The following is a 72,089-nucleotide window of genomic DNA, read 5'->3' on the forward strand; positions in this document are numbered from 1 at the left end:
AAAACAATCTACCTACCACCCCTTGGTCATGGCAGGGTCAGCATTCACCACGCGTCATTCTAATATCATTTAAGTTTTCTGTGCTGACTTCTTTCACAGAACATATCTCCAAATGGGCAAATGTTCTGTTCTTTTTGACACATTTTCAGTCTGCAAGCCTGAAGCCCAGACTCTGGGCTAGTGAATGCACCAAGGGCTATACAGTGGCATAAACTGAATGGTGCTGGTAAAGCAGCATCTGTTTATGCTAAATGTACCCCGTTTATACTTCAATTAATCCTTTCAAGGGTACTTATGATTGCAAAGAGACAGGACAGACTGTTGCAAGGCTCATGGGAAATAGAGGGTCAGAGTCAAGAAGGGTCAGAGTGACAGGAATCTGTGGAGAAAGACAGATTTTGGAGGTCATACAGGCTAAAAAGAAACAGGTCACAGATCTAGCTGAAGAGATCAAGCCGCTCATCTGAAGTTTGGAGTGGGCTTTTAAAGTTCAGAGGGAGAATCTGTTCTACAGGTGGAAGAGTCTAACATTTTGCATGGCAGGGCAGCCTCTGACCTATCAAAAGAACAGATCAGAATTGGAGGCTAAAGAAGGAATGCTGGCAAGGAAAAGAGGGGAGATCCAGCCACAGGTCAGGGGACAGAGGAAAGGAACTCAGCTTTAGAGAAACCAGGCAGATACCATTAGGAAGGAGCACTTGAGTCAATCGGCTTGCACCTAAGGACTCTGGCTGCCAGGTCATCAAGTAGGGGTGTCAGTCTCAGAACCCCATTCGGGATGAGCCCACGTCAGTGCCCAAGCCCAGAGGACCTGGGTAACAGGAATGGGGGATGCACACAGTTATCTAGGTTGGGGACACGTGGACAACATTAGCTGATGTTCAGGTATTTTGACCCTTTGATGCAAGGGCTCTTCATACATGCCTGCTTATGGCCAAGTGCAGGGTTAATGTAAGGACTGTGCTGACTGGACCCACAAATACCAAGCCCAGGGTTTAGCACATAGTAAGTATTCAATAAACACTTAATTCCACTTCCTTACCCTCACTGTCCCTTAAAAAAATGTTAAATGTTTCCTCACTTTAATCAGTTTGTTTGTAGTCTGAGAATTCCACTATTTAGCTTGATCATTTCCTAAAGCTCCTCCATCTGCACTGTGAAAAGCCTTAAGTAATATTATGCACAGTTAACAATGCTTTTAATTAACAAAATTCTCACCTATACGGGATAAAAATTAGAAATACATATTAGATGTGTCTTTGATCAGCCTTATGCTAGTCTATATTTTATCATGCAGTCATCTAAAGCAAAGCAAGTTTAAAAAAAGTTTCTTGGAAATCTTGACAGCTTCAAATATTTAGACCCATTTAGTTCTAATACAAGTTCTTTATTGTCAAAAAGTAAAAGCAATATTCTTGTAATACTTAACTATGTAAATGTAAATGAGAACCTTTTTCTCAGAGTACTTCTCACGCTCTAGGATTTACTAATTCTTATTCCTTTTCTCTTAAATAGGGGTTAATTGTTCAAGGCCAACAAAGAGCAGTTCTTTTGGATTTTGGTAAGAGAAAATTTGGGGATACATTAGCAAGTGTGGTTGATGTAAGCAGCTAAACACAATAGCCAGCATAGTCATTAACACTGCCTGACATACTCAAGAAAGAACTGGCAAAGCTAAATGTGACTGATGTGTGTATATTGTCAGAATCAAAACCTCTTCGAGTCCACAGTTGTGTGTGAACACACTGCATGTTTTAATCATCAGCTCAATTAAATGGGTTCACTGCAGAAAGGGAAAAAAGCCAATGAAAGATATCTACAGGCAGACCTCATTTTACTGTGCTTCACATTACTGCACTGCAGATACTGCATTTTCTACAAATTGAAGGTTTGAGGCAACCCTGTATGGCTAAAGTCTTCTGATGCCATTTTTCCAACAGCATTGGTGTCTCTGTGTCACATTTTGGTAATTTCACAATATTTCAAATATTTTTCATTATTATTGTCATGGTAACATGTGATCAGTGACCTTTGTTACTACTATGACTTGCTGAAGATTCAGATCATGGTTAACATTTTTTAGCAGTAAAATATTTTTTAATGTATGTGCATTGTTTTTTATATAAAGCTATTGTACACTTAAAAGTATAAATGTAACTTTTTAAAAAATGTAGACCGTTGTTATTTATTGCATGTGTTACAATATCGCTTCAGTTTTTTATGTTTTGGTTTTTTGGCTACTCAACATGTGGAATCTTAGCTCCCTGACCAGGGAATGAACCCTCACCCACTGCAATGGCAAAGCCCTAACCACTGGACCTCCAAGGAAAATCCCTAAACATAACTTTTTATGCACTGGGAAACCAAATTTGTGATTTACTTTTTTTGCAGTATTTTGCTTTATTGCAGTGGTTTGGAACCACACCTGCAATCTTCAAGGTCTGCCTGTACACAAACCAGTTGGCATTCTTTAGACAGTTAACTCCATAATTAATCCTATTGTGTATATTTCCAGTGGATGCACAAGAATATTCATCTGCAGCCTTTTAGTGTTGAATCAGACTTAGCTAAATTATGGTACAAAATTTTTGGTGATACGGCCTCTACCCCATTCTTAAACTTTCACATTATGGGTGGGGAGGGGGTAATTTCATCATGTTGTCTTAAAACAAGAGGATGTTTGGGTATTTTAGAACCAATAATCTCCATTTCTTGTCTTCTCGTGACCTTTAGTATTTCACCTAGGAGTAGGGCTATTAGTGTACTTGGCAGCACAAGTAAATAGAAATTTAAGGGAAACTTAATTTTCCTTTCCACACCATACGTGCAACATTTCAGAGTAAAAGTGATCTTTTACTATGAGAGAGAGTTTGTTACAATCATAGTTTTTGATATTCTAGATGTGTTTACAATTGTACTTTAGCATTACTTTTAAAAGGGAAGAGAAAAACAGGCACTTAGGACATTTTTATCCTTTCCAATAAAAATGATAGTTCAAATAATACTAGCAGCTTAATTATAAAAACACTATCAGTTAATGCTGAGTATTTCAATTTTCCTGCCAATAACAACAGAATAATAAAATATTTGTATGTCATAGGATGAATATAAGACTTTTATGATTTTAGTAATGTTTTTAAAAATATATATCTGCCCTTCAATGACCTAATACTGAAGAACTGCAGTACTTCCTGAAAGCATGACTTAGAGGATTTTTAAGCATTTTCTGAGTCTGCCTTTAAATTCTAAGTATCATTAACAAAAATAGCATGAGAAGTAGGGTGTTCTTAAAGCTATTTAGAATAACAGCTTATAATATTTTAAGGCAACCTGAATTATCAGTGCAAATTTTGCTTCAGTGTCGAGTTTTCCCTGGCAGTAACTATTTTAAATATGTGACCCAAATTCTTCCACATATTGGAAAGCAAAAAAGTTGTTGTGTGATTATGCAGGATGAAGGTATCCCACACACAAGAAAAACCCGATCGTGACCCACTGAAAGCTCAAGATTCTGATTTTAAATACCATCGGGGTAAGAGAAGCAGACTTGATCCCTATGAAGTCAATGCCCAGAGATAAGTTATTCCTGAAGGCCAAACTGGGAAGTAAGACATCAGAAATGGGTTTCTCCGTGAGGACAGAACTTACTAAGTTCCTTTTCACCTGACCCTCCCTCTGTCCCAAAATATGGTACTTTCTCTTTGGTAATAATACTTCCTCTAGTACCTTGACCTCCCTGACACAACCATGTACAGCCTCTTATTATAGGCGGTTTTATAACTGCAGGCCATATATATAGAGTTGGAGATCTTTAGAATGGCACTTATGGTTGGGGAACTATTTTTATGACCTGTGCTTCACTTAGATGAAAGACAACTTACAAGTAGCTGTCTGGAACATGCCCTTTTCCATGACTTAAGAGGCAGACATCATGCTATAGAATGTTGCAATGCTACTATTAATACCTTCTTAAACATGCAGCTTCCAGTAGGCTGCTTTCAGAGCTATTTAAAAAGAAAGGGTGTAATTTTAATATGGTTGGAAACTAAAATAAAACTGTTAGAATTCCATATAGACATTTTGGCTCAAAGATGCAGGGATATCTGTTATTCATCCCCTCTTAAGAACTTCTTCTTTGTTCAGTCACAAATGTTCAGTAAGGTGGAAAAGGTGCAGTCTTACTGAAGTTTCGAGGTAATGGCTATTAGATTCACTGGGCTGACAAACTATGCAAAAATCTCTGAATACAGAAGAGAAGGTTTAATAGCGTAAGTCAATTCTATTCATGTTTTTAACGTTATCAACTTATCATTGAAGTGTGTACATCAGCACCTTGTTGAAAGGAGGATTAAATTTTGGCAAAATTTAGGAGATTCTTTGAGGAACCAACCATCTGTGCTTTTCAACACTGTAAGGAACCAACCACCTACTGTGTAGTCTGCTGACATTCCGCTGCATTATAAATTTCTACACTTGAGTTGCAATTGGCTTCCTAGACATCAACTATACTTAGAGTCTAACAGAATCTTAGTGACCTGACGAGGTAAGGGTCTGAGGAATACTTTAGTCCAAAAGCCTAAAAAAAAAAAAAAGACTATATACTGTATGCTTTTAAAGTGAATTATGCATAAAAGTCTGTGCAAACTATGACGTATATTGCAATAATATTCTCAAAAAATCCTAGTATATTTTAGCATTAAGTTATATAAAATACATCTTTATAAAAGTACAGAATTTTTTAAAGTTTAAATTATACTCACGGAATAGGCAGCCAGGCTCACTTTTTAGTACTAAAATAAGATTTTATCAATCTAAATTATTGCTTAGTCCTATGGAGCCATCAGAAACCTGTAACAAATTCAAGTCCTATTTCTTAAGGAAACATGCCCTAAAAATTCAGCTGTCATCAAGTTAGTCTCTCTGAAGCGTTTCAACTGCGGCATATCTTCCATAAAACTGTTAACTGACGCTACCCATGGCTTGGTTTGTCAGGATCCAGAATCGAGTCTGGTTGTAAAGTTCCTACTTGCGCCAGGAAACTGTTCGCTGTTTGTTGTCCCCAGTCGTAGTAGTCTGGAGCAAAACTTGAAAAGGAAAAGGGAGATTTTAGTGACTTGAAACATTATACTGACTGCTGATGACATGCCTGTTTTAGGTCGACAGAAGTGGGCTTCTGTATAGATAATCCTAAAGCTTTTCAAAGTAGCTTCTTGAAGCTAGTTTTCCCACACAACAGTCCTAGCTATGCACAGTGGCTAGAAGACCTCCCACAAAATCACCTCAACTCTTCAGAGCCTGGAAGAGTAGTATTACTGATACACATAGTAATACCAATCACTATGTATATCACAATGCTTTAGCCACAAATTGTATCTGAATCCTAATGGAGAGTCTAACTCACCACCAGTGTGTTTTTGACAAATAACTTCTGTGCCTCAATGTTAATATGTTAGGATGGGAGTAATATTAGGAACTAACTTGTTGGGCTTTTGTGAGTTAATACCTGTAAAACTTAGAACATACAGTATCTTAGTATACAGTCACTACTCAATCATGCACATTGAATTATTGGTGTTCCTATTACTATTTTCCTCTATGTAATGGAAAGGTCTGGCAGGTGAGGGGTTAGGGCTCTCCAGCAGATACAGGGGGACATAAATAGGGAGCCAGCACTGCAGGGGGGTGACTGGATAAGAGGACAGTTTTAGGGAAGAGAGTTAGGACACCTTTGACCTCAGGAAGTCCTTCTAGTTTTGCCTTCCTTATCTGTGTTCTTTAGACCTTCTGACTGGATGGATGGCTCTGCTCTCTCTTTTTCCCTATCACCATCTTTTCCTCTATCTGACCAGGATGTCTCCACTCCTTGATCCACTGAGAGAGCAAGGTATTCTCCCAGCTTTTCCTGAATTCTCCTCTGCCTACAATTAGGGCTCCTTTCAGACTTCTTAAGAGGTTTTCTAAGGATTTTACTATTGGTAATAAAGAGCAGAAAAGCAAGCATATCCTCTCTTTATCATTTTACCCCAGGAGGAAAAGAATTTACCTTAAAATGTTAATGGCAGGTCTTTAAATTCACAAAGGATTACATAAGACTGGCTTTCACTGCAAAAAACCCCACTCAGCCTGAAGCTGTCCCTTCAGTGGAGTGGAACAGTGGAGTGGTTCTGGAAGGACCAGCAGAGAGAAGAGAGGAGCTTGGCAAGCATGAGGTCAATGCTTTCTGCTCCTCTCGCCCCTGCTGGCCTTAAAGCCCCAGAGTGAAAGAGGGGACAGCAGCACTGGGCAGTGGAGTGTGGCTGAAATGTCCCTGGGCTGGGGCGGGGGAGCAGGGGGCAAAGAGAACCCAGTAGCTACCACACCTCCTGTTCGCAGACCACAACCATGACCTTGGCAGACATGGTAAAGCACATGGTCCCTGCAGGGAGGGTCTTGGCTCTGGCTGCAGTTAGTCTCACTACTCAGGTGTTGCCCACTCCTTTTTCTGTCTGCCTCACCTCCCAGCTCCAGGGTTTTAAGTAGACATTCTGTGCCACCCCTCCGCCCCCGTTTAGTTTGAATCTATCTCATTGGCTCAGCCCTCAGCCCCCTAGCCATGCCCCTCTAACAGGAACTAGGTAGGATCTTACCTTCCCTGAAGTCCCTGAGGGGCAATGTTCCAGGCAAGGTCATCATCACTGTCATATCTTCGAGGGTTGTCAAAGAAGTAAGATCTGGGACCGAATCCATGGCTGGGGACCATTCCAGGGTTTGTCTAGAGGGACAGTTTAGTTGTTCAGTGTACTTTCAGCCACTGTGCCTCGCACAAGGCAAAGATAAATAACATCCCTTTCTTGCAGGAGCCTAAAGATGCTGTATTCAGCTGAGTGCAGACACTTGTTCAGCTAGAGTGTTCATTTTAGTTGCTTTTATATTTAAGAGTATTAACTTTTTCTCATCGGTATGGACGAGTGTGGACGAAATCTTCTTGCAGAGTTCTGCTTGAAGCAGTGAATTGTTGTTGTGTTAGTCACTCAGTCATGTCCAACTCTTTGTGACCCCATGGACTGTAGCCCATGAGGCTCCTCTGTCCATGGGATTTCCCAGGCAAGAATATTAGAGTGGGTTGTTGCCATTTCATTCTCCATGGGATCTTCCCGACCCAGGGTTGAACCTGGGTCTCCTGCATCGCAGGCAGATTCTATACAGCCTAAGCCACCAGGGAAGCCCCGCAGCAGTGAATTATCACTGTTTTAATCTCTCACAGAAAAAAACCAGACAATACCCCAATCAGCCAAACTAGACAGTCCCCAATAAGATCTAAACCTGTATAATCATGTGGGCATTCACAGCAATGAATGAACATAATGAAATGATGAAATTTTAAGAGTTTCTTAGCCAGTTTATACAGTCTGCCTCTCCTGTTTCTATCCCCAAGCTGAGTTTACCACGTAAGAAAATCACAGTTACCCACACGGCACTGGTTCTAGGACCCCACACAGATACCCAAATCCAGGGATGCTCAGGTCCCTTATATAAAGTGACATAGTACAGTCAGCCCTCAGTCTACGCGGGTTTCACATCTGTGGATTCAACCTGGCCTTTGTTTGGCATCTTTGTCCATATTACTAGTGGTCCATTTAAAAGTTAACCAACAGAGTTTGGAAAAAGGTTATTATAGGATGGGTATCTATATGTGAATTTCTGCTTTTCTAAGACTAACCTAGCCAAACACAGGAAGCAAAGCAGAACTATACAAGGTGGAACACCTTCAACTTTACTTTTTGTAGCAGTTCAAGAATATCTATACATAGAATGAAGTTGAACCCTTACCACATACACACATATAAAAAGTAACTCAAAAATGGATCAAAGACCTAAACATAGGAGTAAAAACTATAAAACTCTAAGAAGAAAATATAGGGGCAAATCTTCATGACCTGGCAAAGAATTTTTAGATATGTCACCAAAAACAAGCAACAAACCGAAAAACATAATCTGGATTTCATCAAAATTAAGTGGTTTTGCTTCAAAATATACCATCAAAAATGTGAAAAGACAGCCACACAGAGAGAAAATATTTGCAAATCATGTATCTTACAGGAGACTTGTATCTAAAATATATAAGAACTCTTACAACTCAATAGTAAAAAGGGAGCCCAAATCAGGTGCTCTGTGACAACCTAGAAGAGTGGGAGATGGGAGGGAGATTCAAGAGGGAGGGGACATATGTATACCTATGGCTGATTAACGTTGATGAATAGTAGGAACCCACCCAATATTGTAAAGCAGTTATCCTCCAATTAAAAAAAATGTTTAAGTGAGCAAAGGATCTGAATAGCCATTTTTCCAAGGAAGATATACAAATGGCCAAATAAATACATTAAAAAAATGCTTGACATCTATAGTCATCAGTGAAATGCAAATTAAAAGCCAAAATGAGATACCTATCGGGGTGTCTAGAATCAAAAAGCCAGATAACAGCAAGCGCTGGGGAGGATGCAGAGGAAACTTCACTATTGGGAATGAAAACTCTCTGGCAGTTTTTCAAAAAGTTAAACCTAGAATTATCAAATGACTCAAGCAATTGTACTGCTAGAAACATACTGAAGAGACACGAAGACCTATGTTCAAACAGAAACTTGTAATGAATATTTATAGCAGCATTATTCATAACAGTCAAGAGATGGAAACAACCCAAATGTCCATCAATGGATGGATAAACAAGATGTGGCATATCTACACAATGAAATATTGGCCATAAAAAGGAATGAGGTGCTAATACATACTACAATGTGGATGAACCTTGAAAACACTCTGCCAAGTGGAACAACCAGTGACAAAAAGTGGCATACTATATGATCCTATTCTTATCAAAGTCCAGAAGAGGGAAATCTATAGATACAGAAAGTAGATCAGTAGTTGCTTGGGGACAGGGGGATGGAGCGTGGTAGATAAAGGGTATGACGTTTCTTTCTGAGGTGATAAAAAATGTTCTAAAAACAGTGATAATTGCACATACCTGAATATATCAAACACCATTTAATTACACACATGAAATGGGTAAACAGTTTGTTGAATGGGAATTTTATCTCAATAAAGCTGTTTAAAATATATGTATGTGTGTGTATACACACACACACACATAAAATGGAGAGTCTCAAACTTTACAGTGCATTCAAATCACTTGGGGTGCTTATTAAATGATTTAAAATATAGATTCCCAGAACCTACCCTGAGAGATTCTCAACTGAGTCCAGGACATGGCCTTAGCATCAATACTTACACCAAGCAAGCCCCCTTGGGGTTCTGATGTGGATCCAAAGAGCCACACCTCTAGTACACTGTTACACTGGCTCCAGTGATGTCAAGTATACAGGCTTGTTTATACCCACTGTATTCTGGATATAAATGGTAGAGAACATTTTTTAAAAACATCCCACCTGCAGGATGTGCTCTTTTAAAAGTCAATGAGCATTAGTTAAATTATGTTTCTCCCCAAAAGAATATCTGACTTTTTGTCAAATTACAGAAGTTACAGATTGTTATTCAGTCGCTACGTCATGTCCAACTCTTTGTGACCCCATGGACTGCAGCACTCCAGGCTTCCCTGTCCTTCACTATCTCCTAGAGTTTGCTCAAACTCATGTCCATTGAGTCAGTGATACCATCCAACCATCTCATCCTCTACTGCCTCCTTCTCCTCCTGCCCTCGATCTTTCCCAGCATCAGGGTCAAAGTTATAGATAGTAATAGGACTAGTACTGAGTCATTAGGAATTTAGTTTCTTCTCAAACCTTATTATGCCGAGCAAAGCCACAGTGCAGGACAGAATTAAAATCATGGACCTGGACTTCCGTTTCAAGAGGGTGGCATAGAACGATGTGTGCTCATCTCCTTCTGCAAAAGCACCAAAATTGCAACTAGCTGTTGAACAAACATCGATAGAAGGATGCCAGAATCCACCAATAAAAGATACCCCACGTCCAAAGACGAAGAAGCCACAGCAAGATGGCAGGAGGGGTGCAATCACAATAAAATCAAATCCCATACCCGCCACGTGGGTGACCCACAGACTGGAGAAGAATAATACCAAAGAAGTTCTCCCACTGTTGTGAAGATTCGGAACCCCACATCAGGCTTCCCAGCCTGGGGATCCAACATAGGGACTGGGAATCCCCAGGGAACCTGGCCTGGAGGGTCAGCAGGGTTTGATTGTAGGATTTCCAGGGGACTGGGGGAAATAGGGACTCCAGTCTTGGGGGGCACAAACAAAACTGTGTGTGCTCCAGGACCTAGAGGAGAGGAGTGGTGACCCCACAGGAGACTGAACCAAAACTACCTGCTAGTATTGGAGGGCCTCCTGTGAAGGCGTGGGCTGGCAGGGGCTTACCACAGGGACGCGGGGCACCGGAAGGTCCCCCTTGGCATAAACCCTCTTGGAGTTTGCCATTAACCTTACCATAGAGCCCTTAGACCCCAGGGCTGGGTCGCCTCAGGCCAAACAACTACCAGGGAGGGAGTGCAACCCCACCCATCATCAGATAACTGGATTAAAGCTTTACTGAGCAAGGCCCTGCCCACCAGAGCAAGACCTAGTTTTTCCCAGTTCCTCCCATCAGGATGCTTACACAAGGCTCTTAGCCTCATCCATCAGAGGGCAGACAGAAGAAGCAAGAAGAAACACAGTCCCACAGCAGCTAAAACAAAAACCATAGTATAGAAAGTTAATCACAACGAAAAAGCAGCAAGTTATGTCCCAGATGAAAAGACAAGATAAAACCCCAGAAAAACAACTAAATAAAGTGGAGATAGGCAACCTTCCAGAAAAAAAATTCAGAATAATGATGGTGAAGATGATCCAGGATCTCGGGAAAAGAATGGAGGCAAAGATTGAGACGATAAAAGAAATGTTTACCTAAGACCTACAAGAACTAAAGAACTAACAAACAGAGATGAATAATACACTAGAAGGAATCAATAGCAGAATAACTGAGGCAGAAGAACCGATAAATGACCTGGAGGACAGAAGGGTGGAAATCACTGCCACAGAACAGAATATAGGGAAAAAAATGAAAAGAAGACCGTCTAAGAGACCTCTGGGACAACATTAAATGCACCAACATTCACATTATAGGGGTCCCAGAAGGAGAAGAGAGAGAGAAAGGACATGAGAAAATATTGGAAGAGATAACAGCTGAAAAATTTCTGAACATGGGAAAGGAAATAGTCAACCAAGTCCAGGAAGCACAGAGAGTCCCAGGCAGGATAAACCCAAGGAGGAACACATCAAGACACATAGTAATCACACTGACAAAAATTAAAGGCAGAGATACAATATGAAAAGCAACAAGGGAAAAACCACAAATAACATACAAGGGAACTCCCTTCAGGCTATCAGCTGATCTCCCAACAGAAACTCTAGCCAGAAGGGAATGGCATGACATATTTAAAGTGATGAAGGAGAAGAACCTACAACCAAGAATACTCGACCCAGCAAGACTCTCCTTCCGATTTGATGGAGAAATCAAAAGCTTTCCAGACAAACAAAAGTTAAGAAAATTCAGCACCACCAAACCAGTTTTACGACAAATGCTAAAAGAACTTCTCTAGGCAGGAAACACAAGAGAAGGAAAAGACCTACAGAAAATAAACCCAAAACAATTAAGAAAATGGTAATAGGATCATACATATCGATAATTACCTTAAATGTAAATGGATTAAACGCACCAACCAAAAGACATAGACTGGCTGGATGGATGAAAACATGTACATGTATGCACTTCCACTTATGACATCACTCTGCTTGATGCCCCCAAATTGTACATAATTATTTTATATTTTTAAGTTAGTCATGTTCCCATTATGGCTTGCAATTATAATTATCTTTTATTTTTTGGCTATTGATTGTGAAAACTGATAAACATCTTTTACTATTGTGATTATGTAACTATTACTCACTTAATACCATTGTATCATGATTGGTCAATAGAAAAATAACAGAACTCTCTGTCATCAAAACTAGGATCTAATAGAAAAACTAATAGAAAAATATAATAGAAAATCTAATAGAAATATAGATATAAGAGAAAATCTAATAGAAAATGTAATAGAAAAATATAATCACTTTTTAAAATCCAGATGCATATAAGAATTATCTTGAATGTTTTTGAAAAATACAAATGCTCAGTTATTGTTTTTCTCCAGAGCTCCAGATGTGTTTCTAATGAGCAGTCATGCTTAAAAACATCTGGACTACACGATGATCTTTTACTTTTATCTAGTTTGTTTCACTTTTTCTATCTCATATTCAGTCCCATTTCATTTAGTTTATGTTCTCCAATTTCTCCATCTCTTCTTTTTCTCCTGTTCTTTCTCAAGCCTTTATCAGGTATAGTAGAAAAGCTTTTGTATACATAAATATAAATATGTATAATATATATATTTTAGAAAACTTATGAATTTTTGCCTAAAAAAATTATGACATTTTGAGTCCACTGTTTGACCTAGTATAAATAGAATGCTAGATTTCTAATTAAAAAATAGATAAGCAGCAAGGTTTAATGTATAGCATAGGGAACTATAGTCAATATCTTATAATAATCTATGATGGAAAATAATATCAAAAATAATACGTGTACTTGTATAACCGTATCACCTTGCTGTATACCTGAAACATTGTAAATCAACTATATTTCAGTAAAATACATATATTAAAAAAAAAAAAAAATCATGGACCTAGGAGCCAGGATGCCTCAGTTTGAATTGGAGCTCTGTCCCCTACCAGCCATGATTCTGAGCCTCAGTTTCCTCATCTCAAAATGAATATTATATTCATCTACTTTACAGAGTTATTGTGAGAATTAAAGAATTTAGTATATTTAAAATGCTTAGAACAAGGCCTAGCATATATAAGTGCTATACAGTTGTTAGCTATTTTTACCAAATACTGTACGTAATAATGCTTTTAACCCTGGCGGTCTTGCCCAGGGGTATTTTATGAACACTGGTGCTTCACCAAGCCAAACCTGACGCTCAGATTCACCTGCTAATGAGAATTACTTCATGACTACAATATAAAAAATGGGAAGGGCTTCCTATTTATGATTTTACATTGTTCATGCTGAATTCACTCTCTCAGGATGAATCAGGAGATAATGTCCTTTAGGGAATAAAGAATAATTTTCATTCACTGACATGCTACTGAAGATGAGCAGTTATCACTGTGGCCCAACAACTGCTGGAGGTTCCCGGGATGCTTTCAAGGATCAACAAGGTCATATCTATTTGCATAATTAGTATATTAAGAAGCTATTTACCTTTTCTGTTGACACTGGTACCAGTGATGCAAAAGCTGTAGTTAGCAAAACTACTTGGCGCTGCTTGAGCACATTTCAAAGCAATTAGCACATTTCAAAGCAGTGACACCAACTGTACTAGCAGTTACTGTGCTCTTCACCACTACACAGTCACAGTTTTAAAAAAATTCACTTAACAAAGCAGAAAAAACTGACTACTGTAATTTTATTACAAGAAAAAGAACCTGCACAACTCTGAGTTATAATTACTTTTTTCATGCAACATGACAGCTTCATGACAACCAGTTGTTCAGCTGTGGACATTTGGCAGATGCTCTCTCAAAAATGAATGAACTGAGCTGTAAATTCAAGGGAAACATGTGACTATTTGTTTTCACTGATCAAATTTCAGCTTTTAAGCAAACATTAAACCTTTGGAAACCTTGAATTCTCCACCGTGAGGTTGACAGGTTCCCAATATTTGATTTTTCTGATGATCAGTGGTGAAATTAATGAATGAAATATTTTTCTTGTATTGTATAATGGAAATATAACTTTTGAAAGGTATGCATAACTCAATAAACCAAAATTTTCCAAATGACCAATACATGACATGACAAAACCATGCATGGGTATAAAGATCCATTCAAAGTGCAAGGTAAACCAACAGATGTTAACATAGAAAACAACCTGAAAAGTTCACTGATACAGTTTTAGATTCCAAATTGCAGCTAAGAAATCTTAAGAAATCATATCTCATTGAGTTTATGTGTATATTAAAAAATACTCACATTTATATTAAAATGTGATGCTTGATTTTCTTCATATACTTCAAAACAACATATCATAACAGAAGCAGATAGGAGAATCCAGCTGTCTTCTATTAGGAGGAGCTGAAGTCACTCAGTCGTGTCCAACTCTTTGCAACCCCCATGGACTGTAGCCTACCAGGCTTCTTCGTCCATGGGATTTTCCAGGCAAGAGTACTGGAGTGGGGTGCCATTGCCTTCTCCATGTCTTCTATTAAGCCAGACATTAAAAAGAGTCACAAAATTTAAACAATGAAGAAGAACTAAAGAACTTCTTGATGAAAGTGAAAGAGGAGTGAAAATGTTGGCTTAAAGTTCAACGTTCAGAAAACTAAGATCATGGCATCCAGTCCCATCACTTCATGGCAAGTAGATGGGGAAACTGGAAACAGTGGCTGACTTTATTTTTGGGGGCTCCAAATGGTGACTGCAGTCATGAAATTAAAAGACGCTTGCTCCTTGGAAGGAAAGTTATGACCAACCTAGACAGCATATTAAAAAGCAGAGACATTACTTTGTCAACAAAGGTCCATCTAGTCAAGGCTATGGTTTTTCCAGTAGTCATGTATAGATGTGAGAGTTGGACTATAAAGAAAGCTGAGCTCCGAAGAATTGATGCTTTTGAACTGTGGTGTTGGAGAAGACTCTTGAGAGACCCTTGGATTGCAAGGAGATCCAACCAGTCCATCCTAAAGGAGATCAGTCCTGGGTGTTCACTGGAAGGAATGATGTTGAAGCTGAAACTCCAATACTTTGGCCACCTAATGTGAAGAGCTGACTCATTTTAAAAGACCCTGATGCTGGGAAAGATTGAAGGCAGGAGGAGAAGGGGACAAAAGAGGATGAGATGGTTGGATGGCATCACTGACTCAATGGGCATGAGTCTGAGCAAACTCCAGGAGTTGGTGATGGACAGGAAGGCCTGGCATGCTGTGGTCCATGGGGTCACAAAGAGTTGGACACAACTGAGTGACTAAACTGAACTCTTCTCACTAATTTGTTTTGGAGAATACAGTTCTTCTTCATAAAAAAAATTATGGTAACACATTATGGGTTTATTTATAATTAATTAACAAATATTTTTAAAAATTACACATACACACACCTCCAAACTAGCTTGTTGATGTCCTCAATAACTGGTCGATGTAACCCCAAATAGCCAAAGCAATCTTGAACAAAAAGAGCAAAGCTGGAGGAGGCATCATGCCCCCTTGATTTCCAAGTATTTTACAAAGCTATAGTAATCAAAACAGTATGGTATTGGCACAGAAACAGACACATAGATCAACAGAACAGTATAGAGAGCCCAGAAAGAAACCTATGAATATATGGTCAACTAATTTACCACAAAGCAGTCAAGAACATGCAATAAGGAAAGGAGAGTCTCTTCAATGAATGGTGCTGGGAAAACTGGACTATAATCTTACATCATACACAAAAGTTAACTCCAAATGGATGGAAGACTTGCAGGTAAGACCTGAAGCCATAAAACTAGAAAAAAAGATTGGCAGTAAGTTCCTTAACATTCATCTTGATGATGATTTTGGGGTCTAACTCCAAAAGCAAAGGACACAAAATAAAAAATAAACAAGTGGGACTACATCAAACTAAACAAGTTCTGCACAGCAAAGGAAAACCATCAACAAAATGAAAAGGCAACCTACCAAACAGAAAATATCTGCAAGTCCTAGACAAGATACGGAGTTGATATACAAAATATGTAAAGAACTCATACAACTCAATAGCAAAAAAAATAGTACCACTGCACACCTGTCAGAATAGCTACTATCAAAAAGAAAAGTGTTAGCGAGGATGTAGAGAAAAGGGAATCATTGTGTATTGTTGGTGAGAATATAAGTTAATGCAATCACTTTAGAGGTTCCTCAAAAAATTAAAAACAGAACTACCACATAATCCAGCAGTTCCTCTTTTGCATACTTATCTGAAGAAAATGAAAATATTAATTCAAAAGGATATACACATCTCATGTTCACTGAAGCATTATTTACAACAGCCAAGATATGGAAACAACCCAAATGTCCACTGATGCGTGAATGGATAAAGAAAATGATATGCACACACACAAAATATTCAGTCATAAAAAGAATGAAACCTCTTGATAAACCACAATGGAAAAGAATATGACAAAGAATACATATATGGATAACTGAGTCACTTCGCTGTACAGCAGAAATTAATATAACATTGTAAATCAACTATACTACATTTTTTTTTAAAAGAATGAAATCTCGCGATTTGCAAAAATATGGTTGAACCTTGAGGGCACTATGTTAAGTGAAATAAGTCAATTAGAAAAAGGTAAAAAGATAAACAGCATATCATCTCACTTATATAGGGAATCTAAAAACAAACACACGCCAACCTCACAGATATAGAGAACAGATAGGAAGGAGGTGGGCGAAATGGGTTAAAGGGGTCAAAAGATAAAAACTCAAATGAATGAGTCATGAGGATTCACATACAGCATGGTGACTATAGTTAATACTGTACTGCATATTTGAAAGTAGCTAAAAGAGTAGATCTTCGAAGTTCCTATCACATACACAAAAATTTGTAGACCATGTGTGGTGATACATTAGTTAGACCTATTATGCTGATCATCTTGCAATATATATAAATATCAAATCATTACACTATATACCTAAAACTAATATGTTATATCAATTATACCTCAGTAAACAAATAACAACTAATAATGTATCAGTGTAAAGTATCCTAAGGCCAAAAAGTTTGGGAACCACTGCTCTAGATAATATCCTAAACAGTAGATATATTCAAACACAAGAGCCAAGTAACTCCATATACACACAGTGTGTGTTAAGGCTACATGTTTCCCTGGATAATGAGACCTGAGAGGACAGATGAACTATCCATTTTATTCTGTCGTCATTTAACTCGTTATTTACCAGGGAATTTTGTAGAAACTAATGCCTGTGGTTGGCGATTTTTATTTTGGCCAGCCAAAAATTAATTCTGTTACTTTACTACACTTTGTGGGTCGTCATATTCAGTAATTACACCTGTCACACCTGTAAAGTCTCCTTCAGCACCGTGAGCTTCATTTTCACTTTCCGTATCAGAACCAATCACTTAGGCTTTCTGTCTTCTTTTGGGCTAATATTCACAACATCTGAATCAGAACTATCCTCTTTTGAGACACTAGTATACATGTCACTCAGATAATCAGAGAAAGGATCTGCATAAAATTCACCGAAAAATTCATTCAAAATTTCAAGATGCATCATTTTGAAAATTTTACAGTAATAAATTTGCATTTATAATATACACAGGATTGGAACAAAAATCTAATGGAGCAAAATGTAAATGATAATGACAATCATAAGCTATAGAAGGAACCCTTGATTAATTTTAAGCTCTAACAACTCGGCACAGTGATGTCAACTGTATCACTCTCTAAAAACATGTTGTCTCTGGTCAATAATGTTTGGGTAACAAAAGACATATTAATGCATCTCTGGTCAATAATGTGTTAATAAAATAGTACTTTGAACGACAGTCTTTCACTCTTTAGGACTCAGATGTCCACTCTCTCCTTCAGACTGCCTTGGATTTTGGGAGAATAGTTGCTAAGCCTCTGACATACTAGGAAGTGGTGAGAAGGCTGTGGAAAGCCAAGGAGAAGCATAGAGAGCAGAGGGATTTTTGTGAAGAGGGTCCTCCCAGAAAACTTCAACTTCTTCAGAAAAGGAAGAAAAATAAGGCACTGGACTCTGGCCTGGAGTCTACTGCCCACTCTCCACATTCTCTGCTGCCAATGTGGAATAATTTGAGTCTGACTTTACAGAAGCCTCCAGGTGTTTCCAATGCCAGGAAGAGTCGGCAGGGGCATAGAACTGCTGTTCTGAAGCTAAAAATAGCAAAAGGAGAGGAAACTGACCCTCAGATCCGGAAAGTGGTGCCCACTGCCACTCTACCTTCGGGGGCCCATGGGTCAGGCTGCAGTTCTCCACCAACCACCCCATTCCAGTCTTACTTTTTTTTTTCTATTCCTGGCTCACCAGTGACTCTCCAGAGATGAATAAGAAAGAGACAAGATAAAACACAAGTTGGTCATGAAAACCAGTGCTTTGCTTGCCACCCAGACTGTGCTTATGTGACCAAAAACCATTACTCTACCTTTCTGTGGGCTTCTCTGGTGGCTCAGAAGGTAAAGAATCTTCCTGCAATGCAGGAGACCTGGGTTTGATCCTTGGATCGGGGAAGATCCCCTGGAGAAAGGAATGACAACCCACTCCAGTATTCTTGCCTGGAGAATTGGATGGACAGAGGAGCCTGGCGGGCTACATTCCATGGGGTCGCAAAGAGTCGGACATGACCGAGCGAGTCACACCTACATACACACACACACACACACACACACACACGTACTTTTCTGTGGGTTTCACAGATGAGTGATTCTACCACTAGTTCCTCTGGGTAGAATAATTCATGGAGCAAAGCTTCCATGAGCTCCCTCACACTAACAGGTTTTGCATTTTCTACCCCACTCCCATAAGGACATTTATATGAAGCTGGTATATTCTATGAAGTATATTCTATCGCCATAAAAACTAGAATTTATGTGCTGTGAATCAGCTTGCTATTGAAATAGAGTAGACCAGAAATGTGACTGAGTTGGGGGAGTGATTTAAGTATTCTTCACAATAAAGCTGTATTCCCTACCACCCCCTCCCCTAATCACCATCCAGCACAACACAGGGTGAAGAGCTAAATTACCATTCTCTATTTTCCTTGGCTAAAATAAAAGCTTCTATATTTGGTTCATAGCAAGTCAAGGCTCAAATACTAGTGAGGCAGCTGTTTTATTAGGAAAAAAATTAATCACTATCTCCAGGATTCAAGACGCAATGTATTTTTTTTTTTTTTGGTAAAATTAAACTGAAAAACAAATTTCCCTCAAAAGATAATGAATGGAAAAGAAAGTCTCAATTAAACAAAGGAACTTTTCATATTAGAGTAAGATGGAAGAAGCTATCAAAAATCTAAGAAAAAATTTCAACTGTAGGCTTTGTGATTAGAATCAGGAGATGTTTTCTGCAAATGGGCTTCCCTGAAAGCTCAGTTGCTAAAGAATCCACCTGCAATGCAGCAGATCCCAGTTCAATTCCTGGGTTGGGAAGATCTGCTGGTGAAGGGATAGGCTACCCACTCCAGTATTCTTGAGCTTCCCTTGTGGCTCAGCTGGTGAAGAATCCTCCTGCAATGCAGGAGACCTGCTTTTGATCCCTGGGTTGGGAAGATCCCCTGGAGAAGGGAAAGGCTACCCACTCCAGTATTCTGGCCTGGAGAATTCCGTGGACTGTATAGTCCACAGGGTCGCAAAGAGTTGGACACAACTGAGCGACTTTCACACTCACTTCCCGCAAATACAAAGAGGTTTACTTACAAGGTCCTTCGCAGAATTTCTGACTCGGAAGAAGTAGACTACTAAGGTGGTAGGTAAGAGTTCCCACACAAAGAGGACCACTCCAAACACTATGTATCCGGCATCTCCCAGCTGATTCTTCAAATCCGCCTGTTGAAAAGAGAGGGAGAAAATGGAGAGTCACCAGACTGAGGATAGAATAAGTTCGATTCAGTTCTAATATGACAGAGACTAAATCTAATACAGTGTAATTTCTTCCCCCTAAAACATGCATGTTGAAATCAGATACTATTAAGGTCAGGAAGCAACAGTTAGAACCAGACATGGAACAATAGACTGGTTCCAAATAGGAAAAGGAGTACGTCAAGGCTGTATATTGTCACCCTGCTTATTTAACTTATATGCAGAGTACATCATGAGAAATGCTGGACTGGAAGAAACACAAGCTGGAATCAAGATTGCTGGGAGAAATATCAATAACCTCAGATATGCAGATGATACCACCCTTATGGCAGAAAGTGAAGAAGAACTAAAGAGCCTCTTGATGAAAGTGAAAGAGGAGAGTTGGCTTAAAGCTCAACGTTCAGAAAACTAAGATCATGGCATCTGGTCCCATCACTTCATGGGAAATAGATGGGGAAACAGTGGAAACAGTGTCAGACTTTATTTTTTTGGGCTCCAAAATCACTGCTGATGGTGATCGCAGCCATGAAATTAAAAGACGCTTACTCCTTGGAAGGAAGGTTATGACCAACCTAGATAGCATTTTAAAAGCAGAGACATTACTTTGCCAACAAAGGTCCATCTAGTCAAGGCTATGGTTTTTCCAGTGGTCACGTATGGATGTGAGAGTTGGATGGTGAAGAAAGCTGAGTGCCGAAGAATTGATGCTTTTGAACTGTGGTGTTGGAGAAGACTCTTGAGAGTCCCTTGGACTGCAAGGAGATCCAACCAGTCCATCCTAAAGGAGATCAGTCCTGGGTGTTCATTAGAAGGACTGATGCTGAAACTGAAACTCCAATACTTTGGCCACCTCATGCGAAGAGTTGACTCATTGGAAAAGACCCTAATGCTGGGAAGGATTGGGGGCAGGAGGAGAAGGGGACGACAGAGGATGAGATGGTTGGATGGCATCACTGACTCGATGGACATGGGTTTGGGTAAACTCTGGGAGTTGGTGATGGACAGAGAGGCCTGGCGTGCTGCGATTCATGGGGTCGCAATGAGTCAGACACAACTAAGCAACTGAATTGAACTGAACTGAATACTACTGTGCCAGACCTTGGTGGTGGGGTGGGGGAGGAGGAGTCATTTAAACCATATAGGATAGATCATTTAAAAAACATTTTATTTAGTTAGATTTTGACTGTGCTGGGTCTTCATTAATGCACGGGCTTTTCTCTAGTCAAGGTGAGTGGGGGCTACTCTCTAGCTGTGGTGCTTGGGTTTCTCAATGTGGTGGTTTCTCTTGCAGAGCGCAGGCTCTAGGGCTTGTGGGCTCAGTAGTTGTGGTACACCCACTTAGTTGCCCGTTGGCATGGTGGATCTTCTGGGACCAGGGATTGAATCCAAGTCTCCTGCACTAGCAGGCAGATTCTTAACCACTGGACCACCAGGGAAGTCCCAGGATAGACTATTATCTTCTTCGAAATATTCAAAGACAGTAACTGCCAATCTCTGGTGCTTCATTCCTTCACCCTCCAGGAATCTTCTTTACATCCAAATAAAGTCTCTAAGCTGACTTTTCTTTGACAACTGAATAATGATAATGTTCTGTTGCCTTCTCCCAATTCTTTTTTAAAATCATTTTTTTGGCTGCACTGTGTGTCATGTGGGATCCTAGTTCCCCAGCCAGGAATCAAACCCGTGCCCCCTGCATTAGAAACATGGAATTCTAACTACTAGACCACCAGGGAAGCCCCTCTCCCAATTCTTTTTTTTTATTATTATTTATTTATTTATTTGGCTGCACCGGGGTCTTAGTTGCAGCATGTGAGATCTATCTAGTTCCCTCACCAGGGATTGAACCCAGGCACCCTGCATTGGGAATGCAGTCTTAGCCACTGAACCATGAGGGAAGTCTCCCACTTCCCAGTTCTCAAGAGCAGCATATCACAATAGTAGCCTTAGTCTCATCCTTGGAATAAACATGTCAGTTTTTAAATTTCTCTTCACATTAACCACATCCTATTATTTACATTTTAAAGCCTACAGCAGGCTAGACTGTCTAGAAAAAAATCCTCCCAGTCCAGGATGCTGGCCGCCTGGACCAGTGAGACAGCTGAGCAGATGGGGTGTAGCAGCGCTCTCCTCTCTGAAGGGCAGAGGGAGGGTGTGTGAGGCTATTTCTAGGCAAGTCTATCAGAAAAGCCGGCATTTCAAAGGAAGACAGAAACGTCATCAAACCATAAAGGGCCAATCCCCTAAACGGAATCCTCTCACCTTCTCTACCACATTATGTTTAAAGTACATGTGTGCATGCTAAGTCACTTCAGTCTTGTCTGACTCTTTGTGGCCTCATGGACTTGTAGCCTGCCAGGCTCCTCTGTTCATGGGATTCTCCAGGCAAGAATACTGGAGTGGGTTTGCCATGCCCTTCTCCAGGGGCTCTTCCTGACCCAGAGATGGAACCCAGGTCTCCAGCATTGGCAGGCGGGTTCTTTACCACTAGCGCTGCCTGGGAAGCCTTAAAGTACAGTACCCAAAACCAATCTCGCTCCTCTTCAGAAAGATGACTCAAACTCTGCACTGATACTCCACCCACATGTCTCAAAAGTGTGTTGTATGTGCTTCTACCATTCTACACAAATAACCTGCAACCTGGGGCCATCTGCTTGCTCCTAGATTATTTTGGCTGCAACACATAGATCTAGATATTTATAAACAAACAGCCACCCAAAACAACAGAATTGTGTTGTTTGTGATAAACATTTGTGATATTTTAAATTCATTGTAATTATAAGCTCTTACTTGAAAGAAGCATTGAAATAAGTATTTTGTTAAAACCAAATCCTTGTTGTTTAATGGGGAGAGAGTCTCAGTTTGGGAAAATGAAGACGTTCTGGAGATGGATGGTGGTTATGGTTGCATGACACTGTGAATGTACTTTAATGCCACTGAACTGTACACTTAGAAATGATTAAAGTAGTCAATTGTACCTACATGTTACCATGATAAAAATCCTCTGTATTATGAATAAGTCTCTAATTCATCACTGTTGAACGTTTAGATTTTTATATATTTGATTTCTCACAACAGGGCACAGCTTCACCAGTGCCCTGCCCACCTTCCTTCTATCCTACAATTGTGCTGTTGGTTTGAGCTGGTGGTGATTATTATTGTTGTGGTTTGAATCCAGTCTAATGCCTTGCACGAGCCTCTTACAGATTTCATCTTGTCCTCAGTTGTTGTTGTTTTTTGGTAGAATCTGTCTGTCTATCTATTTAAGCTGCACCATATGGGATTTTAGTTCCCTGATCAGGGATGGAACCCGAGTCCCCTGCACTGGGAGGGTGAAGGCTTAACCACTGAACCACCAGGGAAGTCCCTGCCATCAGTTTTAACTTATCATGGTCATTTTCTTCTTTCCTCCAGAGTGTTAATTCAAGGTTTGAGCACTGTTGGGATTTTAGAGGTGGATTTGTCTATAGATGGATATTCAGTGTTCACCCAGGAAAATCTCAGGAGCATTTGCAATTCAACCCTGTAAACTCCTACTATAGAAGCTTCTATTTCTTTGCTGTGACGGCTTCTCTGTGCAGCTCTTTTCTTCAGTGGACATAAACTCCTACATGGAAGGATGGGTCTGCTCATTTTTGTGTTGTCCAGGGCTGGAGACAAAGAAATGATACTTTTCAAATTAGAGAATGCTGATTCTCATTCTTTTTTTCCCTTCTCTTTCTGTTTGGCCATACCATGCAGCATGTGGAATCTTAATTCCCCAACCAGGGACAGAACCCATGTCCCCTGCAGTGGAAGCCCAGAGTCTTACTCACCAGACAGCCTGGGAATTCCCCTCTCAGTCATTTTTACTTTGAGCTTTTGCAAACATGGATGCCATATTATATTTCATTACCTTTGTTCATTAGTTTATGAATTTCTAGAACACATTATAAAAAAGAAAAAGTTTCATACTGAGATGTAAAATGGGCTCTTTCTACCCCCTTAATATCCTTGGTCACTTTTGTCTACATTTCTTTCACTTACTGCTCCATTAAAAAAAAAAAAAAACTTCATCGTTTTATGTGTCTTCTAAAACCTAAATACAATTCATTTTTATCTTTGCAAATTTCACCCTTTAATAAAATCATATTACATTTATATAAAAACACTTAAAAATTTTAAGTACTGCTTGACAAAAGCCCCAGAAAGTAGCAAGGAGAAGTGTGTCTGTTTTCTAATTTTCTCAGAAGATGTGTGAGCTGGAACAAGGCAGGTACTGTGATCCCATTTGACAGGTGAGGATGTAGACACCACCCAGTTAAGGGTGACTCCCAAGGTCACCCAGCTCTTTAGCGGCAGAAGCAAGTAGCTGGCACCTCTCTGCCACACGGCATGCTGCCAAAGCAAGGATCCGGGGCCTACTGACCTGGTCTGACACATTGTACCAGTCATAATCAAAGGAATGGACATTCTTGCTCTGAGAAAACGACAGGATGAACAGGTTGTAGCAGGCCCGGGAGGTGTAGAGCAGGATGACGGTCACACCGATGGCGGTCACCTGACACACGGAGGAGCCCTGGAAAAGCAGGAACCGTGAGCAGGGTCCCCGATCCGGCCCAAGACCACAGTCCCCTCCAAAGCATGGCCTGTGTTCAGAGTGGCTAAACCCTCCCAGCTTCTCCTCCACTCTCAGACTTTCAACCCAACTGCAAGCCTCCCCTCACTTCACACCCACCCTAAAACTTCCAATTCTCTTCAGAGAGATGCTTCAAAACCTGAAAATGTGAACTATTTGCCTAAGACCTAGGCTTGGAAGAGCAAGACAGTCAGATGACTTATTTGGTTAAATCTCTAAGTGCCACTGCTCAGCTCCAAGGATGCTCTGAGCTTATGAGCCCAGGACCTGCCCCCTGGCTTGGAGACAACAAAACCACCTCAGAGGGATGGCAGCCTGGGGACAGTGGAGCTGTGGACAGTGGCTCTGGGTGGGGAGCATGTCTTCAAGACCCAACTATCCTAGGCTGGAATCCCAACGTGATTCAGAGCTCGGGATTGTGTGAAAATTGGTCATCTGTGCCCCCACTAACGAAGCTATCAATTTCCAAAGTTAGCTAAATGACCTCTAACTAAAAACAGTTGTAGTTGTTGTCATTTAGTCACTAAGTCATGTCCCACTCTTTTGCAACCCCGTGGACTGTAGTCCACCAGGCTCCTCTGTCCATGGGATTTCTCAGGCACGAATACTGGAGTGGGTTGCTGTTTCCTTCTTCAGAGGATCTTCCTGACCCAGGGATCAAACCTGTGTCTCCCACACTGGCAGGTGGATTCTTTACCACTGAGCCACCAGGGAAGCCCTGGTGTTAAAAACAGTTAACCAAAAAACTGAAATTCATTTTTGAGTTTTGCACTTGGAAGTCACTAACTAAATCTAAGCTATTATTTTATTTTGCCAATGGTAGTCTATCAGATTGTTTGCACAGAGGTGATCTAAATCTGACGATCTAAAATGTGACCCCCTCCTATTAAAACCACAATTCTGTTTTGTTTTGGCCTCACTACAAGGCATGTGGCATCTTAGCTCCCTGACCAGGAATCGAACTCCAGCCCTCTGCACTGGAAGCATGGAGTCTTAACCACTGGACCACCAGGGAAGTCCCCATAATTCTGTTTTCAAAAAGCCTTGAATAGACCTTATACAGGAGACAGTGTAAATAATAAAGCTAAGGCAAAGTCAAGTATAAAATTTGTCAACATTTATCAATGAAAAAAGGACTCTGCCACACTAACTTTTCAGATTTTGCAAGAGCTCAGGAAAATCACAGGATACCTTGATGAAGAAGGGTTTGTAATTTTGAAGTTGGAGGCACAGATTTTAACCTACTGATGGCTGCTGAAGATGAAGTATCGTAAGAAGCAGAGCTGCTCAGGTCTTCAGACCAGCGACATTACAACCACATGGGTTCCCTAGCAAGGGTTAGGGTGCCACAGAATTTCAGAAGCAGAGGAGCTATGAAATCACTCAACCACCTTACATGTGAGAAAACCAAGGCTCAGTGGGCAACGTGCTGGAGGGGCCAGGGTCCCATGGCCAGTGAGAGCCCAGAACATCCACTCTGACCTCCGCACTTCACCAGGCTTCTTAATGAGGGAGAACTGGGAACCAGGCTGGTGAGGGGCACTTCAGAACCACTGCACCAGGCAGCACATCTGCCCCTCTCTGTAACTCTGGGGGAAGGAAAGGAGAAAACAGGGACTCCAGGGCTGGGGGCACAGCAGTGAAACTAGGGAATGTACAGGGGCTGCCCTCTCAGTGCCTGCTTCTCCTACACCCATTCACATGACTGACCTTCCTGTGGACTTGCCCCCAGGCCCAGCTGGTGACTCTTCTTATCAAAGTGGTGGTGAGTGTCATGCCCCTCTGCTGGTTTCCCTGGTAACTAACGAGCCCATGCATGCTCAGTCGCTTCAGTCATGTCTGACTCTTCATGACCGCATGGACTGTAGCCCGCCAGGCTCCTCTGTCCATAGGATACTCCAGACAAGAATACTGGAGTGGGTTGCCATGCCCTTCTCCAGGGGATCTTCCCAAACCAGGGATCAAACCAGCGTCCCAAGCATCTCCTGCATTGCGGACAGATTCTTTACCATTAAGCCACGGATCACACCTGACATCAATTCCCTCCGCAACTGCTCGTCTTCCTTCCCCACCCCCGACACTGGAGTGAAGCCCGCCACCATGTCCTGCTGCTGTCCACTGCACATGTGGAATGTTACTCCATGACCGTGCTTCAGACATGTAAGATCCCCGATCCATTAAGCCATTGCTGACTCTTTCTTCAGTACTGAAACTGGGCATGCCCTGGCTTTCTAGGTGTGTTTTGGTGCGGCCCAACACACGTCTGTCTGACTCCATCTTTGAACTGTCACTATGAGAGGCCTGCTGTCCTGAACCCCAGGAGCAGCTCCCCCTGTTAAGGGGGACCCTCTCAGGGGCACAGTCAAGGCAGGGGTGCGCCTGGATCTGAGTGTCCCTGCACTACGACCTGATGGTGAAGCGGACAGACCCCAGACCCTGGAGCCAGGCTGCTCTGTCCACATCATGGCTCTGCATCTCCTGGCTTGGGTAACCTGGGGTGAGCCTCTGACTTTCCGCGCCTCAGTTTCCCTAGGTAGGTGACACCTACTCCTACTGAATTTTGAAGGTTACAGTCCTATCTACATGCAGAGTGCTTATAAAAGGGCCAGGAACAAAGGGAATACAAGCTGTGTGTTTCTAACAATATTACTGGCACAGTTAATGCCACGGGTCCTCTAAAATCTCACTTAAACCTCTGCATCCAGAAACCAGAGATTTACCTCTCTGCCAGGAACTCTGCACACCCCAATACACCTTGAGCCACCCAGAGTCAACTCTTCTCACAGACAAAGTTCAACGAACTACACGGCTCTGTGTCTTGGCAACCACAACATAGCTAATCATTTGCAAGAGGTCAGGTGAGAGAGGCCTTGGTTGATCTGTTTTCTGCTGCAAACCAGGGAACTTTTTTTGGTGGAGGTGAGGCTCACTGCACAGTATGTGGGATCTTAGTTCCCCAACAAGGGATAAAGCCTGTGCCCACTGCACTAGGAGTGCCAAATCATAACCAATGGACTACCAGGGAAATCCCAGAAAACTCTTTCGAGAATAAGTCTAACAGCAAGATCTCAACCACGTGTCCGCCTTACCTTAGACTCCAAGTAAATGTTGGCCAAGGACATCTTGGAGATTTTGTAGAGGCAGATGGACAGGGAGACGGCACACAGCACGAAGAGCGTGTCGTTGATGGCCACACGCACAGACACGATCACTTTCCTCTCCCAGGTGCCCGTCTTCACCAGCACCGCACAGGTTAAATTCACCAACAGGAAAATAAGGCTGATGAAGAGTGAGGCCAGGTAGAGGGGTAACCTGGGAAGGAAGAGAGAGAGGCTGAAGGCAGCCTTCCCCACAAGCTTCCTGTACATTCTGTATCAATCCCCAAGGAAACTGTGGATTTTTGAGGTTTTGTTTGTTTGTTTTTTGGTTAAATGCTAGAAGCAGAATATGCCAAAGTTAACACTTAAGAGCTCGGAGTTTGGGGTTGGTAGATGCAAACTATTACATTTAGAATGGATAAACAACAAGGTCCTACTGCATAGCACAGGGAACTATACTGAATATCATATGATAACTCTTAATGGAAAAGAATATAAAAAACAATGTATATATGTGTATAACTGAGCCACTCAGCTGTACACTAGAGACTGGCACAACACTGTAAATCAACATTTATACTGCAATGGAAAAAGGGTTCGGACTTTGGAGGGTCCCCAGATTTAAATGACAAATCAACTACAAACAGTGCCCTCAGGGAGGTTCCTTACCTGAGCCCCGCTTCCCTGTTCCCCGGGAGGCTGTGAGGATCAGAGGGGCTGTATGGGCATGCTCTGATGCATGCACTACTCACAAGGATGGTAGAGCCAGCTGGGCTCTGAGGCAGGGCTGGGGTTCAGGTAGAGCACCAGCCATTCTGCACACTGAGAGTCTGGGCAAGGTGGCCCTAGGTGAGCCTTAGTGTCACCATCAGAAAACAGCCTAAATAATACCGACCTTGCAGGCTGTTTCTGAGGATTAGGTGAGATAATCTTTTTAAAGGGTTTTACCCCTCAAAAGTCATCAAGTCTGGGCAGCACCCCCTTTGCATGGGAAGACTCATGAGTAGTACAGCTATCCCCAAGCTTTTGGGCACCAGGGACCAATTTTGTGGAAGACAATTTTTCCATGGACCAGGGTGAGGGATGGTTTCGGGATGATTCAGCACATTTTATTTATTGTGCACTTTATTTCTATTATTATTATATCAGCTCCACCTCAGATCATCAGGCATCAGATCCTGGAGGCTGGGAACCACTGCACTAGCCTCGGGGCAGTGGTGGTGGCCGTTTTTAACTTGCAGTTTCTCAGAGCTGCATGCTGCCTATGTGACCTGTGCAAGGTCTAGAGGGACACATCTCACATTTACCAACATGGAAATCAGTTCAAGTTTCTCTCTAGGACTGTCCATATTGTGTTTACTTCAGGTAAGTATCACTCAAGCAGCAAATATTGGTTTGGCGCAAGAACAGACCATTTAGGTACTGATGAACCTATTTGCAGGGCAGGAATAGAGATGCAGACATAGAGAACAGACTTGTGGACACAGCAGGGTATGGGAGAGGGTGGGAGGAATTGAGAAAATAGCATTAAAATGTATATATTAACATATGTAAAACAGATAGCTAGTGGGAAGTTGCTACACAGCACAGGGAGCTCACCCCAGTGCTCTGTGATAACCTAGAGATGTGGGATGGGATGGGGAGATGGGAGGGAGGTTCAAGAGGGAAGGGACATATGCATATTTATGGCTGATTCACATGTTGTATGGCAGAAACCAACACAACATTGTAAAGCAATCATCATTTAAAAATAGTTTTTTAAAAAAAAGTCATATCCTACACTATTTTTTTTAACTTAACAAAACAGACCATTTAAGCTGAATATGTCTGCATCTGCCCAAAGGGCTGCTGAGGCAAGGGGAGAGAATGGACATAGGGCATTAACACAGCATGTAGCTCATGGTAAATTAGCCACAAAACCTTAAATTATGAAGGTTTTCATTAGCTCTCCACACGTTCCCACATTGATGGAAGGAATCAGGGGCGTAGAGAGAGACAGAGGCAGGACCAACTAGGAGTCACCAAAAATCTGCAATCTGCTTCCTCAAAAGCCCTACTTCTTATTGTTCTATTATTATCTGCTGTGCTTTTGTGAAGAACACAATTTGGAAACATCTAGAACCTCTGGAATCAGCCCTACGGTTCTTGACCCCTTGCTGGTGTGTATGCACACATTTTATCCATGTGACGGCAACGAACCTTCGGAAAAAAAGCATAATATGAACATTCAGCTTTTCCAAAGAACTCCTCCTGGGTGTTGTTTTAATACTATGCTCAGTCCTGTCCGATTCTTTGTGACCCCATGGACTGTAGCCTGCCAGGCTCCTCTGACCATGGGATTCGCCAGGCAAGAATACTGGAGTGGGTTGCCATGCCCTCCTGCAGGGGATCTTCTGGACCCAGGAATTGAACCCGTGTCTCTTATGAGACATCTCCTGCACTGGCAGGTGGGTTCTTTACCACTAGCACCACCTGGGAAGCCCAAAAGTCTTTATTGAATTTGTTATAATATTGCTTCTGCATTATGTTTGGTTTTTTGATCACAAGGCTTGTGGGATCTCAGCTCCCTGACCAGGGATCGAACCCACACCGCCTGAATCAGAAGGTCAAGTCTTAACCACTATGGTGGAAAATAATTCTTACTCCTCTTTCTTCACTGTGAAAATTCTATAGGACAGTGAGAGGGCACACTGGGAACAGAGAAAGCAAAAGACAACCAGGCCCAGCTTACCACCCAGACGGTGCAGCACCCACACTGCTGGAGTGTGGCCCCCGGCCACCCACTGAGCTTCCGCTCCCCCTCCTCACCTCAACTGCTCTGCTTGCATCTGCTGGGTGTGATCCAGAGAGCAAGGGTCACAGATGCAACACCAGGCAAGTCCTCGGCCACTCAGGGCTGCTGCGCCCTCCCATTTGTAACACAGAGCTGTCCCCTCCTCTCCTGCCTCAGAGAGCTGCTTTGAGAACTCAAGGGACCCTGTGCTTCTCCTCTGATGTCACCCAGGGAGGAGCGAGGCCTCATCCTCACTCTCAAGGGCAACTTCTAGAAAAAGGTGTCACCTCCTGCCTCATCACCTCCTCTGCAGGTACCCCCTGCTGGCCCCGCCTCCTCCCACAATCTTCTCCCTGACCTCAAAGGTGTGACCCCCGCTCCATCCTTCCCCCATCTGAGCCTATCTCTGGAGGCCCCTGGTCCCTCTTCCTCCTCTTCGTCCCCCAGAGTGACGGTGTCCGTGTCTCTCTGCCCTGCATCCTCTTCCTCAGAAAATACATTCCCTTCTACAGCTCTTGTTCAACGAAGTTCCAAAGCTCTTGTCTCGAACCACTGCCTCTGCCCAAATGAACTCACATTCCAAACAGCCTCCTTTGAGGCCCACATCCAAGCTCAATTCTTAATGTTCCCCTTCCTACCCCTCCCCAAGTTTTCCTAATACAATCATAACTCAGTATCTGCAAGGGACACCTTTCAGGCCCCCATGCTATGCTATGCTATGCTAAGTCGCTTCAGTTGTGTCCGACTCTGTGCGACCCCATAGACAGCAGCTCACCAGGCTCCGCCGTCCCTAGGATTCACCAGGCAAGAACAGTGGACTGGGTTGCCATTTCCTTCTCCAGTGCATGAAAGGGAAAAGTAAAAGTGAAGTTGCTCAGTCGTGTCCGACTCTTAGCGACCCCATGGACTGTAGCCTACCAGGCTCCTCCGTCCATGGGATTTTCCAGGCAAGAGTACTGGAGTGGGGTGCCATTGCCTTCTCCTAGAGAGTGCTGCAGTACATGTCATATAAGGCATATCGGCCCCTCCCACCCCCTGTGTCCATTGGTGTGGAATCCTTGGATTCCACAATGGAGGACTGACTGAAAGGCATTGTTACTTTAAACTGACCTTCTTAGAATCAACAGTCTGGCAGAAACATGAACTGAACTTCTCAAAAAGCAGTAGAGGGACAGACAAAGAGGACAGATTCATGGTTGCTAAGAGGAAGGGAAGGATTGGAAGTCTGGGATTAGCAGACCCAACCTAGTATATACAGGATGGATAAACACCAAGGTCCTACTGTACAGCACAGGGAACTATATTCAATACATGTGATAAAGCATAGAAAAGGACATGAAAAAGAAGTCATTCTGCTGTACAGCAGAAATTAACACAAGATTATAAATCAACTATACTTCGATAATTTTTTTTTTAAAGTAGTGAAGGGAGACAGCAAGATCAGATGAAAAACAAACGAAAACATAGCACACAAGTCTCATCACTTGTATCTTGCCTGAGTACACTGTCACCTAACTTCCTGAACTTCAGCTTCCTGGGATACAAAAGGGGAATCAGAATACACACTTTCAGAACTTTAAATAAACAGTTTTTGTGAATTTAAGATGACACCTGTTTAAATGGCGGCTCAGGCAGTAAAGAATCTGCCTGTAACGCAGGAGACCTGGGTTCGATCCCTGGGTTGGGAAGATCCCTTGGAGAAGGAAATGGCAACCCACTACAGTATTCTTGCCTAGAGAAGCCCATGGACAGAGGAGCCTGGCGGGCTACAGTCTACGAGATTGCAAAGAGTCAGACATGACTGAGTGACTAACACTTTCCCTTTCAACATGTTTAAATAAAATATAATAGGAATATAGTTTTACATATTTGTAAAGTAATAAAATCATTAAAATTTTACTTTGACTCAAGAAGGTAAGAGGCCAAAGTCTCCTTCCCAGAAATGTGTGCCTGGACAGTTGAGCTCTCCCAGGCAGGGACTTGAGACACCTTGACTCACGTGGCGACTGCCTCATGCCTTCTTGACACCTTGTCTCCCTTCCCCTTCTGGCTGAGGCTGACCATTCAAACCTGGGGCAAGTAACAGATCCTGCCCACAGGGAAATTATGCAAGTCCACCTCCTGCAATAAATTCAGCCTATGATTTCAGGCCTCCTCTGGTCCAGATTATGAGCCTCTCTTACTCAGCCCTGCCCAGATCTCAGCTGCACCTGCGCCCACAGGGTAGGGAGGAGGCCGCCTGGCCGCCCAGACATCTTCAGGGAGCCCCTCTTCCTTCTGCTGAGGTCCTTTCCATCCCAAGTGCCTCCAAAGGGGTTAAATGCCATGTGCATGGCTTACTTCCCTTTCTGCTCTCTGGTAGGAAAGACACCAGACTCTCCTTTTTTTACTTTTGGCAGTTCCACGTGGCATGCTGGCTCTTAGTCCCCCAACAGGGATTGAACCCGAGTCCCTTAATCACCGGACCACCGGGGAAGTCCCTACTAGACTTTTGTTTCCAATCAAGGCCAATATGCTGCAAGGCCTGGTAAGTGGTGACCCAGTGAGCAGTGAACTTGACCCCTGGCAAGCAGGCGGGTCACAGAGGAGTGATGTGTGAAAATCCTGGCTGGGAAAACGGTTACCTGCAGCCACAAAGAGAATCGCCTCAGGGGGTACTTACCGGTATTTGAGTAATTCTGGAGAATATTTTGACTTGGCTTTAAAAATCACCTGAAATGACAAAAAAAAAAAAAAAACAAACGTGGCAAGTTGGGGCCACAAAATACTTGTACTGACAAGCTAATATCATTGCTTGGAACTTCTCTTTCCTTTCATGCCCAGGTGCCGGGTCACTGTCTCTAAAACTGAAATGTCTACTTTGTAATAAAGTTCGTGAAGCTAAACATTTTCTAGATTGTGCCTAAATTTTTTTTTAATTGTAATTAATTTATTTTTATTGAAGGATAACTGCTCTACAGTACTGTCTTGGTCTCTCCAAACACCAACATGAATCGCCCACAGGTGTATTTATGTCCCCCCACTTGAACCTCCCTCCCCCTGCCCTCCCCAGCCCGCCCCTCTAGGTTGTTACAGAGCCCAGGTTTGAGTTCCCTGAGTCATACAACATTTTGTTGCTCACACTGTGATGCATGTGGGATCCTAGCTCCCCTACCAGGGTAATCTGTACCCTCTGCAGTGGAAGCATGGAGTCTTAACCACTGGACCATCAGAGAAGTCCTCAGTCAGTCAGTTCAGTAGCTCAGTAGTGTCCCACTCTTTGTGACCCCATGGACTGCAGCATGCCAGGCTTCCCTGTCCATCACCAACTCCTGCAGCTTGCTCAAACTCATGTCCATCGAGTCGGTGATGGCATCCAACCATCTCATCCTCTGTTGTCCCCTTCTCCTCCTGCCTTCAGTCTTTCCCAGTAACAGGGTCTTTTCCAATGAGTCAGTTCTTCGCATCAGGTGGCCCAAGTATTAGAGTTTCAGCTTCAGCATCAGTCCCTCCAATGAATATTCAGGACTGATTTCCTTTAGGATTGACTGGTTTGATCTCCTTGCTGACCAAGGGACTCTCAAGAGTCTTCTCCAACACCACAGTTCAAAAGCATCAGTTCTTTGGTGCTCAGCTTTCTTTACAGTCCAACTGTCACATCCATACATGACTACTGGAAAAACCACAGCTTTGACTAGACAAACCTTTGTCGGCAAAGTAATGTCTCTGTTTTTTAGTATGCTAGCTAGGTTGGTCGTAGCTTTTCTTCCAAGAAGCAAGCATCTTCTAATTTCATGGCTGCCATCACCATCTGCAGTGATTTTGGAGCCCAAGAAAATAAAGTGTGTCACTGTTTCCATTGTCTCCCCATCTATTTGCCATGAAGTGATGGGACCGGATGCCATGGTCTTAGTTTTTTTAATCTTGCACTGTTAAGAAAGTTCTAGGACCCACAAAAGATTTCTGGGGATCTGGCAAAGGGACTAAGATCCCCCAGGGAAGTCCTCAAGCTGTGCCTAAATTTTAATTTAAATTTAATTTAAATTTTAAAATCAAAAGTATTTAGAAATGGTTAAATGGCTTTTTAAAAAAAGTATTACTGGTCTACCACTGCCTAGTACCATCTCTTATTTTAAGATTTGCATTTGAGCTCATCCTTCTCCCAGAGATAAACAACTCACTCTCACACTTTATTAGGATTTTCACTGGTACCAAAAGAATGTGGTTTGAATATATGTGTCCATCGACTCAGGCCTTAAACTTGGCAGCCCACTGGACTATAGGAGTGTCAAACTCAATCGTTATCTATGGATGAAACATTGCTTGTGGGAATTTCTCCAGATTTTCACAGCCTGCACAATTGTTAATGTGCTCCACCCAGGGGGCAGAGGCTGGCCTGGCAGAGCCCCTGGTGGGTGAGAAAGTGAAGGGAAGACAGAATGCAGGTGTCAGCCCAGGCTCCAGCCCCACCAGACACATGGCTCTTCCCACAGTGTGTGCGAGGGAGCCTGAGGGGGTCACCGGTCGGGGTCCAGCTGGGGGTGAGGAGGGGCAGCAGTACACTTGCTCATACATTTGCTCTCCTGACCCCTGGTGTTTGGGGGGATGGGAGCAGACCAGGAAGAAGGAAAGGAAGGGCATGGGAAAGTGAGGGTATTCGTTCAGAGATGCTTGTGCTGTGGACGGAGGGGACCAGATGGCCTGCCTCCAGGCACCCCCTCTCCACGGAGCTCCTAACACAGGCCCTGGTCCCCACCTGGCCTCGCGCTGGCCCTGAGGGCTGCCGTGACTCTCTGGGAACTCTCTGTCCCCTGCTGGGCCCGCCCTCCCAGCCCCGCCTTTCCTCACTAATCCGCTGGCAGTATGTGCAGTCCCTGCTCCTCAGTCCTTGGGGCCCCTGGTGCTTCTCTAGAGATTTGCTCAGTGCCTCCACTTCCAAGCACCTAAGGGGGAAAAATCATGCCTGAGAGGCAAGGAGTGAAGGACAAGGGGAAAACAGGATGGGGAGCGAGGGCATGGACCTGGCAACAGGGGAGGAGGGGACAGGCAGCTCTAGGATGCAGTGGGGGGGGGGGGAGGGTGGTCACATGGCTTTGATACTGTCATCCTGTCTGAGGAGCAAGCAGTGAGAATCAGTTTGCTAGAGGGGTACATGAACGTAATCCAGGGGAAGACGTCAGTGGATCCAAATGCCTGGTGGTGTGTCTGGGGGTGCAGCTAGATGTCACAAGGGGCAGCGAGCCTCCAGGTGACTTTAGGGGCCAATTCCCACAACCTGTGTGCAATAGAAGCAGCCAATCCCGTTGGACTCTTTTTAGAGACACTCTTCTGAGGACCTTCAATAGTAATTCTCCAACTTACATGTGTATAGGAACTGCCCAGGAAACTTGCTAAAGATGCACATTCCAGGGCCCCGCCTGGACTGGGGCCCAGGAATCTGCATTTTAATACAGTGCCCACCTCGAGTAATTCAGATTTGCCTAGCCCAAGGACTGTGTGTGTGGCGTTCATTCACTCAGTTGTGTCCTACTCTTTGCAACCCCATGGACTATAGCCTACCAGGGTCCTCTGACCATGGAATTTTCCAGGTTAGAATACTGGAGTGGGTTGCCATTTCATTCTCCAGGGGATCTTCCCAACCCAGGGATGGAAACCGAGTCTCCTGCCTGCATTGGCAGGTAGATTCTTTACCACAGTGCCACCTGGAAAGCCCAGCCCAAGGACTACCTCTTAGGAAATATTAAAGGGATTAAATTGCCTGACCTAATATTCTTTTCTTACTTTTAAAGGTAGCCAAATATCAAAAAGGGTTTTTGTGTTTTTTAATTGGTGAACCATCTATGGTTTATTGCTTAGAATGCCCTCTCCCCATCTGGCCAGCAGAAATCCTATGCATCTTTATTTTTTTGCTGCCCAACACGTGGGATCTTAGTTCCCCGACCAGAGATCGAACCCGAGCCCCCTGCAGTGGAAGCACAGAATCTTAACCACTGGTCCACCAGGGAAGTCCTTGACCCCATATTCTTAAACAGCTTGCAATCATTCATTTCAAACACACTGAAATAGGTGATCACAGTAATTAGGTGACAGCAGGAGTCCGGGTAGGAATGCCAAGCACAGAGATCAGGAGACGCTCCGAGTCCATGGGCAGGACCCCCTCCCCAAGCCTCAAACTTACACTAATGTGCCACCAATCAAGAACTCTAATCTGCAGAATCCACATCTAGGGGAGAAGGGACTGCAGATATTCCTATAGACTTTCCAATAAGCAAATCCACACCTCACTTTTTAAAACACATTTCAGATTGTCACAGGGGAGCATTCCAGACTTACAGAAGAATCCTTTTGTTTCTGACACGAGTTTGTCTCTGTCCTAAATCCTTTTTGGAAGGAGGTAGGAAGTAGGAGTCATATCGTAAATAAAGTGCCCAGTGATAACACAAAGAGATGACGTGAGTACACCGCCCTTACGTCAAACAGGCCCCTAGCTCAGCTTTCTCTGACAAGCTCCCATGGGATTTTAGGCGAGTCATATCACCTCTGGTATTTCTCTTCAGTCCATAAAGAGAAATGTTATAAAAACAACCTCTCTTAGGAATAAGGCATAGATTAGTAAGTGACTCCAAAGTTCTGTTACAAAATAAAATCCTGACCCATGCAACATGTAACAATGTTCTCAGAAAAACACTATTAGTACTTGTACATAGTACTTAATACATAGTACTTGAGGATCTTGCTTTTAAATAATCAAGAGAATTCTTCACAGATATCAGAGTGAAGAGATGAAACTACAGCATTTTTAAACCACTTTTCAAAATTGAAGTATATCTAATTTACAAATTTCCTGTTAGTTCCATGTGTACAGCAAAGTGATTCAGTTATATACACACATATGTCACTGTCTAGGTTTTTCATAGCTTTTCTTCCAAGGAGCAGCATCTTTTAATTTCATGGCTGCAGTCACCATACACACACACATATACATATATATTCTTTTTCAGATTCTTTTCCAGTACAGGTGTCACAAGATTGTGAACACAGTTCCTTGTGCTATACAGTAGGTCCTTATTGTTTACCTATTTTAGACATAGTAGTTGTATCTGTTAATCCCTGTCAATGCCTAATTTATTCCCATCTCTTCAGTAACCATAAACTTGCTTTCTATGCCTGTGAGTCTATTCTGTTTTGTAAATAAGTGAAATTGTGTCATTTTTTTCTTTTTAGATTCCACATATAAGTGATGTTACATGATATTGAAACTACAGTATTTTTTTAAAGTGTTTGAACTTACCAAGGAAATACACAAATAATGTTTTAATACACTTTGGGGGGGGCTTACTCGGTGACAGGTAACTCAGTTGACTCTCATACCAGGGCCATCACTGGGCTCCTGAGAATCACCCACAGGTGGTTCTATGCTATGGACTCAGCTCTGTGCAAAATGCTGTCGTGGATGAAAGAAAAATTTGACCCATTCTGCCTTCAACAGGCTTATGGTCCTACTGGCAAGGGAAGACCTGGACAGGGCAAAGGACAAGAGGATATGTAACCGAGAAAGGCTGTGGACTCTGGTGGTCGGAGCACAGGAGGCTGATCTGCGGGTCAGAGGCTCAGCCTTGTGGTGGGCACATTGGCTCGTTCTGCTCATCTCACAGAGATGGCTCCTGGTCCCACCAGGATGGCACAAGAGCATATGTGTGGATCAGAGTCAACTCATGGCCAATCAGGTGCCCAGCTCACTGCCACCACTTGGCCAGCACTGGGTCTTGAGGGCAAAAGCAGCTGAGTCCTCCCAACTGAAAGCATAGCCCACCTGCACACCATCCTCCTCTACAAACAAAACAAAAGCCATTTATTTACTTCCCACAGCTGGATGGGGCATGAACTGAAGAGAGTCAGGCATGGGAGGACAGCCTGGACCCCAGAGGCTCACTGCAGCCTTAATAATTGCAATTATCATCATCACTATCGCCACAACAAACAGGAAACAATGATAACTTTAAATCACACTCAGCCTTCAACCCCATGAACATAGGCACCAACCAAAGCACTGAGCACAAGGGGTCCCCCAGTTCAAGCATTCTACCCCAAAATGGACCCAGAGCCCCACCTTGTAAAAAGATGGGGGAACCCCAGAAAACTCATACCCTCTTAAAATCTACATCCCTGCCTGAAGGAGAAAAGTCATTACCAGGTAAGGGCACAATCTGATACACAATGATAATAAACTGTTTGACCCTCTTGAAGCTAAAAGCAAGGGTGATAGATAATGACCTCAAAATAAAAGCCTCCACCATGATTTGTAAAAGCTCTGTCCACTCTTTGTAATTTGTGGCAATTACTGTTGACCCCTGAACAACAAAGGAATTAGGAGCACCCACCATCCACACAGGTGAAAACCTGAGTAGAATTCATCATGGGCCCTCAGTGTAAAGACAGCTTCTATGTATCTATGGATTCAATCAACAGGAGATGGTGTAGTTCTGTAGTATCTACTGCAGAAAAAAATCCACATCAAAGTGGACCCGTGCTGTTCAATAAGCAAACGTTTATGTCTTGGGACTTGCCTGGTGGTCCTGTGATTAAGATCATGCACTCCCATTGCAGGGGGCATGGGTTTGATCCCTGGTCAGGGAACTAAGATCTCACATGCTGTGCAGCACAGCTAAAAAATTAATTTATTATTAAAAACTTTGATTAAAAAATGTTTATGTCTTGAATTTAACTGGGCCTTTTCAAGCTGTACTTAAAAAATTAAAAACTCTGCCCTGTCATTCAAGTTAACCCTTAAACCTAAGTTCCTTAAAGCTGTATTTAAATTCCTGGCATTTCAAACTCACATAGTATATATTTAACTTTTGCCCTCATTAAATAAAGTACATAAATGTCTGGACCAAGTGTTTAAAAAAAAATCCAAACTCTCCTACTCATCCCTCCCCCCTTCCTATCTATGCTCCAGGGAACTTTCATTAAAGATTGATTAGTGCCCAGAAGGAGAGCTAACCCTCCTGGGCTGACTCCAGCTCTCTTATCAGGCTGCCCATCTCCTAGAGTCTGCACTGGCTCCTGCTGACCTCAGCAGGAACTGGCTAGGAAGGGGACAGGGTTCCTGAGGGAGGGGGCAGACAAGGATGAACTATTCCTCCATATTTTACAGCTACTGCTACTGACAATGTGAGCTCAGGCTGCTCCCTGTTAAACCAGACCCACAGGTTTAGGATGACAGGGACCATCAGAAGGGCTGGGGGACAAGTGAGACCAGATAAAAATTCCAATTCTCCCCACACTCAGATTGGTGGTATTTGTAGTAGATCAGCTGACACTGAGCACCAAATCTGAGATTAACAATTAAGAAAAGACGGAAAGACTGGTCCCTGACCTTGACAAACTCACAACCAGAGACAGACATGGTGTGAGGAGGTATGAGGAGACGTGAGAAGATGTGAGGAAGTGTGAGGTGATGTGAGGAAACCTGAGGAAATGTGAGGAGGTGTGAGGAGACATGAGAAGTTGTAAGGAGATTTAAGGAGGTGAGAGGAGACATGAAGAGGTGTTAGGAGACCTGAAGAGGTATAAGGAGGTGTGAGGACATGGGAAGAGGTAGGAGGAGATGTGTGGAAGTGTAAGGTGTGAGGTGATGCGACGTGGTGTGAGGAGACATGAGGAGACGTGAGGTGGTATGAGGAGATGTGTAGGGTGTGAGATGATATGAGGTGGTGTGAGGAGACATGAAGAGGTGTGAGGAGATGTGTGGAGGTGTGGGGTGTGAGGTGGTGTGAGGAGATATGATGAGGTGTGAGGAGATGTGTGGAGGTGTGGGGTGTGAGGTGGTGTGAAGAGACATGAAGAAGTATGAGGAGACATGAGGGGCAATGAGACGTGTGGAGGTGTGGGGTGTGATTGAGGTGAGGTGAGGAGACATGAAGTGTGAGGAGACATGAGGAGGTATGAGATGTGTGGAGGTGTGGGGTGTGATTGAAGTGAGGTGAGGAGACATGAAGAGGTGTGAGGAGACATGAGGAGGTATGAGGAGATGTGTAGACGTGTGGGGTGTGAGATGATGTGAGGTAGTGTGACGAGACATGAAGAGGTATGAGGAGACGTGAGAAAGTATGAGGAGATGTTTGGAGGTGATGTGAGGTGGTGTGAGGAGACGTGAGGAGGAAGTGAGATTATGGGGAGATGAGGCTATCTGAGGGGAACCTGGACTCCCTGGGATGGGTCAGGGGGGCAGCAGGCTAGGCTGGGATGCAAGTCCAGGTGAGGAAGGAGGCAGCAGCCTGAAGTTAGTTAAGGCAGGTGCATGTCCCTGGTAAGAGATCACAGAAGGTTTTCAGTAGAATCCACACAATCACAAATAGGAGCTGTGCTTCAAGGTCAGGGGGGCGGGGTGGGGAGGGGACGGCGAGGTGAGAGGGGACCAGAGTCAAAGCACGGGCTAGGCTAGCGGTTCAGAGAGAAGTTTGTGAAAACAGAGGTGGGTATTTATATGGAAATCGAAGACAGAATGTAGTCCAGGGGATGCCTGGGTCTGGGGGCTTGGGGAGAAATGGGGTGACTGCCAAGGGATCCAGGATTTCTTCTGAGGGTGACAAAAAGTGTTATGAACTTTTATGAAACAAAACAGACTCAAAGACATAGAGAACAGACTTGTGGTTGCCAAGGGGGATGGGGTGGGAGGGATGGACTGGGAGTTTGGAGTTAGCAGGTACAAACTATTACATTTAGAATGAATAAATAAGGTTCTACTGTATAGACAGGGAACTACATTCAACATCCTGGAATAAACCATAATGGAAATGAATACAAAAGAGTGTGTGTGTGTATATATATATATATATATGTATGTATGTATGTATATGAGTGTGTGTGTTTAACTGAGTCACTTTGTTGTACAGCAGAAATCAACACAACTTTGTAAATCAACAATACTTCAACTTTTTTTTTAATGTTCTGAAACTGATGGTGGAGATGGCTGTACAAGTCTGTGAACACTGAACTTTAAATGGGGAACTGTATAAGAGTGTGAATTTGTCTCAATTGACATAAAGTAGCAGAAAGGCAGGAAAGGAGCAGGTGGGGGAGGGGTGAGGGATCAGCACATGGGTGGGCAAATGGGGAGAAGGAAACCAGGGTGCAGGACCATCAGGGTGTTGGATGCAGCCCAGAAGAAGGACAGCATAACTGCAGAGAGCTGGGCCTGGCTCTGACAGATGGGAACCCGCCTGGAGGAGAAGTGGGGAACGCTGGACGGAAGGAGGCAGGAGGAAGTGGGAGTGGGGAGTCTATTCTAGAGCGTCAGCTACTCTTTAAAAATGTCTTTGTGGAATGAAAGAGAGATTATTCAAGGGCACTAGAACCAGGTTTAAGATCAGCAGTATGGGCCCCAGGATTACAGAGCAGAGGGAGGGAGAGGCGGGAGGCTGGGATGCAGAGGACCGAGAGGAGCTGAGCAGCAGTTTCCATGGAAACTCCCATCCCGTGGTGGGAATAATGCATCTTCCTCTCACAGATGCCTGTTGGTCTCAGCATCATTTCCATGGCCTTTAAAAGTCCTACCTAGAACAGATGCCCATGACTTGAAAGTCAAGTGACATTCTGAAGATTTAATTCAGGTTTGGGAAAGCAGAAAGATCACCCACAAGTTGGCCTGAGGAGGCTGGGGTGAGGGTGGGGAGAGCCCACCTCTGTTCCCAGCGCCCCCCCCACTTTCCTTTCTCCCCCACCAGCCCCTCACCCGGATGCAGGCTCTGTGCCCTCTTGGCAGCCTCAGGCCCTTCCCATCACCTCTCAGATGACGCAGGAGGGCCCAGAGAGCCGCAGCCTATGACGTACTCTCTTGACAGAACCACAAAGGTTCCAGAAGCAGCTGCTGCCCTGGGCCTCCCTCCCCTCATAAATTACAGCCCCTGTCCGCCTCACTGATTCTATTCCCAGCCTTTGAAGTCCTGCCTGCCTGCCTTTTCCTCCTGTCAACCCCAGCTAGCCTTTGCTGCGTCACAGTAATTTCTCCTCAGGTCATACTGGCTGTTTTCTGACAGGAAGGTCTGAGGCTCTTTCCTATGGGGATAAGAGCGTCCCTTGTGCGTTAAGCGAAACTAAACAAAAGGAACCTCTTCTGTCCCCAGAGGCAGCGGCCGTTCCAGCTCAATGAAGCACTATGCCTCCAGACCTGTACTTGATCCACAATTTCTCTAGGTAGCCATTTCGCTTTACAAATTCCAGCCCCCGCCCCCCTCCCCAAGGCATGACCCATGTCAACAGAACTTCCATTTCGGTGCCACCACTTCCTGAAGAGCCGTCCCCTTAGAAGCAAACAGGCAGGTGGACACTTTGCAACCTTCCCACCCTGAACAGGCTCCAGACCCCAGGCCCAGGCTGGACACTTGGTCCTGCATCTGTGACCCTACCAGGGGGCTAAGGCCCCCGGAGACTCTCAGAGCAACTGAGAGGGTCTGCAACCCTGTGTGCACCAAATACAGACCTATGTCTAAACCAATCTCTGCCATCCCCATACTATTTTTAAGTGTATGTATGCAAATACATTTGAAAATGTTACATATTTATGGTAGGTTTAAACTTTACCATAAACCATGTCACCTACACAAAGAAATAACCTAACCAAAACTCTTGAACCCTCCATAAAGTTCAGTTCCTTTGACAACGCTCTGTTTGCTCCAGGGCATTTTCTCCTTTTTTGTTTAAGATTTTATTTTGATGTAGACCATTCTTAAAATCTGTATTGAATTTGTTAAAATACTGCTTCTGCTTTATGTTTTTGGGGGTTTTTGGCCCCGAGGCATATGGGATCCTGGCTCCCCAACCAGGGATTGAACCCACACCCCTTACATTGGAAGGTGAAGTCTTAACCACTGGGTTTCCAGAGAAGTCTTGAATTTTATTTCTAACTAAAAAAGAAAAAACACCATTGAAGCCCCCAGCATCTCTCTCCTTGGTTCTGATCCCTCAGAACAGAGATAATGTCCACCTGACTCAGGTGTTCTGAGAGCCAGCTGCTGCTGCTGCTAAGTTGCTTCAGTCGTGTCCAACTCTGTGCGACCCCATAGATGGTAGCTTACCAGGCTCACCCGTCCCTGGGATTCTCCAGGCAGGAATACTGGAGTGGGTTGCCATTTCCTTCTCCAGTTGAGAGCCAGCAGGCTTCTACTTTTAAGAGGATAAATAATACATAGTCTGGTCTTGCATGGCGTCTCACTTTGAACCAATGCTTTCCATCCCCTTATGCAACTTGTCTGTTCACCTGTCATGAGGAGTTTGCAATGTATTGACGCTGAAACACGTGGCTCTCATTCACGTGTTCTCACTAAGGGTAGTATTCCACTGTCTGTAGGTCACAGATGTGTGTCCATTTCAGAAGAGAGACATCTAAGGATTGTTAAGAGTGTGGGAATTCCCTGGTAACTCCTGCGGTTAGGACTCAGCACACAGACAGGGCCCAGGTTTGATCCCTGGTCAGGGAACTAAGATTCTGCAACCCATGCAGGATATATTTAGATATACATAAAACTTAAAAGGGGCTTCCCTGGTGGCTCAGATGGTAAAGAATCCACCTTCAACGTGGGAGACCCAGGTTCGACCCCGGAGTCAGGAAGATACCCTGGAGAAGGAAATGGCAGCCCACTCCAGTATACTTGCCTGGAAAATTCCATGGACAGAGGAGCCTGACAGACTGTAGTCCACGGGGTCGCCATGACAAAGAGTCAGATATGACTGAGTGACTAAGCACACACACACACCAAAAAAAAAAAAAAACTTTAAAAAAGTGTGGACTCTGGAGCTGGTTTCCCTGGGCTTGAATCCTGGCTCTACCAGTGATCAGCTGTGTGACTTTAGAAAAGTTACCTAACCTTTCTGTGCTTCAAGAGCCTCATCTGTAAAATGAAACTAATAATAGTGCCCATTTCATAGGTTTCTCTGAGGATGAGGTGAATTCACACAGAGCACTCACCTATCAGACACCTTCTCAGTGTTTACGTGTGTGGCCTCTGCTGATCTGATTATTATTAGTCCTGGCATTTGCTCTCAAACCACAACTCTAAGCATACAACTACCAAACTGTGATCATAAATGCTCTCTTGACCATAAAAGGCACATTCATACTCAAAAAGGCTAGGAACCACTGACACATTCACCATGTGTGCTCGTGATCCCTCTGCGCTGCCCACTTCCTGATATATTGGGGAAATTATGCAAACCCTGAGGCCCTGGGCTCCCTGGCTGACAGTCATTAGTCTGTGTTTCCACATGCTGAGCATCCTCATTCACCAGAGCAGGGTGGCTCGACCTGCATTTTGTTCATTTCTGGAGTCTGCTGAACCCAAATGCAGATGTCTCCCTTTATGTAGCAATCCGTGAAGAAGAGCAAGACAGGTCCAGCATTTCAGGTCTCCTCTCTGAGAGCGCAAGGGCAGGGATGATGTCTCTACATCTGCGGACACTGGCCATGTGTTTAAAGGCACAGGATATATGAAATAGACAACCACCAAAGACCTATGACACAGCACAGGGAACTCTACTCAGTACTCTGTAATAATCTAAATGGGAAAAGAATTTGAAAAAGAATAGATATATGTAAAATGGAATCAGTCTGCTGTACACCTGGAACACATTTTTTTCTTTTTTAAAATTAATTAATTTTAATTGGAGAATAATTACTTTACAATATTGTGATGGTTTTTTGCCACACATCACCATGAGCCAGCCACAGGTATACATGTGCCCCCTCCCCATTCTGAACCTCCCTCCCACCTCCCTCCCTGCTCTCTCCCTCTGGGTTTTTCCAGAGCACCGGTTTTGAGTGCTTCATGCATCGAACTTACACTGTTCATCTATTTTACATATAGCAATATACATGTTTCACTGCTATTCTCTCAAATCATCCCACCCTTGCCTTCTCATGCTGAGTCCAAAAGTCTGTTCTTTATGTCTGTGTCTTCTTTGCTGCCCTTCATGTAGGATCGTCAGTACCATCTTTCTAAATTTTATATACATGTGTTAATATACAGCATTTGTCTTTCTCTTTCTGACTTACTTCACTCTATATAATGGTATCAGGTTCATCTACCTCATTAGAACTGACTCAAATGCATTCCTTTTTATAGCTGAGTAATATTCCATTGCATACATGTACTACAACTTCCTTATCCATTCATCTGTCAATGGACATCTAGGTTGCTTCCATGTCTTAGCTATTGTAAACAGTGTTACAATGAACACTGGGGTACATGTGTCTCTTTCAATTCTAATTTCCTCAGGGTATACGCCCAGCGTTGGGATTGCTGGGTCACATGGCAGTTCTAGTCCCATTTTTTAAAGGAATTTCCACACTGTTCTTCATAGTGGCTGTACCAGTTTGAATTCCTACCAACAGCTAAAACAACATTATAAATCAATAAGATTTTTTAAAAAAATTTTAAAGCCATGGAACCCCATGATAGAAAAAGGAGTATGCTGTCCACATCATGTCGTTCTGGGTGCAGAAGCCAGGAGCCAAGGCATGCTCTCTGTCCCCACCTGGCTGGGTGTGACAGGCTCCCAGGGAGGTGACTGGCTCCCAAGGTCAGGTCTTCACCCTGTCACCTCCTGCCTTTGAACTTGGCAAGTGCAGGGTTCAAGGAGCGAGTCCTGCTCACTGCCCAGTCTCACACTGACCCTTGGGACACATAGCCCCCCCTTAGGTGAGCTGCTTTCATATGAGAGGGGCTTCTCAGGTGGATCAGTGGTAAAGAACTCACCTGCCACTGCAAGAGACAGGGGTTTGATCCCTGACGCTTCCTGGGTCAGGAAGATCCCCTGGAGGAGGAAATGGCAACCCACTCCAGTATTCTTCCTGAAGAATCCTGTGGACAGAGGAGCCTGGAGGGCTACAGTCCATGGGGTCACAGACAGTTGGCCATGACTGAGAATGCATGTTTCACATGTGATCTCGGGATCAACAATGACGCTGCCTCTTCTCTGAACTTCAGTAAAGCCCAGAACTCCCTAGAAGCATCCTCAGTCTTCACCCGCACTCCTGAGAGCTTTCCCGCCCAGTCCTGTCCAGCTGAGCCAGCACCTGACAGCCCTCCTTAGGTTCATGCACATTTGCATCCTACCCCCACAGTCAGCCTGGGAGCCCCAAGCAGGCAGGAGCTCAGCCTCATACTTAACCCCCAACTCCTCTCAGGGCCCCCTTATAAATGATGAAGGGATGAGGTCTCAGTGGAGAAGGGCATCTCCACCTGCCCCCTCCCTTCCTGAAAGCGCCTCTCCTCCTCTAGTTCCCACTGGTTCAGTCAAGCTCCTCTCTCCTCCAGCCCTGCCCCAACGGCTCATCAGAGCCTCCCTGTCCCCATCAACTGAACTGTGGCTCCATCTACCAGCGCAACATCCTCCAGGCTGCCCCGCAAGCTCTTGGCTCCACAGTGGCCAAGTCAGGCCCGCAGGCACCACCCATGAGGGGTAGTGAGCATCTCAAGGCCTTGGAGGGTACACTCATCCAAACACCCTCAAAGTCACCTAACATAGCACCAAACCTGGCCTTCGGTTGCCCTGCTTTTTCCAGTGGCCTCTCTTGCCACCGGAACATCTGTGTCCAGGCGTGGGGCTGGCCAGACTGCCATGAACCTGCCATGTTTGTTGTTGGCTGCACTCGGCTTACTGCATCTTGGTTCCCCAACCAGGGATTGAACCTGGGCTCTTGGCAGTGAAAGCACTGAGTCCTAACCACTGGACTTCCAGGAATTCCCTGAACCTGCTTTTCTTCTTGCCCCTGATAAACTCTCTTTACCTTCCAAGGCCTCAGTGCTTCCCATAAGATAATGGGGTCAGAACTCGAGTTCATCACGGGGACTTCTGCTTTTCAAACTGTGACGCAAAATTCTAAAGAGGGCAGCCCCACAGGAACTGGCAGTCTTGCTTCATTTGGGGATGGGTCCAAACTGTTGCAGAGGAGGGAAGGGACGTGGGGCCAGCCACCCCTAGAGCTTCCCCGGGTCCCCTCACTGGTGCGGGTGGAGACAGAACAAGGCCCATGAGCCTTCCTGGCACACATCTCCCTCCCTGGGCTCATGAATGGGAAGGGCTGTGGCCACACAAGGTATCATCGTGGTTATATGTTTCTGAATTGCTCCTGCCACCATCCTAGTTCACAGTTTACCAGCCAGGGCCCTGCCCATAATTGTTCTAAATGTGCTTAAAGGTGACACATCATTGCATGGTGGGATACATTTCCCCACCCAGGAAGCCTAGATGGGTTACCAGCCAGCCAGACCCCAAGGCTCTAGGAAGAAGGTTTTGGTGTGGCTACAGCAGCATCGTGCTGTCTCACCACCGGACCCTGATCCTCAAAGCAAATGATGTATAACTACAAGATAGGTTAACAGTGAAGAAGCCTCGGGTTTATTTTTTTCCTGCAGAAAATAACTTTCTGCCTCTGAAGGAAGGAGAATTCTGAGAATTCTCTTGTCCTTGCTGGGAGCAGGGTGATATTTATTCTGAACTTTGCATCCCCTGAAAATTCACAAGTTGAAATCCTAACCCCCAGGGTGATGGTGTTAGGAGGTGAGGGCTCTGAGCACCGAGGTCACGTGAGTAGAGCCTTCATAGCTGGGATTTGTGCTCTTATCAAAAGGAACTCGAGGAGCCCTCTCTCTGCTCTCCACCACGTGAGGACACGATGAGAAGTCAGCCGTCCGCAGGCAGGAAGAGGCCCTTGCTAGAACCTGACCCTGCTGACACCCTGTCCTTGGACGACTGTCAAAAAGTCTACAAACAATAAATGCTGGAGACAGGGTGGAGAGAAGGGAATGTCCCTACACTGCTGGTGGGAATGAAAATTGGTGCAGCCACTATGGTAAACAGTATGGAGGTTCCTTAAAAAACTAAAAATGGAGCTATCATATGACCCAGCAATCCCACTCCTGGGCATATATCTGGAAAAAAAAATAATTCAAAAAGATACACGTACCCAATTGCCAAGACATGGACATAACCTAAATGCCCATTGACAAATGAGTGGATAAAGAAGATGTGGTATGTATATACAATGGAGTACTACTCAATCACAAAAAAGAATGAAATAATGCCATTTGCAGCAACATGGATGGACCTAGAGATTATCATACTAAGTCAGAAAGATAAAGACAAATATATGACATCACTTATATGTGGAATCTAAATAAAAAAGAGATACAAAAGAACTTATTTACAAAATGGAAACAGACTCACTGATTTTGAAAACAGACTTATGGTTACCAAAGGGGAAAGGTTGGGAGGAGAGAGATAAATTAGAGGAGTTTGGGATTAACATCTACATACCACTATATATACGGAGAAGGCAATGGCACCCCACTCCAGTACTCTTGCCTGGAAAATCCCATGGACGGAGGAGCCTGGTAGGCTATAGTCCATGGGGTCGCTAAGAGTTGGACACGACTGAGCGACTTCACTTTCACTTTTCCCTTTCATGCACTGGAGAAGGAAATGGCAACCCACTCCAGTATTCTTGCCTGGAGAATCCCAGGGACGGCAGAGCCTGATGGGCTGCTGTCTATGGGGTCGCACAGAGTCGGACACGACTGAAGCGACTTAGCAGCAGCAGCACCACTATATATAAAACAGATAACTAACAAGGGCCTACCGTATAGCACAGGGAATTCTATTCAATATTCTGTAATAACTTTTCCAAATTGGAAAAGAACTTGAAAAAGAATAGATACATGTATATGTATAACTGAAACACTTTGCTGTAAACCTGAAACTAACATGACATTGTAAATCACCTATACTCCAATATAAAATAAAAATTTAAAAAGCAAGCAATGGATTGATTATAAAAAAAGAAAGAAAAGGAAAAGAAATATCTTGTGTTGAAGCTGCCCCAGTCTGCAGTGTTCTGTTGCAGGAGCCAAACAGACTTAGACAGGGTCAGAGGATGCTCCAGTATCCTGCCCAGAGAACTGCCAGTGGGACCCTCCTCCGAGAGAAGGAATGTGATGACAGAAATTGCTCATGGGAGTGAGACAGAGGTCTGCGGCTAGGCTGCCCCCAACTCACTGCAGGACAGCAGACAGGGACACACACGACAGGGACCAGGGCGGACGGGGACAAACTCACATCCCATCAGAAGCAATGAAGGGGAACTTCTCTGGTGGTCCAGAGGTTAAGACTCTGTGCTTCCAATGTAGGGGCGTGGGGGTTCAAACCCTGGTTGAGGAACTAAGATCCCACATGCCATGTGGCATGGCCAAAAAATTATGAAAATAAAAATTAAAAAAAGCAAGGAAGGGAACTGAGAACACCCCAACCCAAGTAGGGACAACTCAAGAGGAAGCAACGTGTGCCACCAACCCTGCAAAGAGCAGTGTGTTGTGGGAGGGGTGACACCACTCACAGGGGCCCCAAGGTTCGGGACCAGCCCTCCCACCTTTCCATCCCTGGTGGTGGCCTGGATTCCAGGAAGCTGCTGTGAACAAAGGAGGGTAAAAGGATTTGACTTACACTAATAGTAGCAAGGGGCTTCCCCAGTACCAATGCAGGAAATCCCGCAGGTTTGATCCCCAGGTTGGGAAGATCCCTTGGAGAAGGAAATGGCAACCCATTCCAGTATTCCTGTCTGGGAAACCCCATGGAGAGAGGAGCCTGGCAGGCTACAGTCCATGGGGTTGCAGAAGAGTCAGACACGACTTAGCGACTAAACAATGACAACAAGTAGCAAAGCCACTTGTTCTTTGTCAAGCGTGTGTCCTGCAGGCAGAATTACAGAGATGATGGAGTGAATTAAGGCCCCAACCTTCCTTCGGAAACAACTTACTCATGGTGTCACCACTGTAAGGACTGTCACTAAGTCACATGGGCCGCTGGCACCACAGAGACAGAACTTACGTGGTCTGTTCTCCCCACTCAACGCCAAGCTCCCTGAAGGCAGGAACCACATGTGACCATCACCCAGTCTGCACAGCCTGCAGGGAATAACAGACCTCAGAAGAACGTGTTAAGTGCCCCTCCAAGGATCAGCACAGAAGTGAACTGTGGAAGATGCTTACGGTGGCATACCATCCAGCCTTAAAAAGGAAGGAGCTAGTAACACACACTATGACACGGATGAACCCTGAAAACATCGTGCTAAGTGAGAGAAGCCAGACACAAAAGGCCACTTAGTGTATGTTCTGGATATGAAGTATCCAGAACAAGGGGCCTCCCAGGTGGCACTAGTGGTAAAGAACCTGCCTGCCAATGCAGGAGACATAAGAGACTCAGGTTTGACCCCTGATTCAGGAAGATCTCCTGGTGGAGGGCATGGCAACCCACTCCAGTATTCTTGCCTGGAGAATCCCATGGACAGAGAAGCCTGGCCAGCTACAGTCCACGGGGTCGCAAAGAGTCGAACACGACTGAAGCAACTTAGCATGCACGCACGCACGCACATCCAGAGCAGACGGGTGTTCGCCAGGGGCTGAGGTGAGTGGGGAAAGCGGACTGACTGCTGAATGAGCATGGAGGCTGTTTCTGGAGTGACAAAAATGTTCTGGAACTGAACAGCAGGGACCATTCCATAAAAATGTCAGTGCACTAAAGGCCACACTAAGTCGTACATGTTAAAATGGTTAATTTTACAGCATGTGAATGTCACCCCAATTTTAAGAACATCCTTGTCGAGTGAATGAAATGAATCTCCAAATTCATGTCCGCAGACTGCGTGACTCAGGATCGGGGTTCAGGGGCCAGCCAGGCTCCCATTGGGCCCAGGTGCCTCCCTGTCCGCTCCTGGTCACACACCATCCACGGACTGTCACATCACCTGATGGGCAACGCGACCTCTGGCATCTCTTAGGTCTGGGAAGCCGGGGGAGGGTATATGAGGCAGGGCGTAGGCCAGGGAGCTGATTTCAGCCCCCGTAGACGTTTACCCTGTGTTTTACACACTATGTAGCTTGGCTGGTCGGAGAAGGCAATGGCACCCCACTCCAGTACTCTTGCCTGGAAAATCCCATGGACAGAGGAGCCTGGTAGGCTACAGTCCATGGGGTCGCTAAGAGTCAGACACGACTGAGCAACTACACTTTCACGCGCTGGAGAAGGAAATGGCAACCCACTCCAGTATTCTTGCCTGGTGAATCCTAGGGACGGTAGAGCCTGGTGGCTGCCGTCTATGGGGTCGCACAGAGTCGGACACGACTGAAGCGACTTAGCAGCAGCAGCAGCAGCTTGGCTGGTGGGTGTGTCATTAAAAGGCAGGGAACGGAGGACATCATAAGACGTCCAGCCTAAGACCCCTCACCTGTGTTTCCCCAGGCTCCGCAGGTGGGGAGAGGACCCTCTCTGGGTACCGTGGGTGGCATGCGGCTCTGTTTGTGTCTGTCTGCCCCTACAGTCTGTGGCCCCTCAGGCGCAAATACAGCTGTCTCTGACCCCGGACCACTGTGCACAGGTGACTGATGTGTTCACTGAGTAAATGACACTCTGTAACCAGGAGACGAGAAGCCACGGCCTGTTACAGCTTGTTTCCAAAGTGCCTGAAGGACCTGCCCCCAAAACAGCGAGGTGACACACACTGGACTTGTCCAAAGTTTGTCCCAAGAACTGAGTCCAGCCTGCAATCTGTTATCCTATGGCCTATGAGCTTAGAAAAGCTTTTTTTTTTTTTTATCTTTTTAAAGAGATGTCTAAAAAAAAAAATTACGCAACAGAGACCATGTGTAGCTAAAATATTGACGTAGACACCATCGCGACTTCCCTTCCTGTGCTTTCCACACCCAAGTTTAAGGAAACAAGCCAATAAGAGTAAAACCACGGAGTCGTCTGTCCTCAGAGGTTAACAGACTTTAAACTTCAGCCATGGGATAAATCAAAAGTAAAATATTTACAAGCCTCTGTAGACCTCCAGGGGTGCATACGTGCCAGGGATGGTCAGCAGTGTGTGCCGAGCCCATCCGTCTGGAGAAAACTGACCCATTAGACCCACAACCAAGAGGCTTCTCTCCTCTCCCTGGAGCTGGAAGACAATCAGAAATCAGGGGATGACAGCGGATTTCGGATCACATACTATGTCGTTCTCAAAAACCTAAGACTGAGAGGTGTCATTCGGATGAGGGGCTGTCAATTTCATCGACGCTGCTCTCTGATCATCCCGCCCCTCGGTGCTTCACCCAGCACCTCCAAGCTTATGGCTCTGGGGACCAGAGAATGGGGTACAGCACAGCCCTCTGGTGAGGAGGGTACTACCTTTGGACATGGCAGCACAACCCACCTGAGCAACGAAGAGCCTTAGGACAGTGCTCTCTTTCTGCCTCCCTGCTAGTTCCTGCTTGTCTGACCGCAGCAAAGTCAGGAAAGCAAAAGGATGCAGCAAAGCTCTACAGGCGTGAGGGTGTGGGGGACCCAAACTCAGGCTCTCAGTCATGTCCAACTCTTTGTGTGCGTTTAGTCTCTCAGGCATGTCCGACTCTCTGCGACCCTTTGGATTGGAGCCTGCCAGGCTCCTCAGTCCACGAGATTTTTCAGGCAAGAATACTGGAGTGGGTTGCCATTTCCTTCTCCAAGGGATCTTCCTGACCCAGGGATCGAACCTGCATCTCCTGTGTCTCCTGCATTGCAGGTGGATTCTTTACCCGCTGAGCCATTGGGGAAGTCCCTCAGATATGCTGAGAGGAGGCTAACTTTTCCCACAAGTGCCGAGGGTGTGAAATTTGGTTCCCCTGATGCTGCTGCCCTACTACACAGAAGCAGCCAAGAGTCAGGGGAGAGAGAACAAAGAGCGAGGGCTTCAAGGAAAGATCTTAGGAGACTGGACTGTAAAATTATAAAGCTGGTTTGTGGGGTTGGGGGATTTTTAGCAGCAAAATTAGGAGTTGACTTTCTGGGGGCTGCTGGTGGTAGATGGTGGCTGCTGCTAAGTTGCTTCAGTCGTGTCCAACTCTGTGCGACCCCATAGACGGCAGCCCACCAGGCTCCCCCGTCCCTGGGATTCTCCAGGCAAGAACACTGGAGTGGGTTGCCATTCCCTTCTCCAATGCGTGAAAGTGAAGTCGCTCAGTCGTGTCCGACTCTTCGCAACCCCATGAACTGTAGCCTACCAGGCTCCTCTGTCCATGGGATTTTCCAGGCAAGAGTACTGAACGCTAATACGGAAAACGTCTCATGAACCTGTGTGTGTGTGCGTGGACACACTTCAGGTATATACACACACATACCACACACACAGCTCTGGCGTCGTGAGCCCAATGAGTGACCACAAGGAGCCAGAGTGGGGGCCAGGAGGCCACAGTGTGGTGCAGAAGTGAGGATTACCCGCCCCTGTGTGACTGTGTGGCCCCAGTTCTGAAATAAAGTCTTTGGGGATCAACAAACTCTTGCCCTGTGTTTTTCTAAGCTTCTTACTCCTTCACAATCACCAAGAGGCCTAGAAGCTTCCCTCTTCACAACTCCTAGATGAGGGCCTGGCACACAACAGATTCAGTAAACGTTCTTGATGAAATGGACTGCCAAGAACCACAGCGAGATCCACTCATGCCTGAGGTCACCACCTCCTCCTCCCTTTTCCTGGTGGAGGTGAAGACAGGGTCCCCGGATTAGATTTTCAGATGCCTCCTTGTTTCCTGTCAGCAGAGATAAGGACCAGCATGCATTTCAGGGGGCCGGGGGAGGTGGGGGTGGGGGGTTGTTGTGTGCAGCAAGCACTCTTCCTGGCTCTGCATGCCTAGCCAGGGACCCTGGACAAGTCACCAGGATCCTCGAGGCCTTGGTTGGCTGTGTGCAGAATGAAGGGTGGGGCTTTTGGACCTCCCAGGCCCATCAGCTCTTGGGGTCAGGAGCCACAGCCGTGAGGAACCAGTGACTTCCAACCTCTTCCCAAGGAGAGGCCCAGTGCCACTGCCGTTTGACAAACATGAAAGTTGCAGGTTGGAGGGAAAAGTCATTTCAGTGACACAGTGGGTAATGAAGGGCCGAGCCAGTGCTGGGAAATGACCTTCAGGACTGAGGTTTGGCCAGAGTTTGGGCTCTGGCTATTAAAACAAGCAGACAGAGCATCTCAACTGAGGGAGAGGAGGGGATGAGGGATGCAGTGCCAACGGCACCTCCTTTAACCTGCTCCAACCCGGAGGGAGGGCACTAGGGCTGCCCTTGTCCTACAGTAGGTCAGTAACCCTGCTCTGCCCAGAGAGCCCAAGGTGGGCTGGCTCCTTAGGCTCTGTCCCCTGATTCACAGGTCTTTGCAAGCCCACCATGACTCCCTGGCCCACCATGAGTCCCAAGCCCTCACTGTGAACTCTAACTCCCACCACAACCCCTAGAATCCCATCATGAGACACGACACCCATCATGACCCCTAGGCCTACACCATGAGTTCCAACCTCCCACCTTGACCCCCAGACCCCCATCATTAGCTCCAAAACCCATATGACCCCCAGACCCCCACCATTAGCTCCAAAACCCATGACCTCCAGACCCCCACCATTAGCTCCAACACCCAACATGACCCCAGACCTCCACCATCAGCTCCAACATCCAACATGACTCCCAGACACCCAACATGAGTTCCAACCCCCACCTTGACCCCCAGACCCCCCACCATGAGATCCAACCCCCACCATGACTCCCTGCCCCCAAGCAAGAGCCTCAGGTGCCCATAGGAAAGCCCCTGCAACCTCCCACCCACACTCTTAAGGCATAGTAGGTGCTGGCTCCTGCGTCACTGTCTGTATCATACCACCTCTTTCCCACAAGAGGATTCACTTCTTTTCCTTCCTCAAACCAGCCTGTAATGGCAGGAATCTGTCTCAGGACTCAAGACAAGGCTGCACCAGGGGGAAGCTGAGCCCACCACACTCCTTCACACCCAGGAACCCCAGGAGTCTGAGGTCCAGGCCCAAAATTCTAGGGGAGGACAGCTGGGGGACATACCCACCCAGGTGTCACTGAGCTGCCAGGACCCTCTAACCCAGTTCTACAGACAGACCTGCCTCACAGGGGACTTCACTGGCCCAGAAGCTGGCGGCCTTGGCCCTGGTGCCTCTACTGTACAGCCTGCTGTGTGGAGGGCCTACCATACCTCATGCACAGAGACCCCTGTGCACCTCAGGTCTCAGGGTCCTGCCCCCTCTAAGCCCCTTTTAAAAAGCACATGAGCACCAAGCTAGAAGAACAGATTCTGGAGTATATGCCTCCACTCTGGCCTCGGCCCTGCAAACTCCTAGAGCAGCAGGAGCTGAGCAGGAGTCTGCTGGACCCAGCAGGGCCCGAAGCTGGAAACAACTCAATGCCTGGGGCTTCAAGGAGAGCCCAGACACTCAGAGCCAGACATACACACACAGGGCCTGCTAACGACTGAACGGGTCCCACCAGGAGCTGGAGAGAGGAATCTCCTGCAGTCTTCGGAACTGGAATATACTGTCCCTTAAATCCCTTGACTATGTTGGATGTACACTTGGCAGCTCCTCAGTTGGATGCCAAGCTCCCAGAGAACACGATGTGACATTCAGAGTAGTGTATGCTTTCCCACTGTAAGAGGTTTCAAATACTGTACCATGAAGGATAAGCCTGGCACTCTGATGTCACAGACATGGATGTCGTTCCTGGCTCTAGGGCTCACTGGCTGTGTGACCCTGAGTGAGTCATATATAACCTCCCTGGCCCTCCTCTGAAAAATGGGGACACCATCCATCCTTCCTTCAGAGGGTAGTTGGGAAGAATAAGACTGCTCAGAATTGTGCCTAGCACAGAGCACAGGGCTCTTCATTGTTAGCCACTGCCCTCCACCCTCCAAAATCTGATTCACATGCTCTGAGAGGGGGCTCAGGCCTCAGTAATCCTTAATGCTCCCCCGGCCATTCCAGTGGTTGAAGAACCTGGCCTAACAGAAGGCACATGGGAGGGGTCGGGGAAGAGGGATGTTGGAGCCAGGAGTCAAAGGACGACCCCTTTAAAACACCCTGGAAGCATCCAACTATTTGCCAGGAAGCCAGGAAACAGCTCGTCTGCCAGGGTGTCTGTGATGCCAGCAGTTAGTACCACCTCCTCCTGCCAGCCACCCTGGAGATATAAAGAAAACAAGACCTGGAAGTCATAAAGAAGCCAGGGCGGTGGCTTGTGGCCTCTCGGCTTGCGAGGCTGTCGGCCTGGTCACTCTTTCCCTCACTCAGCATTTACTCGCCAACCAGCAGATGGTGCAGAAAATGTGTGGCTCTGCGCCTAATCCAGCTCTGAGGGCAAAATTTGCATGTGACTACCAGACAGCCATGGCCCTTCTCTTAGTTGTCCTTTTTCCTTCTCAGAAAGGGACCTGATCACAACATGCAATCAGACCGTTGTCACAGTTCTTGAAGGAACACCAACATGCCTGACTTCTGAATCTTCCTGGAATCACTCTGTTTGGATCCAATAAAAAAAACAGAAGTCAGAGTGTCTGCACTGTAGCTGACTGCCTGAACTGGTTTTTGGATTTAAAAGTTGTATTTGGACAGATGACATACATGACTCGTGGACTGGAAAATATGTTGATACACTGGATGGAGGAGACTGCTTTATCTATAGATCTCTTTTGATAAAATTAAAATAGCTACTTATGTTAGCTTTTAGCCAAAAGTGTTTCCTCCAAATTGTCATTCAGGGGCTCCCATTACACTCGAGTAATTCCTTATTCTACCTTTTTTTTTTTTTCCAACAACAGCATTTTTTTTCCAAGATGTTTTTGGATGTGGACCACTTTTAAAGTTTTTATTGAATTTGTTACAATATTGCTTCTGTTTTATGTTTCGGATTTTTGGCATGGGGGATCTTAGCTCCCTAACCAGGGATGGAACCTGCACCCCCTGCATTGGAAGGTGAAGTCCCAACAGCATCTTCTTTTAAGAAATAAGGACACTATTAAAAGGAAGGTAATGCTTGCTGGCACAAAGCATCTAACCAAGCGACAGTTCTTAAACTCCCCTTACCAGGTGACATCCTTGGCCTTCTCCCTGGACAGGGTCCTAGTGAAAATGGACATTTTAGTGCTTGGAAAGCTAATGGGAAGCAGAGATGATGATGCTGATGACAGTATTGTGCTATTACACCTTTATACAATACTTTACACGCTCTTTGTAAGATACTTTCCAATTACTGTACTTAAGCGTCACAGCAGCCAAGTCAATACACACATTCTCCCATTAGCTTATTAACAATCTGCTCATAAAACGACACCCCAGTGCCTGTAAAAGGGCACCAGGAAACTTATGGCTTTTTCTCGGGGCCTCTCAGATGAGCTCAGGGCAACCCTGAGCTCTCCAGGCACAGCTCAGGAGCTGGGTGCTACCCCAACGGCTGTGTAGCAATCCTGTGGAATGAGTGAGCAGGCTGCCCTTCAGCAGGGCTCCCATGCTGGAGGCTCCAAACATTCCATCCACACCAGGGCAATCCTACTCTGTCCTCAAAAAAGCCAGCGTCTGGCCCCATTCTGGAGGCCAAGGTGGCAGCGATTTTTCCAGGCTGGTGGTCAGATGTTTTGGGACGAGGGGACAGAGGGGAAACTGGAGTGCCAGTCTCCTTGGTGGGCACATCTCCCATCAGTACCGAGTCTGATGTGTGCACGGAGATGCTGCCGCACCCTGCGCGCTGAGTGATGCTGACCTGCGGGCAGAGGATGACGGGTGGCCGCCAGCCCTCCCTCTCCTTTCCGTTCTCCTCCTTCGGGAATGAGACGGCGTTACCTGGGACAAAGGCCTGCAGGTAGGACAGGGCTGGGACCGCCCCCCCTCCACACACAAACGCACACTTAGCTCCGGGGCTCTGTGACCCGCTCCCGCGGCTGCCATCGCCCCCGCCAGGTGAGCGCCCTCCAAGTGTCTCTCGCCAGCGGGGGCGGCCTCCCGCGACTCACCTGCGTGAAATACAAGTTCATCAGCGTAAGGGTGAAGAACTGGAGGCACACGGGGAAGCAGTAGAGCAGCCAGAAGACGAAGGGGCTGAGCGCGTTGGCCGCCACGAAGTCTTTGAAGTAGAAGGAGAAGAGGACGGTCCGCAGGGAGGCCCAGAAGAGGCAGAGGAAGAGGAAGACGCTCTGGTAGCTGAGCCGCTTGTGGCGGTAGCGCAGCACCAGCCAGAGCTGCACGTAGATGAACACGAAGAGCAGCGAGTAGAACACGGTGTAGACGATAGTGAGGCCGAGCTTCACGTAGGGGGGTACGGCCGGGGTCAGCGTGGGCGGCAGCGAGTCGTTGCGGAGGGGGTCCCACGGCTGGGCCTCCATCGGGCCAGGGGCGCTGCGGCGCGGCCCGGGCGCTCCGCTTCATCTGGGCTCGCGGCCGCCGCCACCCCCGCGGGGGTCTCCGCGCATCGCGCTCCACCCGGAGCCCGGCGACTGGAGGAAAGAAAACAAGCCGCACTTCCTCCCCCGGCACCACATGATTCACTGGGGCGGCCTTTGTCTGCGATTGGCAGCGCCGCGCCCGCCGCCCCCGCGCGCCCGCCAGCCCCGCGCGCCCCGGCTCTGCCCCGCGCGCCCCCACGAGCACCGCCCCCCGCGCCGCGCCCCCCCGCCCCGCCTCCTGCCCCGCCGCCGGGCCCCCGGAGCCCCGCCCCCTGCCCCGCGCGCTCCGCACCCTTCTGCTCGGCTGCGCGGCCGGCCTGTAGCCCCCCAGAACCACCCGCTGCAGCGTCGCCCACTGGACAGATCCCCGCGCTTCGCGCTCTCCGCTAATGGTTACTTGTTTTGCAACAAGAAGTTATTTTATTTCAACAGAGACAAACGTTGCAAAATTTTTTTTTTTTAACTTTCAAAATAAAACTTTACGACTCTGTGGCGATGAAGTGACTGCCGTTTTTCCTTTTTCATGCTGGAGTGATGTTTATTTCTAAATCCAGAAATGCCAAAGACAGGGTTTGTGTTTTTGAGGTCAGGTTTGTATACGCCGAGTGAGGAAAAGAGTGGTCCTTATGACTGCCGCCTGGTCTCCGTGCTAAGCAGGGCTGTTTCCTCCCGGAGATCCACTGGGAGCGCCCTACACGGTGCTCCCGCGGCGGGGAGGGGATGCTCACCCCTCACCTCCCGGGAAAGCAGCTGGGGCAGCGGAGGGAGCCCCCCGGACTTCAGAGTAGGGGTGAACGCCTCTGATTCCGATGCAGTCCCTGCCATCCGTGCCGCAGGGCGGTCTGCGCATCAGACAGACAAGCCCTCTCGTTTGCTGTAGCAGAGGAGTCGCTTCTCGGAGGCCATGACTCAGTTTACATCCCCAGGGGGCCTCTCTAGCATCACCTTAGGGGTGCTGGAGTTGTAGAGTGCCGTGGAAGAAAGGGCTCGCCAAGCTGCCCTCTGAAAGCCGTTCTAGGCAAGCGGTTTAGGTAAACAGAAGAAAGAGACCGGTATCTCCAAGACTCCAGTAATATCTTGTGATTTATTTTTTCATCTCAAGTTAGTAGTCGACTTTGTTCCTAATCGTGTGCTCTCTTTCATTAAAACAGCGTCCTCCCCCTCCCGGCCTCGCACCAGTGAAACATAGACCAGCCCTGCTTTTCCAACCAATTATTTAGTGCTTGCACCCTGCTAATGTGTTTCAGGTGCTTCATCAGGTGCCTTTGGTGTCAAGCTCCTTTTCCAGTTACTCTCTCCTTTCCCTTTCTCGCTTGCCCCTCCTTGTTCTGAGGATAAAGTCCAAACTCCTACCCTAGCTCACCTCACTGACTTGTCCCTTAAGAGGTGTTAATGAATGTTAACACCTCTTAACTACTGTTGCCAAGGAAACCCTTTCCACCCCTTACTCCAACAGCTGGCCAAATCCTATTCATCTGTAAGGGGGTTGGTTACTTCCTCCAGAAAGTCTTTCCTAACCACATCACCGTGGACTCAGTATTAGGGTGGGTGCAAGAAACAAGAAACAAGTTTTCCCTGGTGGCTCAGTTGGTAAAGAATCTGCCAGCAGTGCAGGAGACCACCTGCAATGCAGGTTACCTGGGTTCTATCCCTGGGTGGGGAAAGTCCCCGGAGAAGGAAATGGCAACCCACTCCAGTATTCTTGCCTGGAGAATCCCCACAGACAGAGGAGCCTGGCAGGCTATAGTCTATGGGGCTGCAACAGTCGGACACAACTTATTGAGTAAACCACCACCATCAAGAAACAAGTGAGGTGAGTGACAGTTATGCAAGGATGCTTTCGTCTTCACATGTGTTCTGTGTCCAAATTTCCTCTTTTTATACTAACTCCAGCGCTTCCCTGATAGCTCAGTTGGTAAACAATCCACCTGCAATGCAGGAGTCCCCAGTTCAATTCCTGGGTTGGGAAGATCTGCTGGTGAAGGGATAAGCTACCCACTCCAGTATTCTTGGGCTTCCCTTGTGGCTCAACTGGTAAAGAATCCACCTACAATGTGGGAGACTTTGGTTTGATCCCTGGGTTGGGAAGATCCCCAGGAGAAGGGAAAGGCTACCCACTCCAGTATTCTGGCTTGGAAAATTTCATGGACTGTATAGTCCATGAGGTTGCAAAGAGTTGGACACAGCTGAACAATTTTCACTTTCACCAGTCATGTTAGATTAGGACCCACTCTAATGATCTCATCTTTTATTATTATTATTAACTTGGGTAAATTTATTTAATATATTATTAACACAAATATAATGTAACATGCATATAACACAGCAAGAAATTGAGTCCTCAGGCCCTCATAATCTCCCAATTCTTACTCTTTCCAATTGGTCCCCTAACCATCCATGAGAGACGAGAGAAGGTTGTGACTAAAGTCAGCTATTTTAAGTCAGGAACCCAATAACCTCTCTTTTGGTTTAGTTGTGGTATAAAAGGTAAGATACGATTTTAGCATAGTCAGTCAAAGTCTCTGGTTTCTAGATTGCCTGGAACTAGAATTTAAGATCCTGCCAATGGCTTCCCCAGTGGCTCAGATGGTAAGGAATCTGCATCTCAAATTCAACCCCATCCCCTGAAGGTATGTGGCTGCCACTTACCCCGCTGTCGATTTTGGTACTTCTCAGGATTCTTGATTACAAGCAAGAGAAATAAATTTTGTTTACTTTCTTTTACCCTAGTCTCTGCCTTCTTCATATGTATGTTCTCTGTGTCCAAATTTCCTCTTTTTCTACTGACTCCAGTCATATTGGATTAAGACCCAGTCTATTGACCTCATCTTTGATTATTAAACTTTGGTAAATTTAAGCAGAAAAAGAATGTATTAAAAGATACTTTATGTAGCTCACAAAATCCTCAGGAGCTCTGGAGGAGTTTGGAAGCTAAGAAAGAAGAATGACACCCAAGATAATGCTGCAGAACTGGTTCTGTAGGAATACTGTTGCCGCCACCCCAGGCTCTTACGTGGTAGTTTGCACCACAGACCTCCCCAGTGCTGGACACGGGAAATGGCCTCTATCAACTAGGAATGACGATAATGCAAATGATAGAAAACCTGACTAATAATGGGTTAAACATAAATGCTTATTTTTTTCATCTATCTAGAAGTTAGTAGCTGCAAATGTGGAATCAACTCTAAAAAATCTGCCTGGAATACTGGTTCTTTCAGTCTGCTTTACTACCCTTAGCTTATTGGCTTTAATCTCCAGAGTTGTTCCCTCCTGGTTGCAAGATGGCTGCTGCAGTCCTAGATATTACATATACATTCAAGGTAGAAATTGAGAGAAGACAGAAAGGGTGATTCCTGTATCAAGAAGGCAAAAGTTTTCCAGAAATGGCAAGACAAAGCTCCATGTATATCTCCCCAGCCAGAAGTGTGCCATACAACCATCCAGAGAGAAGAAAAGAAGTTAGGAGTGCATGCCCAGCCTGGATGAGGCTTAGAAAAATGTTGGTAAAGGGTGTTGGAGGAGTGAATCCCTCTCTAGAATAGAGTAGTTCATGCTGCTTTGAATCAAGAGCTTCCAATTCGAAGTCTGGGGCAGATCCATTTGATTGACTGAGCCTAGACCACGTGCCCACATCCCAGCAGTAACAGTGGCTAGGAACATGAGAATGTAGCATCTTCTGCTTCCACGGTGGGTGCTTCTGCTTCCGGGAGTAGGAAACTCCCCAGTGTAGCAAGAGAGTTCAGATGCTGGGGGTACAAATGGTGGCAAATAATTTCCTATACAGCTATAGATTTCCCCAGTTGATTATATGTGTGTCCATGCTCAGTCGCTCAGTTGTGTCCAACTCTTTGTGACCCCGTGGACTGTAGCCCGCCAGGCTTCTCTGTCCATGGGATTTTCTAGGCCAGAATACTGCAGTGGGTTGCCATTTCCTACTCCAGGGATCTTCCTGACCCAGAGATTGAACCCACATCTCTTGTGTCTCCTGCATTGGCAGGCAGGTTCTTTCTACTGCACTACCTGGGAAGCACTAGATGATTAAATGCACATAGTTAAAAGTTTAGATGTAACTTTTTGGAAAAGGGATACAACATTTGCATGAAATTATCTCTGTTAAATTATCTGCCAGCTATCCTCAGAAATTCCTTTTTTTTTTTAATTGTGGGGTGTTTTTTTTGTTTTGTTTTGTTTTTGTTTTTAATTTCTTAGCCATGCCCCATGGCATGCAAGATCTTGGTTCCCTGATCAGGAATTTTACCTGTACCCCCTGCAGTGGAAGCTTGAAGTCTTAACCACTGGACTGCCAGAGAAGTCCCGCAGAAATTCTTTTAAATATTTAAAGGATGAGAAGAAGGAAAGCCAAAGAAGGAATTTCTGTTTTGCCTCTTGGCTGGTCAATGAGCTCTAACTATTACTGGGCATCTCTCCCAGCTTTGAACTTCCTGTCCTGACCGAGTGCTCAGGTAACCAGGACCCCCAGCTGTGCAGCTGTCCCAGGCCTAGTGACCCGGGCAAGCCTGGTCTCCAGACCTTTGTCGCACCTCCAGCCAGGCTCCACACTAGGTTGAACGTGTCTTTCTGTGTTCCACTTCAGAGAACTAGAATTTCCAAGGTGGTAAGTATTATTAGCTCAGTGTGCGTGCTCAATCACTGAATCGTGTCTGACTCTTTGTGACCCCATGGACTGTAGCCCATCAGGCTCCACTGTCCATGGGATTTCCCAGGCAAGAATACTGGAGTGGGTTGCCATTTCCTCTACAGTAGCTTATTTCAGTAAATAAATCCTTGTTGGCATTTTCCTGGGAAAGAGTACTCCTCAGTACTGCTGATTCCAGCTAGAGAAATGTACGATAGTTAGAAACAACAGAACTAACCTCAGCCTGCTCAATCTAGGACATTAAGACAGACACCTAGAAGGGACATACTAACCAGGAACTGGGTCAACTAAAGAGGGCACACCCCCTGCACAATGGGCACTAGGCTTATTTGTATTCATAGATGTAAATTGTTAGATGAAACTGCTCAGCCATTACAGTAGCCACAGAATTATTGCTTTTCTATATTTTTAAAATTCAACCCATGAAAACTTTGTGTCATGTGGCTTTCAGCCTTCAGATTCCATTCCTAACAAGACTGGCTTTATTGGTCTGGTTTTTGCTCTAAGTGACGTGTCCTGCTTTGCCAAACATAAAGTGATTTAAAAAAATGGCAAATGACAATCCCTTCATTTCTATGATTAACACAACACATAGTTAGGTATGTTTGATTAATTACTGAATAAGCAATGAATTTGCTGGCAGTAGTTTTCTCAGCAATTCAGGACAAAGTCAACATCACTTATGAGGTGTTTTTTTTTTTTTGGTCTAAATTGCAATCAAACTTTGAAAGCTAAGGATGTCAAAGGTTTCAGGAATGCTAAGAGATTCAAGGGGTGAGATAGCAAAAGTGATAAGGGTTTTGCAAGCTGATTCTCGTGGGAAAATTTTGTTTCAACAAATACATCTCATGTTTTGTGAAATATGATTCACTTATCTACTTTTCTCAATCTCATGTTTGTAATTCCTAAATGTAAAGACCACGAAACATATCAGAGTTTTAAAACAGCTCTATCAGATCATAAAATTCACCCATTTCAAGTGCACAACTCAATGATTTTTAGTAACTTCACCTCATGGGGCAACTATCATCAAATCTATGTTGAACTATTTCATCCTCTCCCCCCAAATAAGCATAACAGATTTTAATTCAGCCAGGTATGGGATTATTTATAGCAAACTCTAAATCTAGGACAATCCTTAACCACTGTCTAAGCAAACAGGCAGATGATACAGCCCTGCTAGTGTTGCTCAGAAGTACTCTTTTAATGATTCAATAATCTCATTAAAACTTTGGCATTAAGTAGACCTGAGGTAGAAAGAGAACTTAGCATAAATTGATGCCCATGGTAATCAGGAGCATGGAATATTGCTTATTTGCTTGAAAACAGAATGGAATGTTTCCTACCAGCAAATCCCCGAAGCATGTTCACCTCATACTCTACTCCAGGGAAGGTACTGTCAGAGGTTTCCTCAAATTTCTATGGGGAAAACTAGATCCAGTTCTTTCCAGAAGTTTTTTTTTTCATTTTGTCCATGCAACATATGGGATCTTATTAATAGTTTACCAGCCAGGACTTGAACCTGAGCTCCTGCATTGGAAGCAAGAAGTCTTAACCACTGGACCACCAGGGAATTCCTTTCTAGAAATTCCTGGAAAGGCATGGTGCTGGCTAATGTCCTGTGATCTTATAGGTTCCACCCTTTTGTCTCCAGAAATAGCACTTCAGGTAGCTTGACTCCAAGAGGACACGGATTCTACCCATGGAACTTCATTCTGTCTCAGGGCCTGAGAATAGCTACATCTTATTTTCAGGGGTGTCTGTACTGCAGGAAAATGATCTATTATGATGGCACCATTGGTCTCCCTGGCACACATATGGTCAGCCCCCAAGAGGGGTTGGAGTTTCTAGGTCCAGTGAACTATGGAGATAGACTGGCTGATACCCCCAGGGCAGAACCAAAAGGATGAAGGAGAGATCTCTTGAAAATCCTTCTGGATTTCCCTGATGGTCCAGTGGTTAGGAATCCACCTGCCAATGCATGGAACATGGGTTCCATCCCTGTTCTGGGAAGATTCCATATGCCATGGGGCAACTAAGCCCATGTGCCACAGCTAGTGAGCCTGTGCCCTAGAGCCTGTGAGCTGCAATGACTGAGCCCATGTACCCTAAAGCCCATGCTCCACAACAAGAGAAGCCCCCACAATGAGAAGCCCAAGCACTGCAACTAGAGAGTAGCTCGAGTGCAGCAAGGAAGAACCACTGCTTCTGAGTCGCGTCAGTTGTGTCCGACTCTGTGCAACCCCATAGACGGCAGCCCACCAGGCTCCCCCGTCCCTGGGATTCTCCAGGCAAGAACACTGGAGTGGGTTGCCATTTCCTTCTCCAGTGTATGCAAGTGAGAAGGGAAAGGGAAGTCGCTCAGTCATGTCCGACTCTTCGTGATCCCATGGGCTGTAGCTTACCAGGCTCCTCCATCCATGGGATTTTCCAGGCAAGAGTACTGGAGTGGTGTGCCATTGCCTTCTCCGAAGACTAGTGCAGCCAAAAAATAGATAAATGTTTATCTTAAAAAAAAACAATTAAGATTTTTCTTAAAAAAAAAAATCCTTCTGAGAAGGCAGTTCAAGAGGTTGAAATACATCCAATTTCTGTGAGTCCTGAAGCTTCTTCTTCACTGTTAGAGATCTTCTTTAGGAAAAGAACAATAAAACTACAAATACAAAACTGGGTACTAAAGTGAATCATTTCATTTATTTAGAATAACACATCACATTTAAGAAGCCTATCAGTCCCATGAACACCATAAAATCCAGAAGAATCATGAGTATTTTCACTTATCTGAAGCATCTCTAAATTCCCTTTCCTTACATTTTTTTTTTGCTCTTCATGCTCCTCTTCATATGAGTGATTCTGCAATATAATTTTCTGTAGAGAAACATAATTCTCTTTCTATAATAGAGAATTCTTTTCTCTAGCCAAGTTGATAAAACACTGCTTTTATTATTGAAGTTCAGGAGAGTTTCAGCCACACAACTCGTTATTGTTAGTCATGGGGATTTTTAGGATTGTTGTCACCTTGGGAAAACCTCAATGAGCTTTTTTCTTTTTTTTGAGCTTTCTTTTTTAAATTAATTAATTAATTAATTGGCTGTGCTGGGTCTTTGTTGCTGTGAGGGCAGGGCTTTTTCTAGTTGTGGTGAGCAGGAGCTACTCTCTAGTTGCGGTGCATGGGGCTTTCATTGCAGTGGCTTCTCTTGTTGTGGAGCATATGCTCTAGAAGCACAGGGCTTCAGTAGTTGTGGCATGTGGACTCAGTAGTTGTGGCTCCCAGGCTCTAGAGCATAGGCTCAATAGCTGTGGTCCACAGGCTTAGTTTGGGAGATGGTGGGGGACAGAGAAACCTGGTGTGCTGCAGTCCATGAGGTCGCAGAGAGTCAGACATGACTGGGCAACTGAACAACAGCAACAATGGGCTTAGTTGCCCCAAGGTATGTGGGAACTTCCTGGTCCAGGGATCAAACCCATGTCTCCAGCATTTGCAGGCGGATTCTCAATGAGATTTTTTCACTTGTAGCTTTCAGGGCATCTCAAGTTTTCTTGTGTGGTGATACATCTTAAGGAGTCTTGGAGTTGGTGGCAATCCTTACCCAGTGTGCTGTGAAGTCCAGGACATGGTGTATTGAGCTTTGAGGTCCCTCCGTATTTCAGGCCAGTCTGCTGAAAATGAAAACAAAGGCCTCCCTAAGGAAAAATGCCTGCCAGCTCCTGGAGCCCAGACTCGCCACATCCAGAGCCTTATTTGCAGCTTTTCTCTGTGAGACAGTGCATAGAGATTGCTTTGTGTTTAGAAAGGGAAGAATGAGTCCACTGCCTGCAGTGCCAGGACGCTGCCCCCTGCATCCTCTGGTCTTCCATCTGGAGACCAGGGAAAAGGGAGGAAGAGGATGCAAAGAAAGCAGTCCATGTATGAAGGCTGGGCTCTGGGGGTCCGGGCAGGGGCTGGTAGGATCTCAGAGATGCCCTCGGAATGGACCAACACTTCTATAGTAGATAGAGAATTTAAACTTGATCCAAGAGCACCCAGAAGCAGATCCTTCACAAAGTGCTTGCCAGTTGTGCTCTTGAAATGTGAAAACAGCCCCTGGGATAATAATTTCAACCTTTGTATCTTATCTTGGACTGAGAATAAGGAAACTAACTGTATTAGTTTGTAAGGGCTGACATAACAAGATACCACAGTCTGGAGGCTTAAATGACAGAAATTTATTGCTCAGTTCTGGAGGCAGGAAAGTCCAAGATCAAGGTGCCAGCATGGTGGGGTTCTGCTGAGGCGTTTCTCCTAGTTTGCATGTGACTGTCTTCTCCCTGTCCTCATGTGGCAGAGAGACAGTGAGTTCTCTGGTCTCTTCTTAAAAAGGTGCTAACCTCATCATGAGGGCCCCATCCTCATGACCTCACCTAACCCTAATTATCTCCCAAAGGTCCCACATCCAAATATCATCACCTTAGGGGTTAGGGCTTCCACGTGTGAATTTTAGGAAAGGGAGAGACACAATTAGGTTCTTAGTAGCACCAACTAAAGGGAGGGAATGGAAAAACCTGGAAAAAGTTTCAGGAGAGTTGGGGAGAAGCAGAGTCATAGGTATTGAGAGGCAGCTTGGGGAGCCAGTGTGTGGGTGAAAGGCTGCTCTCCTCTACTCACAGTGATAGCACAAAGCCACACTGTGGCCACAACAGACTCAGCCTGACCAACAAGTGCTGCCTCAGCATGTCCAGGCCCGGGAACACTGCCAGCCTTCTGCTTTGACAAGCTCAACAACCAAGCTGCAGAGCAATGGCCATGGTAATGCAGGGAGTAAAAAGTGAAGATGAAAGTGTTAGTCAATGAAGGGGTCTGACTCTTTGCGACCCCATGGACTGAAGCCCACCAGGTTCCTCTGTCCATGGAATTCTCCAGGCAAGAATACTGGAGTGGGTAGCCATTCCCTTCTCCAGGGGATCTTCCCAACCCAGGAAACAAACCTGGGTCTCCTGCATTGCAGACTGACTCTTTACCATCTGAGACACAAGGGAAGCCCAGTGCAGGCAGAGCCCCCCACCAGCTCAGGGCACAGCCTGAGCCTCTCCCAGCAGTGAACTGAGTAGGTGGCTGTGGAGATGTGAGGCCCCTGAACAGGAGGCAGGCCAATGGCACCCCTGGTGCCAAGCTATTGGGGCAAGAAACGGATCGCTCTGGCCTCTGTCCATGATGGATACCTGCTGTGCCTCATGGATTGACTGAATTTTTTTTAGCTGTGCATGTGGAATCTTGATTTCCCTCACCCCCTGCATTGGAAGTACAGACTTAAACACTGGACTGCCAGGAAAGTCCCACCTCATTGATTTAAACACAGCTTTGCTGATAACCATGGTTCTTTTTGTCCAGACTATGTGGTCAGCCTCATAGGACTGTTGTGAACATGAAATAAGATAATGCATAGGAGCACTTAGCCCTGGATCTGGAAGAGCCCACCCACTGGGAATGGCGAGAGGTGTCAATGCTGAATGTCAATTCAGCCACGTGGTGGACAGGGACCGCCTTTGCCTTAGGATGAGGGAGTGCTCTGGCTCGTCCATCTCCTCTTATCTGGTTCGCTGTTGTAAGAAAAGTGACTCAACTGGAACTTCCCTGGTGGTCCAGTGGTTAAGACTCTGTGTTTCCAATGCAGAGGGAGTGGTTTGATGTCTGATTGGGGAACTAGGATCCTGCATGCTGCACAACGTGGCCAATGGAAAAAAAAGTGACTCAGCTTGCAGGTGGCCCTGAGATGAGCAGGCACTTGGGAGCTGTGTCATCTCCCAGCTCCAGGACCAAGAGTCACGAGGTCAGGATGGAAGGAGAAGGAAGTGTCTAGAGTTAGGGAGGGCTCAGGAAACAAGGAGTGTGAACAGAAAAAGAAACGTTTGGTGAACAGCCGAGTAGAAGGGTCAGGTATCACAGGTCATGACAACCGTAAGGGTGGACAACAGGCAGGTTTGGGACTATCCCAAGGAGGCTTGGACTGAAGAGCCTGGAAAACTCCAATCTATAGGATCACTAAGAGTCGGACACTACTGAAGTGATTTAGCACCTATGAATGCACGAGGAGGTCAGAACATGAGGAGATGGGGATGCAGAGGGCCAGGGATAGAATTAAATAGGCTCGAGGAAAACCAAATCAACCAAGCAACCACAAACACTTTTAAGGTGTTCAAATAAAACATTTTCATGCTAGTATTTCAGTCATTCCTAAGCTTGTCCCCATTAATTTATAACACGGTTCTCTCTGGCTAATGAGTGAGGAAAGGCTCGAGAGGTTAGGGGGCTTCCCTAAAGGCACACAACATACTGAAGGCAAGCCGGCCCAGAAAGCCCCGTGTCTAACTCTGAGCTACAACACAAGGCTGCCCAGAGAGCATAGGAATGGCCCACACCTTCCAATCTGGGGTGAGACCACAGCCGATTCCGTGGGCTGCATGGCCACAGCACCAGCCTTTGGAGCTGGTGACTTTATGAACCGTAACATCTTCTGTTTTTTAAGGAGCTGAACTCCAGTCAGCTCAGAGAGGGTGGAAAGCCCAGGCCAGCAGGCAGGCAGCTCAGTTCTGCTCCAGTATGAGCTCCTCAGTGACTGCTCTGCAAAAAGTCATCGTTGCCATGAACTTCTTTATGGGCTCGTTCTGGGTTCCACATGACTCTTTAATAGCAGTCACATGAGAGACAGTCATCTGAGAGACCCAATGCTGGCCCAGGGCTGCTGTCTGTGAGCTCAACCGGACTCAGGGGAGTGAGCAACAAACCACCAAGGACAGAGGAGAGTGTGCACAGACATCCCCACAGATGCTGATGCAACACAACACAGGCTGGGCCTTGAGGAGCCCAAGACAGATGAGCTTGCAAGGCCCTGTGACACGTGGAGCCCAGCAGAGGGAAGCTCAGCTGCTGGTAGAGAATCCGAGCTGTGTCCCTGGAGGGGGCGGCTGGGTGGGTATCAGCAGGCACTGCACAGGGAGGGTGACTCCTCTGGTGGAAGGCCTGTCTGGGAGTCTCAGGGGTGAGAGAAGCCCCCAGATCCTGGAGCATCCTTGCACCACCAGGCCCTCAGGGAGAGGGAGGCTGGAGCCCAGCCAGCAGCTGCTGAGTGAGGAGCTTATTCTGTAGAGACGTATTTGTCAGGACGCTCTGCAAAAGTATCCCGGTGGCTCAGTTGGTAAAGAACCTGCCTGCCAGTGCAGGAGAGGGAAGAGACAAGGGTTCAATCCCTGGGTCGGGAAGATCCTCTGGAGAAGGAAATGGCAACCCACTCCAGTATTCTTGCCTGGAGAATCCCATGGACAGAGGAGCCTGGCGGACTACAGTCCATGGGGTCACAGTGTGTCGGACATGACTGAGTGTGCACACTATGTTTGCAAACTTAGACACCATCTTGATTCACTTAATCACAAAGAGGTGAGCCAAGGGGTCAAAGCTCAGGACAGGCAGAGGTGGGGAGAAGCAGGCAGGCAGAGGTGGGGTGAACTCCTCAGAGGGGTTGGGTAAAGGCAGGACTGCGTGCAGGCATCTGCTGTGTCTCCTCTTTTGGGGTCAGCTTCTCAGGCAGGGCAGTGGCTGTCACCTCTCTATACACACCCCTTCAAGGAGCTGGCCAGGAGGCTGTGTCCTTCCCCAGGCACAGCTGAGAAATCTTGGGGCAGCGTTGAGCAGTCCACCCTGGGGTGCACATTCCTCCTGCCTGCCTTCTGGGTGGGAACACCTTCACAGATGCCTGGTGTACCCTTGTGTCCTTGTGACAGCAGACACCTGGATCTAAAAGCTAAACACAAGTCTTCTCTATTTTAACATGTTTGGGAAATGAAGGGCTAAACTGGGTGTCGTCATTTGCACAGGCTTCCATCACAAAGTCCCACAGAATTGGTAGCTTAAACAATAGGAGTTCCTTGTCCCACAGTTCTAGAGGCTGGAAGTCCCAGATCAAGGTGTCAGTGGGGTTGGTTTTTTCTAAGGCCTTTCTCCTTGGTTTTTCGACAGTCATCTTCTCCCCATATATTTACATGGTCTTCCCTCTGAGTGTCTGTGTCCTAATCTCCTCTTCTTACAAGGACACCAGTCAGATTGGATAACTTAATGACCTCCTTTTACCATAATTACCTGTCTAAAGACCAAATCTCCAAACACAGCTGCTTTCTGGGGCATGGGGGTGGTGAGGGTTGCAACATCTGAACTTCAGAGGGATAGAATTCAACCCATGATGCAGAATTAAGAGGTCGTCTGAGGTGAGTGGTGTGTAGGACATAGGAGTAATAATAATTTCTAGTGATCCCAGGGTTTCGTCTTTGTGCCAGACTCTAAGACCTTGACATGATATCACACATTTTATCCTTGTAACAACCAAGCAGTTGAGATGTTCCCAAAAAACTGTTTACCTCCATTAAAAAGATAATAAAATAAAAAGCTGAATGAAACAAAGGTCCAGATGTTGGGGTTAGTCTTGGATGGGAGCAGGAAAGATGTAGGCAGTAAGCTGAGACAGTCTGAATTCAGCATGAGCATCCACTCATCTTCAATGCATATCATCAAGTCATGTTCCTTCTTGTTCGATTTTTTGTTACAATTGTGTAGTTGTTCAGTCATGTCCAACTCTTGAGACCCCATGGACTAGCCCACCAGGGTCCTCTGTCCATGGGATTTCCCAGGCAAGAGCACTGGAATGGATTGCTACTTTCTTCTCCAGGGAATCTTCCCAATTCAGGAATTGAACCCTCATCTCTTACATTAGTGGAGATTCTTTACCCGCTAAGCCATCGGGGAAGCCCACTAGTGTCACCTAGGAAACTACTTTTGTTATAATACCCATTAGTTAATCAAATTCATCAACAGATATTGATGCAGACTCACTTAGCACTGGACCCAGAGTAAGGTAGCTGGAAAACTGCAACTGTAAGACATGCTCCTTCGAGGGAAAATCATTTCATGTTTTTGTTTGTATGTGGATAAAGATGCTCTGGAATGTGACAAGAGGGATGCATGGTAGTGCTAGCTGTGGGGGG

The 72,089-nt window shown here is 45.5% G+C and overlaps 1 protein-coding gene across 2 annotated transcripts; it reads right to left on the reverse strand.

Moving 5' to 3' along the window:
- Positions 1–1,366: 1,366 nt before the first annotated feature.
- On the reverse strand, positions 1,367–58,497 carry GPR137B (G protein-coupled receptor 137B). Of its 2 annotated transcripts, XM_081569433.1 has the most exons (7): positions 57,995–58,497; positions 32,822–32,871; positions 27,378–27,600; positions 24,079–24,228; positions 19,512–19,640; positions 6,627–6,751; positions 1,367–5,084 (listed from the first exon to the last, which is right to left on the reverse strand). In XM_081569433.1, exons 1-7 carry the CDS (start codon positions 58,361–58,363, stop codon positions 4,970–4,972), a joined length of 1,161 nt encoding a protein of 386 aa, XP_081425559.1. In that variant the 5' UTR covers positions 58,364–58,497; the 3' UTR covers positions 1,367–4,969. The 2 variants fall into 2 exon arrangements, with proteins under 2 accessions (XP_081425559.1, XP_081425560.1); XM_081569434.1 differs by lacking the exon at positions 24,079–24,228.
- Between the last annotated feature and the right edge of the window lie 13,592 nt (positions 58,498–72,089).

The sequence above is a fragment of the Giraffa tippelskirchi genome, chromosome 2 (genome assembly GCF_054371585.1).
Source record: "Giraffa tippelskirchi isolate mGirTip1 chromosome 2, T2T-mGirTip1v1.2.pri, whole genome shotgun sequence".
NCBI lineage: Eukaryota > Metazoa > Chordata > Mammalia > Artiodactyla > Giraffidae > Giraffa > Giraffa tippelskirchi.

Excerpts from the sequence above, each read along its gene's own strand:
- GPR137B (XM_081569433.1), bottom strand. The coding sequence starts at position 58,363 with ATGGAGGCCCAGCCGTGGGACCCCCTCCGCAACGACTCGCTGCCGCCC. Across the intron at positions 32,872-57,994 it reads TGAACTTGTATTTCACGCAG|GTGATTTTTAAAGCCAAGTC; the intron begins GTGAGTCGCGGG and ends TTGTCATTTCAG. Across the intron at positions 19,641-24,078 it reads GGTACAATGTGTCAGACCAG|GCGGATTTGAAGAATCAGCT; the intron begins GTCAGTAGGCCC and ends TCTTTTCAACAG.